General features: G+C 34.3%; 3 protein-coding genes across 18 annotated transcripts; 1 reads left to right on the top strand and 2 right to left on the bottom strand.

Annotated features, from left to right (window-relative positions):
• Positions 1–1,554: 1,554 nt before the first annotated feature.
• Positions 1,555–2,843, bottom strand: LOC147381721 (transcription repressor OFP1-like). The gene has a single exon (XM_086430050.1). The coding sequence runs from the start codon at positions 2,770–2,772 to the stop codon at positions 1,627–1,629; it is 1,146 nt and encodes a 381-aa protein (XP_086286176.1). The 5' UTR covers positions 2,773–2,843; the 3' UTR covers positions 1,555–1,626.
• Positions 2,844–27,635: 24,792 nt separating this feature from the next.
• On the bottom strand, positions 27,636–37,873 carry LOC147381720 (E3 ubiquitin-protein ligase CCNB1IP1 homolog). Of its 16 annotated transcripts, none has more exons than XR_015174402.1 (11): positions 37,421–37,863; positions 36,257–36,434; positions 35,288–36,169; positions 31,893–34,924; positions 31,190–31,235; positions 31,077–31,107; positions 30,352–30,442; positions 30,231–30,247; positions 29,982–30,137; positions 28,931–29,184; positions 27,638–27,987 (listed from the first exon to the last, which is right to left on the bottom strand). XR_015174402.1 is itself a non-coding variant. In XM_086430048.1 (10 exons), exons 4-7 carry the CDS (start codon positions 32,397–32,399, stop codon positions 31,024–31,026), a joined length of 267 nt encoding a protein of 88 aa, XP_086286174.1. In that variant the 5' UTR covers positions 32,400–34,924; positions 35,288–36,169; positions 36,257–36,434; positions 37,421–37,863; the 3' UTR covers positions 27,636–27,987; positions 28,931–29,184; positions 29,982–30,247; positions 30,352–31,023. The 16 variants fall into 16 exon arrangements, 1 of the variants encoding a protein (XP_086286174.1); XR_015174403.1 differs by having other exon boundaries at positions 29,982–30,106; XR_015174394.1 differs by having other exon boundaries at positions 27,636–27,987; positions 29,982–30,247; positions 30,352–31,107; positions 31,893–32,866; positions 34,858–34,924.
• Positions 37,874–41,500: 3,627 nt separating this feature from the next.
• Positions 41,501–43,519, top strand: LOC147381719 (uncharacterized). Its single transcript, XM_086430047.1, has one exon. It carries the CDS (start codon positions 41,501–41,503, stop codon positions 43,517–43,519), a length of 2,019 nt encoding a protein of 672 aa, XP_086286173.1.
• Positions 43,520–60,233: the final 16,714 nt, after the last annotated feature.

The raw sequence follows: 60,233 nt of genomic DNA, 5'->3' as shown, positions 1-60,233 counted from the left end.
CATTTGAATTTTAGATTAAAAAAAAATGTGTTTTGGGCACCTTTGGTAAAAAATGGATAATCAAAGGTTGATCCATTACCTGATTGTTGTTGTTCATGAATAACTTTATGTGATTTAATTAGTTCAATTGGTTTTGATTTTTTGTGGGTCTTTTCTAGTCATGTTGAGAAACAGATCAAATTCGTGAATGTTTGAAGTAAAATTCTGATGGAATACTTTCTAAAAATCAGTCAACTAGAAGAGGGAATTTTCAGAAATTAGAAAATTTTGGGAAAAATCAATTTCAGCTATTCATTTTAATTCTGAAGCAATATTAAAATATTTTGCTTGAAGCGGGGAAACAAATTGCTATAGTATAAAATAAGAAAGAGTTGTGCTGGTGTGACACAATGACATGATGTCGTGCACGTTACCGTAGATGCTTTTTGCTCCAAGGTCTTATGAAATTGGGTATGAACCTTCTACAAAAACACTAAAATTAAAAGGTGTCTTATGAAATTGGGTATGAACCTTGTAAAAATTAGATGTTACTTGAACCACTTTGTTGTTCGAACTTGACAGATCTTCGTGAATTACCCCCAAAAATATATATGTATAATAATTGTTAAATGGTCATCTGAACCAATAATTTGATCTGATTATGATCTTATTTGAATTTCGTCACTTTAAAACAAAAAACTAAAGCAACTTTACCTTTTTATTTACAAGAATGGGCTCATACTCATTTTTGAAATTATATTTTCATGATAGTTCTATAATTTTTCTAAAAAATTCATCTGTCTTGATAATTATCTAAGTGTGTGTTTGATAACACTTTTGAAGTCTGAATGGAGGTGGTCCACATTTAAAATTCAAATTTTAGAAGGTTTATTTCCATTAGTTTTGCTTCAGATATCAGACTTCAAAATTAACATTCAGAAGTTTTGAATCAGTGATGGAGGGATGCTGGATGAAACTTCTAAAATCTTTTTTTTTTATTTATTCCTAAAATACCTTCCTTAAAATTCTGATTTCTATCACTTATTCTTTCTTTATACAAACCCTATAATCCTTATTTGTAATTTCTCTACCTTTCCTTCCTCTACAGCTATGTTGTCAAGGTCTCTTCCTTTCTCTCGATTCGTGTTCAAAAATTCTATATTTTTATACGAATCTTAAAATCCTATATTTTTTAAGTAAAAAATGAATAATTGTTTATTGTTTGAGCATTACCTTGTTAGAATATAATTTCTCAAGTATGAATTCAATTTAAAAACAATACCTTTAGGATGTTTGATTTGTTAGAAATTGAAATTAAATGTGTAAATGGTTTCATTATATATAACATATTATATTTTTCGGTTAATAATTTATTATAATTATAAAAGGACAATATTATCAAAATGACCATTATGTTTTAAAATTTTATTTGTAACTATAAAATTTTAAAAATGATAAACAAACAATTTTTCAAGAATAAGATTTCAAATTTTAGGCAACAGAATTCATAAGTGTTATCAAACATACTTTAAAAAAAACAAAAAATTTGCAAGAGAATTTGTAGAAACATCTCAGTTTCAGAGTAGCTTAATTTTATTTACTGAGTGATATCTAGGATTATGTGCAAACTCAATTTCTAGGAAATTTTTACAACTCAATGTCACTCAGATCAAACCAGATTTGCTCGAACACCTTGACAATGAGATCATGATACTCATTCGAATTCAATGAGAGATAACAAACTAGAAGCTCTTCCAAATCCTTGGAAGATCGAATATTATTCTCCATAATCATCTCCACCATGGAATCTCTAAAATCCCTTTGAGGATCAATCGAAGACTTAACGATCGCGAAGCTTTCCGAAACGTTCTTCTTCTGTGATCTCGAACTCATATTGGAGGACATAGTCTTCCTACTATAAGCTTGAATCTTCTTACTAGCAATTCTTGGAGAATTTGCTCGAACCTTCAATCTTCGGATGGAAGGACTAGTCTTCTGTTCTTTGAAAGTTTGGATTCTTTCTTCCTTGATTACTTTGACAGAGAGAGACCCATGTGTATTTCTCTCCTCTAATTTAGCTGAACTTTTTCTAAACTTAGTGGGAATTTCTGTATCTTTCTTCTTGATATCCGAGACCATGTCGCTGAATTTAGCCGGTTTTGTCAAAATTCGTGGAAGTTCAAGCTCTGGAATCGATTCCAATTTCATGTCTTTAGTTACATTGGTAGCCAAACCGAGTTCCTTGAACTGGTCGGTTGATGAAATGGGGTCCGACCCATATTCAAGTGGTGGAAAGCATACTTGGAGATTTGTCTCAGGGGAGCTGTAAAGAGGAGAAGCTGAATTGTCCGACAACGTTGAATCAGAGTTGACCCAGACCGAGTCGAGAGGGGCTTGGCAGCTACAATCAGCTGAGACAGAGGTGGAAGAGGAGGTGAGAAGCTTAGAAGAAGAAGAAGAAGAGGACCTAAAGCTTCTCCTTCTGATCCTTGTGTTGGATGATTTTCTTGGAGGATCAGGAAAATGCGTGTATGAGGTTTTTGGGTTAGTGGGTGAGTTGTAGTGTATGTCAGATTTGAATGGTTCAGGTTTGTAGTAGTAGGAACGTCTGGATTGGGAGATGTGTTGTTTTTGTTGTTGATTGTGTTGTGTTGGTGTGGGTGTTGATGAGAATTGTTTTTTCTTGTTGGAGTGACAAGAAGTGATTCTACTTCCACTTCTGCTCATGTCTTTAAGCTTGTAAAACCAAGCATTTGGTATCATATCTGATAACTTGAACCTGTAATTACCCATCAATGGCAATGGGTCTCTCTTTCTCTTTAATTTTTTTTTTAGCGCCTTTGAGTCGAGAAGGTTGAAGAGATAAATAGAAGAGAGCAGTTTGTGGGGATTAAATTATTGAAAGGTAAGCTATGATGGGCCCACAAAGATTAAGGAAAATAATGACACCAGGTTAGTTTAATTTGACAGGTAGATTAGATACTTTAAAGGACCAATTTTGCCAATCCACAGTGTACTAAAATGTTAGCCATAAGTATTATATGATGTTGATGTAGCTGGCAATATGACTTTTGAAACGGAAATTAGAGTGAAAGAGAACGGAACTGGGCAATCTGCTTCACCAATTATGACCACTATGCAGCTTTCCAAACAGATTTTTGTTTTTGTTTTTATTTTTTAGGATAATTTAGAAATGCCCCTCAATTTGGTTAATATTTGATGTACCCTTATTTTTTGAAAATGAATGACTACCTCAACTGACCTCAGTCTCTTCTACTAGACTAATGAAAAATGACTTAAATGCTGTAACCTTCAATTAGAAAGTGGCATGTGTAAAAACACATTTATCAAAAGCACTTATTATAATTTAAAATACTGCTTAAAAGGTTTTTCAAAATTGCAAAGTAAAAAATATATTTTTATAATTTTAAATATTAAACAACATGTGATTGCAATTTTCTTGGTGTTTGACAAAAATGACTATGATTATACTAAGTTTAAATATAAAAGTGAGGAAATTTATGACCACTCAAATTTTGATGTCAAATCACTTCAACTCCACCTTCTCTTGCTATAATAGTAAAGATGTGTAGTTAAAACAAAATAATGAATTTAGCTTCATCTTCAACTTTAAGATTTTACCTTATTAAAACTTCAAACCTCGAGAATAAAATATTATTATTTTTTTTTAAATAGAAGAAGATGGAATTTAGGTAGTGAAATCAAAATGGTTAAGGCCAGATTGAAAATGATACACAAAAATTCTTTAAAGAAAAGTCTGAGTGATTTAGACTAGAGGTTGGAGATGAGGGCATTTAGATTATTTTACATTAATCAATAAGAGAAGACTTAACTCAAGCATATCATCAATTTGATAATATAGGGATATCTCAAATATTCATCAAAACTTAAGGTTATGTCTTAATCACTTAATATTTTTATTTATTTATTTTAAGAGTCCTGATAACATGACTTAGGCACATGGCATAGTTGATCTATCTCTCCTCGAGATACAAAATTTTATATATATATATATATATATATATATATATATATATATATATATATATATATATATATATATATTTATGGTAACTATAATTGTGCATTTCGAGGAGCACATCTACGCTTCCCACACCTGTCACGTTAAATAAATTGTTTGCATTGACGCGTGGCTAAGTCAGATTATACTCTTATTTTAAAGCAGTTTTAAAAGTCATGATTGATGTGAGGTTCTTGGCAATATTTGTTTGTATTTGGTTGCGTTTGTCAATCTTTTTGTGCTGCGGTCAATTATGATATTCCAATTTTTTTTCCTATCGTTTTATTACCGCGTGGTCCACATGCACTGGTTGGTGGCCCCACCTAAAAGCTGACTGAAAATATAGCTTAAAACTAAAAAAACAGATAAATAAAAGAGCGTTTCAATTGCCAATCAACTTTTACTAATCCACCCCAAGATGCGTGTTAAATCTTTATTGAGTTACATATGAAATTGGAGGTGGCATTAGCAAAAGTGGGGGTGGCAATAGAATATCTCCAAATAAATTAAATAAAAATAAAACATTTAACATAAAAATTCCATAAGTTCATGACAATGATAATAAAAGGCTACTGTTTTTAATATTCAAAATAGGGCTATTTTCCACCGTAACTCATAGTTTTGGACAAATCCTCATCTATAATTTCTCTAATAAACTCTTAAAAATAATCTCATAAATTATAATTTCCTCCTTCTCAACATTTTATACCATCAAAATAGAGAGAGATATGCTCTCTTAATCAAATCTTACAAAAAAAAAAAAAAAAAAATCATTGGATTTCACTAAAAAGGATATAGATTTGAGGAAAAATAGTGAACTTTATAACTCTCTTCTATTTCTTTCATTTTTTAAAACATTTATATATTTTTATAATCTTGATATATTTCTCGTCCATTATTATAAAAATGAAAAATGGTAGTAAACAAAAATTGATTTCACGAAATTTTTACAATTCTTTTCATAAAATTTACCCATTGTCTAACCTCAACAGTACTTACTGTTGAACCTCGACGAAATTGTCCAACAAAAATTTATGTAAGTGAAAAATGTTCACAATGTCGAACATTGACAATAGGTATCGTTGAGCCTCGACTCTATGATACATTCTAACATTGAGGTTTTACACTAGATAAATTTTATGAACAAAATCTTAAAAATTTTGTGAAATAAAAAAAAAAAATTACTATCATTTTCTATTTAGATAGCAATGGATGTGAAATGTATTAAGATTATAAAAATATATAAATGATTTACATATCTATATATATATAATATATATATATATATAGAAATAGAGGTGAAATTGATAGCCTGGTGGAAAGTTTTGATAGTTTGGGAGTTGAACACGAGAGGGTATAGATCTACAAGGTTCACTATGGTTCCTCAAATATATAGCCTATTCTTTAGAGAATGGATCTCTCTCTCTCTCTCTATATATATATATATATATGGCGGTCCATGGGACATATGTAAAAACAATGGTTTTCAAAATATGGGTTACAGGTTTTGGATTGAGCTAATTTTTTTGGAAGGATGGTCACTATGATGAGAAGATTATCCTCACAAAAAATCAGCTCAATCTTAAACTTCTAAATCCATCAAAAGTGATTTACAAATTATGCGCAAAAATTGGTAAAAAATCGATGGTCCACATTCTAAATCACTTTTAATGGGGTTAGAAGTTTTAGATTAGACCGATTTTTTTTTCCGGATGATCTTCCTATCATAGAGATCATCCTCACAAAAAATCAGCTCAATCCGAAACTTCTAACCCATATTTTGAAAATTTATTAATGTTACATTGTTTTTACATATGTTTTTTCATGTCCCTTGATCCATATATATATATATAATATATATATATAGAAATAGAGGTGAAATTGATAGCCTGGTGGAAAGTTTTGATAGTTTGGGAGTTGAACACGAGAGGGTATAGATCTACAAGGTTCACTATGGTTCCTCAAATATATAGCCTATTCTTTAGAGAATGGATCTCTCTCTCTCTCTCTATATGTATATATATATATGGCGGTTCATGGGACATATGTAAAAACAATGGTTTTCAAAATATGGGTTAAAGGTTTTGGATTGAGCTGATTTATTTGGGAGGATGGTCACTATGATGAGAAGATTATCCTCACAAAAAATCAGTTCAGTCTGAAACTTCTAAATCCATCAAAAGTAATTTACAAATTATGGGCAAAAATTGGTAAAAAATCGACAGTCCACATTCTAAATCACTTTTAATGGGGTTAGAAGTTTTAGATTAGACCGATTTTTTTTTTCGGATGATCTTCCCATATCATAGAGATTATCCTCACAAAAAATCAGTTCAATCCGAAACTTCTAACCCATATTTTGAAAATTTATTAATGTTATATTGTTTTTACATATGTTTTTTCATGTCCCTTGATCCAATATATATATATATGTTATAAAATGTTGGGATGCAGGAAGCAACAATTTAGATGATTATTTTTCAAGGATTTATTAGAGAAATTATAGTTGAGGGTATGTTTGTCCAAAAACTTGAGTTACTATAGCAAATAACCCTATTTTGAGCAATAAAAAAAAGGGGTCCTCTTTTTTCCATTTGCCATAAATCTATGAAATTTTTATGTTAAATGTCTATAAAATTATCTTAAATTAATTAGTCATAAATGAAATTGTTTGCACAAAAACTTTTCTAAGTTTCAATCTTACTCAATGCGTACAAGTTAACTATCTTGAGTTTTGTCAATCATATTATTGCATTTTGACCATCAAGTCAGTAGAAATTTTGATAAAGTAATATAACATTTTTAACTAAAACTTGAATACATACGTATCCATTTGTTATTTGCCTTTAAACATTTTTTTGGAAATTCTCCGTTATATCATGTTTTAGATGATTCCAATGGAAAGTAAAAACACTCAACCAATAAGGTATTGCCATGTATTATCCTCTTTAGGTAAATCGACCAATGACTCAACATCCTCAAATCCAAGTTACACATAGTCAATGCGAATCCCAGAATATCAGGGATTGAACGATAAATTAGAAAGGTTATATGATATTTGAAAAGGACAATCAAAACGAAAAGATCAGTTTTCTCCTAAGAACAAGGCCACACTCAAGGAGATAGAATACGGGCAATCCCATAACCAGTGCACTATAAATAAGAACTAGAAAATTCAAATGAAGGTATCTTTTCAAGGATTAGGATCCGTATACACATAAAGCTACTCATAAAGCTATAACATGTTTTGTCTTATATGGGAAAAAATGTTGGGAATGGGCCGATTTTTTGTGAGGACGATCTCTATGGTGAGGAGATCATCCTTGCCAATAAATCAGCTCATTTTGAAACTTCTAGCCCCATGTTTACAAGTTGAAGAATTTTGAACCGTTCATTTTTTGTAAATCATTTTTGATGGGGTTAGAAGTTTTGGAATGGGCTGATTTTTTACAAGGATGATCCTCTCGCCATAGAGATCATCCTCACAAAAAATGAGCCCATTCCGAACCTTTTTGCCCATATAAGACAAAAATATTATAGTTTTATGAGTAACTTTATGTGTGTACGGATCCTTACCCATTTTTTCAATCCTCTCTAGGTTCGGATATAAGTATAAAATTATCTTTTCTGGCTTTAGTGTCAGAGAGGCCACCCTCCCTTTGGAAGAAGAATTGACCAGAGATTTTAGGGCATCCCAGCAAAGCTCTTGAACCCTCACGTGGAGCAAATTCGAGGCTCTACAATTCCTCTTGAGAATTTTTACTACATGACTTTACTTAGACTTCGTTAAAGCTTTTATGCACATGGCAAACAGTGTTAGTACTTGATTATGATATATTCAATTGATTAAAATTCTAGATTAACTATGTGTTAACTAAATATTTCATTATTTATTGATTACGTGGAATGAGTGTAACTATTTTTCCATACGTTTAAATCTCAATGCCTAGTGTATCAAGATAGTCCCAATAATTGTATGTATCAACAAATTATAGGGATTTTAATTTTCAATTCCAATATTATTTTCTTGGGGGTATAACCAATTATTGAATTATGGATTCAAAAAACTTTTTTAGTTCCTACTGATGTTTCACATTTTTGAACCCTCAATGATTTTCTTAGGGTGTATAACTAGATATTGAATTTTTGGATTTGAGAACCAAGCTCCTACACAAAATAATTCTTAATCTTTCCAAGATCCCATTAAATCTATTTTTGCGGACTATTATGTGGTGAATAATATTTCTTCGTACTATTGTACCATCCGAAATCTAGGAAAAGCGATTTTGAAGTGTTTATTGGCTTAAGAGTCCTGGAAAAGTGTTTCAAGTGAAGTTTTTGCATTTAAATTAAAATTTAAAGCTACACACCAAGCCTACAATGTAAATCTTTTCTTATGGGTATGGATTTTAATAGACCAGTCGAAAATGACCTGATACTAACTGGGCCTCAGAATCCTAGTCCCTATCGGCCTAGCTCCCAACTCTAAATCGGGCTTAGCCTGGGCCACAAAATATACTAAATGGAACAAATAACACAATCGAAACCCGATCCACAAAACGACAAACAACATTAAAACTTGACCCATGGACAAGCTTACCTTTTTATTTTTTTGAAAGTTAAAGGGGGGTTAGGCAGACCCCCAACCAAAAAAAGGAAAGACTTAGCAATCTTTCATAAATGTGCCCACGAGGATCCTTACATATGATGTTCTTGAGTTCATTATGGAGGCTTAGAGGATCCAAAATAGCTCTACCTAGAGAGCTAAGGAAGCTAGCAAGGAAGTCCGCAACTTCATTAGTCTTTCTATAACAAAAGGAGAATTCAATCTTGAGGATTTTGGTGGCTCTGAACTTGATAGCTTTAGCCTTTTGGTCTTTTTTCCAAAAAGGTTTTTTAACTCCATTGATGCAATCAACGGTAATTTTAGAGTCGGCTCTACCTTATAGGGTATTGATGTGAAAAGTGGTAGCCAAGTTCATACTTTTTAGGATAACTTGCAACTCATGGAAGATGACTGACTCCCCTGGGGTGTTTTCAATCAGAGCACCTATTATTTTTTCCTTATATATGTAGACACCCCATTTTTGCACTTGCCTGATTAATCAACTCATTAACTTGATTGCAACGATTCTTGATCATAGATGAATATTCTAAAATTTTTTATTTGTTACTAGATGTGTTTTCAAAGCTCGAGAATCTAATTTTTCTAGAGTAGTGAGTAATAAATAAAAAACATGACATCCCCATTTTCAAAACATGACATCCGAATGCAAAAATCCTCTTTGAGGGCAAAATGATAATTTTTCAATCCTAAAATTCAAAAATCTAAAACTAATAATTAAAATATTAATTAATGTAAAGTGAAATCTTAATAAATTAAATTAAAATTTTTGAACAAGTAAATTCAATTAATTAAGCCTATGAGCCAAATTTCAAGTGGCGGCCCATTTATTCAAGTGGGGCACACTTGATATTTAATAAAGAACCCTTCACCAAAAGGTCTCAAAGAATTTAAAATAATTTAATAAAGAATCCATTATTGGGAGGTTCTCCAAAAGTTTAAAAAAAAAATTTATTTTACATAAGTCAAAAAATGAAAATAAAACCTAATTGAAATTTTATCTAAACCACTTAAATGATTAATTAGAGATAGACTCTATCTAAAAGAGATATAATCAAACCTTAATCTTATCAATAAAGCTCTTTAAAAAGGGAACTCTACTACCCAATCTTGCAGGTCTTGAGAAATCGTAGAAAACAAATGTCAAAAACTCTCTAAAACTTTTTTAAAACCCTAAATCTAGAGCCCAAGTTAATACCTAACTCTCAAACCTTATTTTTCAATCTAAAAATACTTAAAAACCTTTATATAAAAAAACACTTTAAACAGTTAGAAAAAATATTCAGATCTAGAAAATAATGTCTCATCTTAGAGATTGGGGGCAGATCTATAATAAAGATAAATCGAGAAGATTCACATAAGGAATGCTCACTACTAGTTTCTGAGGGAACTAATCATCACAATCACTTAGATAAAAATGAAGGTAGTTTTTCTTATCTTTATTCTAGATTTAAACAATTTTTGTAATGTAAATTTTTGAAAAAAGTAGAATCCAACTTTTGTCGGGCGGGATTGGTGTCTAATACCTTCCAATCCCATAACCTAATCCTCGTAGCCACAATTTCTTTGTAGTTTTGTGTTTTTTATACGTTTAGAGTCATTTTTGGTTCTTAGACCATAAAAACTAAGTGACGAATCCCCAAAAAAAATAGATTTGCACCTACGGATTGAGGGCACTTTTAGTGGCGACTCCACTGGGGACTGCTTGAGGATAAAACTTGAAAATCCCAAATATTAATGCATTGCAAAATTGACATAGTTTTTATTTTATTTTACCTTTTATTCTTTTGGCACGGTTTTAGATTGTTTGATTGGTTTTTTAGTTTTTGGGTATTTTCTTTTTGAAATTTTTTTTCACTGATCCAATCGAGGGTCACCAAAATAATTTAAGATTTTCAAAAAAATAATGAAATGAGGATAGCAGGATAAAAATAGAGAGAGAAGGAATAACAAAGTGAATAAGAAAAATAAAATAGAGATGGGAGTCATTAGTAGCTATTGCAACAGGGAAAGGTGCAGTTAGGAAGGTCAATGTGTTGTGATCATGCGCATCAAGAATGAGAGGAGAAAGATCAGAAAAATGAAAAAATAAAAAAACAAAGAGTTCTAAAAAAGATAGACTCTTTCATCATAGCAAATAATAAAAGAGGGCAGCAAGGTTTGATCATTAAGTTCTTGGAAAAAAAAACATGAGTGTGTTCTTTGGCAGCAAAACTAAAAAGAGCCAAAAAAAAAAAAAAAAAAAACCAAAAAGTGTGTGTGTGTTGTTAGCAACTGCAAGAAGAATGGTGAAAAAAAATAGAAAAGAAATGGACTTACTAGCATAGACCTATATGTTGCAATTCTTTGTAAGTTTGTTATTTAATAAACATTGGAGTGGGCCTTACTTTTTATTACATGACAGATCTATTTGTTTACAATGTGTATCAAAAAATTCTTTTACTTCTTGAAGAATGTTACACAGCAAACAAACTTGGGTTGGAATCCACATTTTTTTTTAAAGGTTAGACGCTTGTAAACCATGAGAAAATAGTGATCTGGCCCCAGTTTTTAAAAGGTTAGACATTTCTAAAAGGTTAGACATATTCCCAATAGGTATTTAATTATTTTCAATATGATGTGGGCCTACTTTAAGTTTAGTAAGGAAATTTTCCTGGTGGCAAGAGTTTGTTGATTTCAAATTAGTAAGGCTAGTATTACTAAATTAGCAAAATTTCATTCTTACTAAGGGACATTGAGTTCATTTTTGGCACCGAAAAGAATGATCCAATGCCATTAGGTTTCTAGATGATGAAATTCATTTAATTTTGAAGTAACTATATATATATATATATATTATATATATATATATATTATAGGGAAATGTTCAGCAACAAACATTTTGACAAACATTTTGGCAAAACATTTTTCAAAACATGGGTTAGAGATTTTGGAATAGGCTGATTTTTGGTGAGGATGATCTCTACGGTGAGGAGATCATCATCACCAAAAATCAGCCCATTCCAAAACTTCTAACCCCATCAAAAATGATTTACAAAAAATGGACGGTCCACGATTTTTTAACTTGTAAATTGGGGCTAGAAGTTTTGGAATGGGCTGATTTTTGGTGAGGATGATCTCCTCACCATAGAGATCATCCTCACCAAAAATCAGCCCATTCCAAAACCTCTAACCCATGTTTTGAAAAATGTTTTGCCAAAATGTTTGTCAAAATGTTTGTTGCTGAACGGGACCCATATATATATATATATATATATGGGGGGCGTTCAGCAACAAACATTTTGGCAAAACATTTTTCAAAACATGGGTTAGAGGTCTTGGAATGGGCTGATTTTTGGTGAGGATGTTCTCTACGGTGAGGAGATCATCCTCACCAAAAATCAGCCCATTCCAAAACTTCTAGCCCTAGTTTACAAGTTGAAAAATCGTGGACTGTCCATTGTTTGTAAACCAGTTTTGATGGGGTTACAAGTTTTGGAATGGGCTGATTTTTGGTGATGATGATCTCCTCACCGTAGAGATCATCCTCACCAAAAATCAGCTCATTCCAAAACCTCTAACCCATGTTTTGCCAAAATGTTTGTCAAAATGTTTGATGCTGAACATTTCCCTATATATATATATATATATATGGGTCAGGTTCAAGGGCCATATGAGAAAACATATGTAAAAACTTTCGTTTTTTATAAAATTTTAAAATATGGGTTAGAAAGTTTGGATTAAGCTGATTTTTTGTGAGGATGATCTCTATGATGGGAAGATCATCCAAAAAAATCAGCCCAATCTGAAACTTCTAACCCCATTAAAAGTGATTTAGAATGTGGATCGTCGATTTTTTACCAATTTTTATCACTAATTTGTAAATCACTTTTGATGGATTTAGAAGTTTCTGATTGAGCTGATTTTTTGTGAGGATGATCTTTTCATCATAGTGACCATCCTTGCAAAAAATCAGCTCAATCCAAAACCTCTAACTCTTATTTTGAAAAATGAAAGTTTTTTCATATGTTTTCTCATATGGCCCTTGAACCGCCCCCTATATATATATATATATATATTCTTCGTTGCTGAAATTTAATTCTAAATATGGAATTTAAAGAGTCGTCCATTTTAAAAAGCCTTGGATCTAAGAAAAAAAAAAGATGAATTTTCCTTTTAAGTTTTGTTTTATTCTTAGATCCATTTTTTTTTTCTTTTTTTTATTCTCCATGAAAATTGTGGCATTGGATGGTCATTGTGGTGAATGACTCTTAGTAAGATTAGATATCTTGTTGGGTTAATCAAGCTAGCCAAATTCTTACTCTAAAGTTTCTTAGGTAACAAACTTAATAAAGTAAGGGAATTTGTATTAAAAATTCAACAAGAAGGTTTGCCAAGCATGTCCCTAAAAAAATGATTTTTCTTGTGCCCATCTCTGCTTAGTATTATTTTTATACTATCATGATTGATGGCCTATCTGATATGCCATGATCCTAATTGATATACATCTTTGATGTGCATGCATAAATCTTGATCTTGATGTTATGGATATTTTTATGTTTTTTGATCAATATTTATATCCATACTTTGGTTATGTGACTAGCCCATGGGCCTATTTATCCAAAAAATGCTCCAAGCGCATCCCACCCTATTTGCACACATCACTAGCACATTTAATTTATGATGCATTACACACTTGCATGTCCCTTATAGTTAATGTGGTATTAGTGCGTGACTCGATCTCCTCGTGGGATGCGATGTCATTCATGAAAACCATAATTCCAGGGCATCAGTACTATTTGATCACGTGACCCTAAAAGGTATATCGATGCACCCACAGTAGAGCAACTTGAACCTTTGTCCTATTGTAAGTTGTAAAGTCATATGTCCTAATTGTCACTATAGTACTAGTACGTGGTCGGTCTTCTTATGGGATGTTAAACCATTTATGAAAACTACAATCCTAGCCTCATACTTGTGTGGTTGGTCTCTTGTGCGTTGACTTTTCAAAAAGGTTTCCTCAAACTTTCCAAATACATGAATAAGGCTTTGTCAAGTAAAATATAATGCTCATTTGATTTTTGCCCTATCTTCTCAAGATGAAGATTTGGTAGAACCAATATTTAAATGAAGAAATAACCAATATCTTCATATTAGGAACCAAAATGTCATTACTCATGAATCTAAAGTGCAATTAAGTGAGAAAGTTTGATAAAATTATGTTGGGACCATTTATCAAGATGCGAGTTATTCATTATTGAGCCGCCTAATAGTGTAAATGTAGAGATTCAAAAGCCTAAATATTAACCTGAAGAACTACAAAACAAGTAGAAATTCACAAATACACTTAAACTAAATGAGAACTTGTATTAATCAAAGCTCTAAGGAAAACATAAATAAATTAAACAAAATGGTAAATGAACATTTATCCAACCTCAATGTTTTGTATTTCTATATGTATACTATAAAATGAAATTAGACGAATTAATATTTATGTGAAGAAGATATCAAAAAGAAAAAAAAAATTCAGCAATAAATAACCATGACAGCCCAAACATCAACTCTTTGAAAGACCCACATTCTACATAAAAATTGAAACAAACCCCAGATGGAAAATGTGGAATTATCAAGCAATTTTTTTTAATCTATTAATAGATCTTCTTGGTGAAGGAAAGGAGATTAAGCTTATAAACAACTCCTAAGGCATGTGGAGTGCATCAACCCCTTAACCCCATTCTCATCTTCAACAATATTTGATGGAATAATTATCATCTAGAAAAAGTTGAAAAAGCAACTAAAAATCATACCTGTGAGATGAACTTCATCAAACTCGACCTGAGATGAACAATCACATATGGCAGAGATGAAGAAGATGCCGAGAATTTATTTATTTATGACATAAAAATCAGAACTTAGAAAATTGATAACTCCTTTAACTAAAATCAAGATAGTGAGATCAAGGAAAAAAAAAACCATCGCTAATTCTACATGAGGAATTTGTTGGATGTTATGGGAAAAAAATCAAGATTCATCGAGAGATGCATTGTAGCTATTATAAATCCCCTAAAGTTGTTGAAATTGGTTTTTGTTCAACTCTAAAAGAAATAAACAAATCAAAATTGGAAGAAGTGTACCAGTATAGCTTTGTCAAAGTCAACTTGATATGAACAATCACATATGGTAGAGATAAAGAAGACGAGATTGAGATGGGTATTTTTGTCTGTCATTGTCGTTAAGGTCAGTAATGTCACAGAGATGGAGTAGTAATGTTCGTCTGCACGTCTCCATCTTCTTCGTCGCAATGGCTGAAATGGTAGTGAGTCGTCATCGTCGCAATAGAGAGGAAAAGACAAGAGCAAACGATGGAGATGAAGCTGAAATACGTATTGGATTTTTCCTGCTTGATTCCTTCGCCTGATTTGTGTCGTTGTCAGTGAATGGAGAGTAAATGATGGAGATGGTTAGGGTTTGAGTCGTAGAAGAGAAGAAAAGAGAAGATAATGGGGAAGAGAGAAATTTGATTTGAATAATTATAGTTGTGGGGAGGTGTTTCTAAATGATGAAAGTTTTAAGTAATTAAAATAGCACGATCTATATTGATCTAACGTCTGAAAACAATTGAATGGATGTTGATTTGAGAATTTGGCAGGGGAACGCGAATCTATATATATATGGGGGCACTTCTTGGGACATAAGTAAAAACATATGTAAAAACAATCATTTTTCAAAATATGGGTTAAAAGTTTTGGATTGAGCTCATTTTTTGTGAGGATGATCTCTATGATTTTTTGTGAGTTGATTTCTTACCATAGAGATCATCCTCACAAAAAATCAGCCCAGTTTGAAACTTCGAAGTCCATAAAAAGTTGTTACTAATTATTGGTAAAAAATCGATGATCCACATTCTAAATCACTTTTGATGGGGTTAGAAGTTTCAGATTGGGCTGATTTTTTGTGAGGATGATCTTTTCATCATAGAGATCATCTTAACAAAAAATCAGCTCAATCCAAAACTTCTAACCCATATTTTGAAAAACCATTGTGTTTTTCATATGTTTTTACTTATGTCCCATGAACCGTCCCCTGTACATATATATAGTGGTGATGATGATAGTAAGATTATAAAGAAATTTGTATCTTTGATATCATGGATTCAAGATCTGGTTTTTAGGTTCTGATTGGCAACTTAAGACCTTAGATTGTCATGCTCTCAACTTTGGGCCTCTCTTACATGAAAATAATGGTGATATATCAATTAATATGATCTTTAACCATGGTTATCACAGGCAACCTAAGTCTCATTTCTGATGATCAGCTATGTTGCCCACTAACTTTTTTTAGGTGGATGTTTACCATCATAATAAACTATTGTCTTACTTGGATGAAATTTTTATGGTTTTAATTTTTTTTTTTTTTTTTTTTTTCTTTCAAGGCAAGTCAATGACCTCTCAATTAATCCATTGTTTAGGGTTGTATTTTGGCAGTCTCTTGAATCGGATTGGGCTGATCCATAAGTGGAATCCAACTCCATTCCAATAACAACTGGATTGGATTCGATTCAGTAGGATTTAAACCATCAAACAACTCTTATTTGTAGTTTATTTTTTTCCCTCCATCCAAGGCCATGTTACCTTGAACTGAATTCCACATTCAAAATCACTGGATTCTCTGAAGAATGCAGTCAGGTTACTCTCATTAAATCCTAATACTCATTTTTATGATGTATTATTGCTAACATCATTAAAACCCTTGCTTTCAAAATGGATTCCAATTATTCAAAAAACAAAGGGAGTTAGAATTTATTGTGAGTGAGGCAGAGGGAGAGAGAGGTAGGGAGACGATGTAGATCTGTTTGTTTCTTTGAGACAATGACCACAAAAACCTATTTTTGAAAATATATACTAAAAAATCTCTTATAAAGAACTATGGAGTCTTTAGTACCAAATTTATCAAATATTAATTTAAAAAGGATTTTTGACGTGAAAATACCATAATTATCGTTTCAATAAATTTTAAAGTTTAAAGAAACATGTTTATTTGAGAATATTTGAGCTACTCCTAAATTTTATAGTGACATGCCCCTTAAACTATGGTCGTCTCCTATAGATCAATTAAAAAAAAACTTATTTCTTTTACTAAAAGTAGTAATCTTTAAATCACATATATGATGATGACAACACCAATGATCATGATGGAGACGAGTATGATCATCATCAAACTGCTTTGGTCTATCTACTCTAGATTTATTAAAATATATAAATAATTTTAAATAATTAAAATATAATTTTAAAACTTGCCTTGAATATTCATTGAATTGATTCAACTAAAAAATTAACAAGTCGATACAAATGAGTCAAATAATATATATATAACCAAATATATTGTTCCAAGTTTTTTATTTGACTTTCTATAGTTTTAGATCAAATACTTTGTAAGGTTGTTAAAAGGGTATTTCAATTTTTTTTTTTTTTTTAAATCTTTAAAAGATTCTTAATAGACTAATATTTTATTAAGTGAGACTTAAATGATTTGTATTCTTTACTAGGGGACTATTTGGTACATATTCTCAATAAATAATCCTTCAAAGTCATTGTCCCTTTTTTTTCGGCAAAGAGAGAGAGAGAAGAAAAAACAAGTATGATCAACTTGAAGGGGCATTTATATCCATTTCAAGTGGAGACTCTAGCAAAGCGCCTTATTTGGAATAATACTTGAAAGCGTCCTTATTTTCTCAGATTTCTTACTTTTGAAATCATTAGCTAAAATTCTCAATGAAAAATAGTAGCAAAAAATATTTGATTTCATGAAATTTTTATGGTGTTCCTAAAATTTACCTAGTTTCAAACCTTCATGCTAGAATTTATTATATATAGTGTTAAGCTGCAACACTACTTATTATTAAGGTTCGACGATGTGGATATTTTTCACTTATAGAAATTTTTGTGAATGTCCACACCGTCGAACCTCGACCATAAGTACAATTGAGGCTCGACGCTAACTATAATACATTCTAACATTGAGGTTCGACGCTATGTTAATTTTATGAACCATATAAATTCTGTAAAATCACAATTTTTTGCTATCATTTTCTATCTTTACAACTATGGACGAGAAATGTATCATGATTATAAGAATTTATAAATGATTTAAAAAAAAAATTGAAGGAAATAGAGGAAAATTTGATAATCTAGATGGATATCTTCAATAGATCATAAATCAAACATGAGAACACAAAGATCTACAAGGTTCAACATTGTTCCTCAAATCTAGAGCCTCTTTGGTGAACTCCAATAACTTTTTAGTAGAGAAAATGAGCTTCTCTCTCTCTCTCTCTCTCTCTCTCTCTCTCTCTCTCTCTCTATTTATCTCTTTATTTCTATGGTATAAAATGTTGGAAGGGAGGAATTTACAATTTAGACGATTATTTTTTAAAGATTTATTAGAGAAATTATATATGAGAGCATTTTTGTTCAAAATCATGAGTTACTGTAGCAAATAGTCGTATTTTAAATATTAAAAGAAAGGTGTCCTTTCTTGCCATTGCCATAAAAATATAAAAATTTTATGCTAAAAGGCCTTAAAAAACATTCTATTATATAGAGAGTTAATTAATATTAATTTTATTAATGAATTAAGGAGTCCAACCAGTCTTACTGACATAGTGAAGGGGAAAAGGGCTTACTAAGCCTCATCCATTGTTAAAATGACATTGAGATTCGAAACAACACATCTTGAGGACTTTTTGACAGTGGATGAGACTTAGTAAACCCTTTTTACTCACTATGTTAGTTAGGAAAGTGTTACTGTAAATTAAATATCAAGAAAGTCTCATTTATAATATTCACTTTAACCTCAACTTGTATTGAGCCCACCTTGCATATGGACAAGAGTAGCTATAAATTACAGTTTGCCACTCAAGTCAGAAATCCTAACAAAAAAAAAAAGTATAACAAGCCTTTTTGCCCCAATGGATCGGTCCATTCTATGAGTTTCCTTTTTTTTTTTTTCTATTTTTTTGGCATAGGCTTCATAATTAATCTCTTTGATTTATATTCTCTAGATTCTCCAAGTCAATCACAATAAATTTTCATATTAGAGTCTGATATTAAACTTTCTGCATTATTTAACTATTCATTTTCATGCATTTTAGATTTGAATCAATCAAAACTAGAGTAAATCTAATATTATACCATTTAACTAAGTGTAAGTCTCAAATTATATTATTAAAGGAAATTTTTTTTATAAGTATAAATTTTTATTAATTAAATGCAAGAATAAAAATATGGATCTAATCGTGAATTTTTTTTGTTGTTTTTTTTTTTTTTTTTTTCAATTATTAACAAGGAGATATCATCCTCATCAATTAAAGTTTTATTTATTTATTTATTTTATATATATATATATATTTTTTAAATTTATGGGAAGCCTAATTTAAGGTGGTTCTAATATGAAGTGGCATAGGCCAGAATCATAGATCTTTTTTCTCGGGATACATAACTGTACATATCTCTAATATGCGTATTCCATGTGCTCTTTAACTTAAAAGATAAAGAATAAAGTAACCATCTAAATTTGGGGCTTATAAATGAAATCACCAATAGTACTGTTGAAGCATTTATCCCATATTACCTGACGTGCTGATGTACTCTATGTAAAAGACACATGGATCTGACAAATAGAAATCACCAATAGTACTGTTTTTTTTTTTTCTTTTCTTTTTGTGGGAAGATCTAATTAGATGTGGTCGAAGACATTTGTCTTGATGGACCCTTAAGAATATTTATTTATTTTTGTGCGAGGAGATCTATTTAGATGTGATTCAAACATTCGTCTCCATGGACCACTTTGTGATGTGTAAAATGATTTTTTGATAATATGATGACAGTTTGTGGTTAACGCAGTTGACGCCATTTTCTCTCTCCTATTCATTGTGAAATAAAGAAAATTTTTTGATCTGATCACTTCGTGACATTAAAAATATGATCTGATGTAATATAATTGTAGATAACAAAATTATATGAATTTTAAAAAAAAATTATATTTTTTACCATTGAATTTTATTTTAAAATTTGAATGCTCGTTAGTCTTTCATTTTCAACAACTTAGATCAAGTTTAAAAAATAATATTATTTTAATATATATAAATATTTTTTAATATGAATATTTTTATAAAATCTAAAAGACCGTGTTGTTAGACTGTAAATGTGATTATCAATGTGGGTCCAACAATCCTTTTTAAGATTTAAAATCTAAAAAAATAAAGATGCCGACAACGGACAAGAGAAAGAATCTCTCTATGGTTGATGTCATTCTTGCCACATGTTAAGCGTTTGTTGAGTTATGAGTAAAAATGTCAAGTGCATGTGCCAAAACTGTATTATATTATCACGACTCATTTAAAAAGGGGAGGAATGAAGTAGCAACCCAAATCAAGGCTGAATTAATACAATGGTGATTCTTTCGTTAAAATATTTATGAGTGACGTAAATGAAAATTTCATAGAATTTTGTTGCAAAAAATCTTTACCCAACAAGAAATCATCATTAATACTCCCATTCCCAATGTGGTACCCATTCCCAACACTGTAAAGAGCTATATGAATAGAACGATGATTTCACATCCTCATTGATGGAGTTCATAAAATAGTACATATAATATATATATGGGAAATGTTCAGCACCCTAAGTTTTACCACACACTTTGACAAATGTTTTCTGTCCTACATGGGTTAGAAGTTTTGGAATGGGCTGATTTTTGGTGAGGATGATCTCTATGATTAGAAGATCATCCTCCCCGTAAATCAGCCCATTCTGAAATGTTTAGCCCCATGTTTACAAGTTGAAAAATCATGGACCGTCCATTTTTTGTAAATCATTTTTGATGGGGTTAGAAGTTTTGGAATGAACTAATTTTTAGTTCCGAAATTTCCAACCCATGTAGGACAAAACGCGTTTGCTAAAGTGTGTGGTAAAAATTAGGGTGCCGAACGAGACCCTATATGGGAAATGTTCAGCACCCTAAGTTTTACCACACACTTTGACAAACGTTTTCTGTCCTACATGGGTTAGAAATTTTGGATTGAGCTGATTTTTTGTGAGGATGATCTCTATGATGGAAAGATCATCCAAAAAAAAAAAAAATCAGCCCATTCCGAAATGTTTAGCCCCATGTTTACAAGTTGAAAAATCGTGGACCGTCCATTTTTTGTAAATCATTTTTGATGGGGTTAGAAGTTTTGGAATGAGCTGATTTTTAGTGAGGATGATCTCCTCACCATAGAGATCATCCTCACCAAAAATCAGCCCATTCCGAAATTTCCAATCCATGTAGGACAAAACGCGTTTGCTAAAGTGTGTGGTAAAACTTAGGGTGCCGAACGGGACCCTATATATATATATATGGGTCAGGTTCAAGGGCATAAGAAAACATATGAGAAAACTTTCGTTTTTCAAAATAAGGGTTAGAGGTTTTGGATTGAGCTGATTTTTTGCAAGGATGGTCACTATGATGAGAAGATCATCCTCACAAAAAATCAGCTCAATCAGAAACTTCTAAATCCATCAAAAGTGATTTACAAATTAGTGATAAAAATTGGTAAAAAATCGACGATCCACATTCTAAATCACTTTTAATGGGGTTAGAAGTTTCAGATTGGGCTGATTTTTTTTTTTTTTGATGATCTTTCCATCATAGAGATCATCCTCACAAAAAATCAGCTCAATCCAAAATTTCTAACCCATATTTTAAATTTTTTGAAAAACGAAAGTTTTCTCAAATGTTTTCTCATATGGCCCTTGAACCTGACCCTATATATATATATATATATATATATATATATATATATAATTCTGTTATTATTATATAAAATTTAACAGCAATGATCTCCTTATCAAGCCCATTCCTGTTATAGTGCCCTTTCTCAACACTTGAGATAACTATGACTTAGAATTATGATTTAAAATCCTCATGGATCCAATTATCATCAAAATACAGATTCTCATATATATGAGGTCCCCCCGCACTCACTCACTCACTCAAGACAGCTCGAAATTTCTAATTCTGAACAATATTGGCAGTTCTATCAAGAGCCTTCACTTGGGCAAATAAGAAATATTTGTTCACAATAGCTCGTGAAGCAATAAGGTCAAGTTGGACCACAGACAGAATCATTAACCAGGTTTGTGGTTATCCTTACTCGCTCAGCTCTGAATTTTTTTTTTCTTTTTGTATTTGATAAAATTTTATTTTTTCAATTTAAAAGTAACAATAAAATATTAATTAAGCTTTTTGTGTTTCATCTCTCTTTTCCCATGGTTTAACTAATACACAAATTTTTAGTAAATTAATCAATTATATCATGACTTACTAATAATTAATATTTAATGTATTTTAAACAATTGAAAGGGTTTTTAACTTGAGAAGTTTTCCCATGAATTTTGCAATTTTAATAACATTTTAATTTTTGTATATTACAACATTGTAAATATTGTACTTCTTATAATCACCAATACTCCATTACAATTAGTACTTTTTTTTAGCACATAAAAAAGAAAAATAAATTAATAACATGACAGATGACACAAAGTCATGGAGATTGGATTTTTAAACTGTGGAAGTGGTATCCAAAATTAGAGAAAGTGTAATAATTTTCTAACGCCCCATCATAGAATCGTAGATCATTTGCCTCGGGATACACATAATCATAAAAAAAATTTCTTATACGAATCTCTGATGGGGGCGTAGGGGGCTTGATTCGGAGAGGGGTGTCATATTATCATGGCTCACAGAAATATCAGCTTACAAACCATCAGTGCTAGGTTAGGGAGCGACATCAGAAAGCTCCCATGACTAAGGTCTAACATTAATAGTTGGTGTTTTGATTTCGGGTAAATTATACTTTAATCCCCTATGGTTTGATCTAATTCAGCATTGAACCCTTAACTTTATGATAATTGCACTTACCTCCCCCATCTGAAACAGCATTAACTTTTCAATGTTATTTAACCATATTAGCCCATTTAATATATATTTTTTGTTTTAAAAGATTTTCATAAGACAAAAATGCTACATAGGACTTGGTTTTCAACTAAGGTGTTGTTTGTTAAACTGAAAAAAATAAGTGCTGAATAGCATTAAGCACTGAAACTTATAAGCGCTGAATTTAAGTGCTGAAAAAGTTGTTTGTTTAAATGCTGAATCATGTTTGTTATACATTGCTGAAACTGGTAAATTGTCTTTGTTACCCTTACAATCATATTATTCATTGCTTGTATGTTTCAAATGTCTATTTCTTATCAAACACAATAAAATATATTATTTCTTATAAAATTAAAATACAATTTATTTTTTAATAATAAATAATACTCAAATCTTCAATTTATTAATAATAATTTCTATTTATAAAAGCCCACAAATTTCAAATTAAAAATAATAATGTCATACAAGTCACCAAAATTTGAAATCAACATTAAAAGAACTTAATTTTGGATGAATAATTTTCGATGGAAATGAAGGATGTGTAATTATAAAAGCACTCTATGAATTAATAAGGGCAACCCACACCATAGCCAATTTTTTTTGTTTTATATGGGTTAAAGTTTTTGGAATGAGTAAATTTTTAGTGAGGATAGTCTATATAGTCTAGAGATCATCATCACCAAAAATTAGTACATTTTGAAACTTTTAACTCATCAAAAATAGTTTTTTTTTTTTAAATGGACGATTTACGGTTATTGAACTTGTTTTGACAGGGTTAAAAGTTTCAGGATATACTGATTTTTGGTGAGGATGATCTCCTCATTGTAGAGATCATTCTCATCAAAAATCAACTTATTCCAAAACTTTTAACTCATATAAGACAAAATAATTTAGCCATGGTGTGGGTTTATTAATTTGTGAAGTACTTATATACTTATCCATGGGATATAAGAGGTAATATCCTTTCAAAAATAAGGGCATACTTGTCCATGCTCAAAAAAATGAAAGGCATACTTGTCCGTGTCGAAAAAAGCGAAGTGCTTACCGCTTCAGTACTTTTTTTCAGCATCAAAATAATATTGAATTTTTTTCACTTATTTTCAGCAATAAGCGTTGAAAATATAGAGTAAACAAACATGCTATTTTTACAAAAAGTGCTGAATTTAATTTTTTTAGCAATAAGCACTGAAAAATAGGACAAACAAACACGGCCTAAAATATGATCCCATGCCTCAGAGTTGTTGAGGACAAAATACCAAGAACATTGAAGGACAGATTTCAAAAATAAAATAAAATAAAAAAACTTATTTTTCATCATTGGAGGTGATCCATCTGGGCCACAATGACCTTAGTTATGGATTGCTATATGGCGATTCATCAGGTACAATGACCCTTAGAGTAAGTAAGATATGAATCTTATTAAGTTAGTAGTTAGACCAGCTTGACTCTAAGTAAAATATATAGTTTTTGTCCATTAAGGTTTTATTTTTGTCTATAAAAGAGAATAATATATTTAAAAAGGTGAACTTGTCTGTATAAAATTTAAAATTAATTTTTTATGCAAAAACAATTGGAAAAATCTGGGATTCATCCCATTATTAGGTAGAAGTGAAAGTGATTTATTTTTTAATTTGTAATAGAAATGATTTAGTCCCACATCGGATAAAAACAAGTAAAGAGTGTACCTCTTATATAGAAATTCTCACATAGTATAATGAATGTGAGAGAGATATGGGTAAATCCCACATGCATACGATGACCCATGGATTTTAAAGGGATTTTGATCTATTGATTTGAAAAATCTTAGTGCGTGTGTGCATGTGATACGCGAGTATGGGAGGGACGGAAGGAATCTTGGATTTATACTTCACGTGAAAGGCCTATTTTCACTAAAATTTGTTGGGGTTTTTTTACTTAAATTAATTTATCTAATGAGTTGAACTCGTTGAGTCACAATTCATAACTGTTCTATCAGGGACATCCTTAATAAATATGTATGTTCAAATAATCACAACCAAAGCACATTTTCTACATACATAGGTGTCTGTTCGAATAACCACTTTTAATGTACATTTTCACTATTCTTAGTAATTGTCCAAAGAGACATTTTTAATTCTATAAATTCTCATTTTGTTCTCTCTATTGCATCATTCAATTTTCAGATATTTTTATTTGCATAGTGTCTTTGGTTTTCAAGAGATTTTCCGTATGTCTTTGAGAGTACAAACCACAATACAAGTTCAATTGAATGTGTACACTAAGAGTGCTGTCTTGTGCACGTGTGGAGTATTGTACCCTACAACATAGATGTCCAAAGACTATTAACACATTCCAGGCGGGAAATCTGTCTTAAGGCTATTTTGTCTAATACAAGCTCCGTTTTGTTTAAAAATTAAAATTGTATTTTTTCAAAAATTAAAATTTTGTTTTTTCAGTATTTGTAATTTATTGTTATTTTATTTCATATTCTTTTCTATTCATTTTCTCTAATCTAACATCACAGATTTAATAGATAGTACATGTTCGGGTATGTTTGATTGCACATGGAAAATAGGGTGGAAAATCAATTTCCATGGAAAATAACATTTTTCAAGTGTTTGATTGCACATGGAAATGGAAATTCATTTTCCACCTCATTCAAAAAGTCCACTAAATCATGGATTTCACTTTCTCACCCATATGGGTGGGAAAATGAAATCCACCCATATTTTCCATCCTCAATTCTTCCCTACCACCACCACTACCACCACCACCACCACCACCACCACCACCACTACCATTACACTAACCTCGCCGTCATCGTCATCGCTGTCGTTACCATCGTCGTCGTCGGCTCCGTCTCCGACCACCTTCTCTCTCTCTTCTTCTTTTTCTTCTTCACCTTCTTCTCCATTCCTCACCTCTTCCGCCACCGCCACCACCACCACTACGTTCTCCCCCCATCTTCCTCACTTATCTTCGTCGCTGCTGCCACCGTCGCTGTCGTCATCGTCGCCGCAGCCACCGTTGCCGTCGTCGTCGCCGCCGCCACCTTCGTCGTCACCATCACCACATCCTCCCCCCTCCCTCTTCCTCGTCATCTTCTTTTTCCTCTCATCTTCTTCCTCCTTCTCCTTTTCTTCTTTTTTCTCATATTTTTCTATGATTTTAACCAAGTGAAATCAAACAATGGAATTTGATTTTCCAACCCTACCTATTTTCCACAACTAATTTTCCATGGATTTCAAATTCCATGGAAAGTGACTTTCCATGCAATCAAACATACCCGAAAGTGGATTTGAGTGAGTTGATTAGATTATCATAGGCGTGGCAAGTGAAATTGTCAAAACGTGGAGGGGTCAACGGGGAATTACATCAAAACATAGATGATTAAAGTGTAATTTATCCTGAACTTTTAAATTAATTACACGCTCCCCTTGGCCATGGTCATCTGTGATTACAATCAAATTAATTACTTGATTTTCTCTACCTTTACACCTTCTAAATCAATGAAAAACTAAAGACAAAATGCTAAACAAAATTGAACTACAAATCCATTTACTCGACCGTAAATCTTAAGGATAACACGCTTTGATGATATATATAATGCAGTTGAGAGTTTTTATGGTTAATTATTTGTGTACCAATATGCAGAAAAAAGAGAATTTTAGTGATTAGGATAATGGCTTGGCCAGAGTTTTGAGGAATGTTGATGACGATTATCGGTTGATTATGATGTAAGATTGTGGGCCAAAATCGTGTTTGATCCTAACCCATTAAAGGCCCATCTATCGTAGGCTTAGTAAAGCCCATTGACAACTTGGCCGAAAGCCTTTATTGGCCCTCTACACATATTAGGATTAGGGCTGCAACTTGGGTGGTCCAAACACAAATCCGATGGGTTGAACCCGACCATTGGTCAGGTCTGGGTAAGATGAACATGGGTTCAAGAAAGAATTGGGTAGGGTTCACGCATAGGCATCGGGTTGCCCGAACCCAAACTAAATGCGACTATAGTTTTAAAAGTATCTTCAATATCTTTGTTTTTTCCTCATTCACAATTCACATTTGAAACTTTAGTTATTCATTATCATTTTCTTCTTTATAATTTCATGCTTATAAACTTTGAAATGCACATTTAGGACAAATAATTGTAAATTTACAATTTTTACATTTCACTTATCCTTTTATAAGCCCTTGTCATCACAAAATTATCTAGCATTAATGAGGAGTGAACCAACCAGGCCAACCCGATCAACCTGACCAGTCTGACTTGGGTTGGACCTGGGTGAACATTTCATGCCTGAGGTCTGGTTCGGTACGGGAGCGGGTTGGGCATAGGGCATATGTTGAACCCCAACCCGCCGGACTTGCAGTAGCCCTAATTAGGATGTCAAATAAAAATCTTTTAAATGTTAAAATCTTAGTTTTAAAAGTTGACACGTCTTGGATATCCACAGAGTCGAGTCAAGTTGAAAACTCCAATAAAACCTATCATACATAGCCAAATAGCCCATTGAAGATTTTGGCCTCAATCTTCATCTCTACTAGACTTGACCAACACTACAAAATAAATGGTCTTCACCAGCGTTTTTAAATTGCCGCCATACGCTAAGAAAGCGTCGGTATTATATCTCAACAGCAGTTAGCTTTTTAACTTGCAATTGAGGCATCGAGGAAAGCTATAGCGGCGGTTATAGAACCACCAGCAATAATATGTTTTTTCCCGCGGTTTTAGGACCAAATTACTGGCGATTATAAAATACCGATAAAACTTTCTTGTACTCCGTGTATTTTCTATTACTGGCGGTTATAAACAGCCGGCAATACATAATAAAAACGGCGCTTCTTATATAAACCGTCACTGAAATAATGTACTAGAGGCACTTGCAGAACTGCCGGTAATATACTATATTAACGGCATTTCTCTGGAACCGCTGTTAAATAATGAATTAGAGGCACTTAAAAAACCGCCGGTAATATAGGATAGTAACGGCATTTCTTGGAAATCGTCGGTAAATTATGAATTAGAGGCGCTTTAATGAACCGTCGATAATACAGAATATTAACGGCATTTCGTTGAACTCGCTGCTAAAAGCATACATTAGAGGCGGTTTATAAACCGCTGGTAATAAAAATAATTCAAAAAAAAAAAAAAAAATCCCTGTAAGATCATGGTGTATCTGCATTCCTTACTAATACATATATAATTCTCTATGAAGTATAATCATGTTTGAAAAAAAGAAAAAATGAAGAAACAAGTTATCATATAAAATTATTCAATTTCATTGTGGAAACAACATACCTACTGCAATATCTTGCTCCATTCACCCATTATATTTCCTTCTCAAATCATCTTTAGGTGGATCAGAGCAAACATCCAAACAATCAATAAACAAGAAATGCCCTGTTAAGAAATGGATATGGGGATCCAAAAATAGTTATAATCAGTTTCGATTATGACCAATACGAGAACTTGTAACCAATAGAACATGCCCAAATTAGTTAAGCCTCTGATTCTGAATCAATCCACCAAGTGATTGTGTGTGTGTGTGTGTGGCAGGGGGTAACTACACTGACTACAGTAGCTAATTCCCTCTTACCTTATCTCAGAAGCATGTCAATTGTACTTTGTATAATTTAACCAACTAATGTAAATGCCTGAGTAGTTAATGCTATCACATAAATTAATTGAGAACTCATTCATACTTGTAGGAAAAAATGGATGGATATCCAATAATGGAGGAAAAAAGTAAACCTGGTACAGATGTGTGCTCCCAATTTTTGCTGCTTGAGCTTTTAATCAATATTAGCAAATGTACTCAAATGAGTGGGTACTTTATATAAGTAGCAATTGCATAAACCAAAAAAAATTTTATGTTACCATCCATTTTAACAAATAAAGATAAAGGTGTATGTTCATTTATATCCCCTAATCACCTATTTCAATATGATTAACACGGTCCAAGAGACTTGTCTGTCAGTAAGATCTCCAAAAACTGTTAAGACTGATTTATCATCAAGAAAAAAAATATTAATAATACTTAAGTATGGTGATGATGATGATGATGATGATGATGATGATGATGATATAATTCAATATTAATAATACTTTGTGTTTGATTTTGTTTGTGACTCATGGGTTTGAATTTCCATGTTTTAGAGTTTCCTACAAGGCTACAACAATATATTGGTAAAACATTTTTTTCAAGTATTAAAGAAATGTACTAACATTCTTAAGAAATTCTCAAGAAAACATGAAAACAAAGTATGGAAAGACCTACTAAGGGGGTAGAGAGACCCATATGGCAGTGAATGAGTTTGTCAAAAATATAAAAAGAAGTTAATACCTGTACAAACTTCGCAAAAATCCAGAACCAAGTGGAGATCCATTATACAGAGCCATGGAAGCCCCATTCAATAGAGAAGCCTAAACTAGCCAAGGGCCCATCATCCAGCCAAGATTAGTGGGTCAAGCAACAATATCATCCTTACGAATATCCACGTGGCACCACGCATCAGCAGCAGTTATTAGAAACAGTTAAGTACTTTCATTGATCAGTGTGTGGCTGGTTAATGCATTTGTAGCCAATGTTGCAAGAACCTGAAGTTCAGAACCACAGGGTGCATATGGTCAAGGTATAAAATCTCATTCCAGGGCAATGTTTCGGTCAAGACAAAAACCAAAATGATATCACCCAAAACATTTCATTCAAAATAAAAAAAATCAATAACTTTGGACTAATTTCCTAAATTATCTTCCTAATGCACATCTGAAATCATCCTTGAACTACTCTAGAACATTCTCATGATATGGAGAGGCATTTCAAAATTCACATTATTAATGAATTAGATAAATCAAAAGGAAAATGTTGGAATAACACAGGTGACAAAAATGATGTGGTGGCACACACATAATCGTAGATGCTTTTTACTCGTAACTCGCGGAAAAGCATCTACGGTAATGTGCATGACACCACATCATTTTGTCACCTTTGTGTCTTCGTTTGTGTCACCAACACGACTCAAATCAAAATAGCCTATATAATACAAACTTTTATATCAAATCTTTTCATCCCCTTCAATGCAACAGCCCAAAAGTCTAACAAGATTCCTATGTTGAAGTTTTGAAATCACCACAACCTCATTCTTGAACTCCTCCACACCTTGTCTAGATCTCTTAGAAAGTCTTTGTACAGCTATTTCTTGTCCATTTGGTAATATTCCCTAGAAACAAACATCAATCTATTTAAAATAACCAGTTTTTACAATAAACCCCTTCACTAAATTAGTTGGGTGTTATTAAGGCTAATTTTCATTTATAAGTAGGAAATTCTAATTTGCCTACTTTTAAGGGAGTAAAATTAAGAAGATAATGAAATCAAGTAAAACAACTAATACCTTGAAAACTGGCTCAAAACCACCTTGCCCAAGCTTATTCCCATCATCAAAGTTGCTTGTTGCAATTGATATCATCTCAAAATGAAAATTTGCAAAATCTGGGTTGTCTCCTAGCATATTTGAATCTGCAAATTCTTCACTTGTTTTATTGCTTCTCTGTTTAGTCCCCCTCTTACAATATAAGTATGTGTAGACTCCAACACTGACGATAACTACTATTCCAATAACAACTGTAATTATGATAATTACCATTACATTCTTCTTATCTGCAATTTCAAAAGAAACTCGTATCATTAAAAAACAAACTTGCATCTTCAGATCACTTCAAACTAAACATATTTAGTTTAGAAAGGAATTTCAATTGAGTTACCTTTATTTCCCAACTAATTACTTGTCAAAGAAAAAAGTAGAGGTATAATTGGGCATGAAACAACCATGTCACTCCCATAGTTGTTCAGTCCCTGCAAAAACAAAGAAATTAAAATGATGGGGAAAGAACTCCATGACCATATAACTAAGTCTAATGACCATCATTTGGACCATTAAATACAATATTAACATTAACACCACTTAAGTTTTTGAAGCCGGAATACATCAGATCCATACGTTGAGCTATGTGAGGTCAAATCTTGAGGTCACTCCAGCACAACCTCTATTTCTTTTTCCAAATATTTTCAGATACTCCTAAACTATCTACAAGTTTTTAAAGAAGCTATTGCCCTGCCCTTTTAACGAATAAAATAAAATGCAGACCCCAAACAAAAAAAAAAGAGAGAAAGTGATCTTTAATTGTGGCCATTTTCTTGCTTTTTAACACCTTTTGGCCATTTTCTACTGTGCAGTATGAAAATTTTTCTTGAATTGTTTCACATTTATGCTGACATTAAGAAACTATATTATTCATCTTGTATTGCATCTCTAGTTCCTTCTGCACGATGAAGAACATCACGCTTCGATATATATACTCTTCATCACTAGCTTTGTTCAAGGAAGACAGAAAGACTAAATTTCTTTACAGAATCTACTCGTATATAAGGGGGATTTAAAGAAGCTTTTCTAAGCAGTGAACCAAGATTTGAAAAAGGTGAAGGATACATATTTGGGGAGACATTCCAGCCATGGCCATCTACAACAGAAAATATAGCTGTAGATTAGAATAGAATGCAAGAAAGAAGGAAAGAATTGTAGATGGAGGAGTGTTTTCTTACATTTATCCACTCATTGTTGGGATTGATATCCACTGGTTTCATAAGGCTGATGATTGGAAAACAATAATGGGTAAGTGATGATCAGAACTTAAAAAGAGTTACATATAAAAGAAAAATTAAGTGGGCTGTGCTGCAAATGAAAGCTGAAGCACTCCTAGACAGTAGTGATAGTGCTGAGGATCAACTATTTGCAGACTAAGATAACATTCTAACAGAATAATGCTGAAGAGACCTCAAGATTGTACCTCATATCGCACATCTTGACTTGAAAGTGTGTAGAAATCATAGCTGCTTTTCATCAAGATATGAGTCAAAAAATATCTATGGTTCCTACACATTTTTACGTCAGGATGTGCGATATGAGTTCCAATCTTAAGGTCACTCCAGCATGACTCATTCTAACAAATTGGTAAAGGTTTGGAAACCTAATATGAAGCATTGTGTCTTTCTGAAAAACAAGGCCATGACATACATACCACTGTTTTTGTAATTAGTAAAATTTTAACACATTATTGTTCTATAAAATGCAAAATTGAAGTTACAATTTGAACTTCATTTTCAGTTCAACCATGCCCAGCAGAACCCATCATTTATTTATCAAAATCCACCACCACAAAAGAATTTTTTCATATTTAAAAAAAAAAGATCGACAATATGCTACATTCCAGACAACTTGAGCTTTAAGAATAGGGGGTAAATGTACCTTTTAGAAAGCACTTGATCACAAATGGGACAAACTGCATCATTGTTAAGGATCTTAGTGGCATCTTCCATGCCTTTTTCCTGATGTTGAAGAAACCAAATGCAAGAACCAATTTCATTATTTCTATGTGAAAAATAAGTTAGTGTATAACTGCACATAAAAGAAAAATAATATGTGAGCAGATACATAAGAGGTGGCCACAAGTGGTCGATATGGCACACCCTTCAAGTTCTCTCCAGCACACATTGCACCTCATTTCAGCCTTCAGGGACAATTTTTAATCCCATGACACATTAGTGGGTCAAAGATGACAGAACGATTTCCATATTCGAATCAGAAATCTAACCAATGTTAGAAGCATAATGGAAATTTTGTTGAAGGGACTACAGGCAAGTTATCAAGGAGTATAATGAGAAAGAATTTGTAATCTATTCGATAAACAAATGATACCCCTGGTGGCATTCCAATTGGATCCTCCACAAGTTCTGAGGCTCCATTTGATCCCATCTGTCCATATATCGCCTATGAATTTCGATTTTGTTCAGAACTCAAGTCTCTGGATTGTTCATCATGTTTAATCACTCGGGGTGGGAAGCTTTTTGAGTTCAATTCATTGTTTGAATGCCATCCATTAACTTGTACACCGGACACTACTTCCGCAATGCCATGGTCTCCATCCAAGTAATGTTCCTCATTATCAGACAAGCTATGTGATGTTTCCATGTCATAGTGGCTTTGTGATGTTTCCATGTCATTGTAGCTTTTATTCATCTCATCCCCATTCCCTGACAAATTTCTGCCAAAAATTGAAGTAGGGGCACAAGGCAATGAGGGTGAACCTGTAACCTTACGCATTAGACCACCCGAAACACCGTTGAATTGGCGCAGAATATCATCCATGGCATCATCCACATTGAATGTGGATAAAATAGAGCAAGTGTTAAGATTAACAAGGATGCCATATAAACAAAAAGCTGGAATGAAGGAAATAATCAAAAAGAAAAACAACAATCTTATTAGGGGGAAAAAAAACATACCAAGCTCTCAATCATTCAGCTTGAAAAAAACAAAAATATGCATCAATGGCACTCATTAAAAATACATATGTATTGATGGCATATTCATCTTTACAAAACAGAATTGTATACAAAAAAATTGCACACCTTTGATGAAGCAACAAAAGCCCCCAGTGATAGATGATAAAGATCATGACATACAAGAAAGAGCACCAATTGCAGAATGACTCTTAACAAACACACTAATACACCCAAAAAAAAAATCTCACCAATCAATGAATACATGTTTCCTTCACTTTAGCCCATTCAGACTCCACAAGCAGATATATATAAGTATAAGCTCAACTACTATACAAGATATTCGAGATAAATATACCTATTGGGAATCCTAATATCTTGATCATAGATAACCATCTATCTTTCAATCAACAGTGTCAATATTTAGATGACATTATGATGAAGTGTGTAAATAAATGGACCAACTCTCTCCAAATGCCAACATTTAAGGTAAAGTAAAACCTTATATACAAACTTAATTCTAACTAAAGTATTACAAAAGAAAATCAGAAATAACAGATGCAGTAGTCATTACCAGCAGAGTCTTTAAGCAAACTAGTAAGACATTTTCTCTTATTTCACTACAAAGGGATAGGAAATTCAAAGATGGATTGCAAACATGCAAATTCAGACTCAATTCCAACTAAAATATTTCAAAACGAAACAAAAATCCTTCGACTGAGGTTTGAAGAAGGATCATCTCTTTTTCTGCCTATGTATATTGACTGTTCAATAATAAGGATCATCTCTTTGTCCCTAACATGCGGAGCTAAAGCATAGCATGGAGTGACACTTGACACAATGTGGGTGGAAACTACATATCACCTTTAGAGGATACTGGCATGTTTCAATCATGGGCAGATGATTCAATATACATCTTTTCTGCTACACTTGGTGTGACAACTTTCGTTGATTAAAATCTCAAAATCAAATATCCTCAAAGCATGCCTGCCTATGTTGCACCAACGTACATCTATCCAACTGCTTGATCAATGGGACCAAGCTCAATCATAAACCTGAATTCCAATCTGACATGGGTTTTCCAAATTGACCCAGGGTTTCTTTACTTGGTTAGAAGGTGACTCACATTCTCCCCGCAAATTTTACACTCAACAAAAATAAACAATTTTTCTGCCCCATAAGAGTGGTGCAAATCCACTAAGATTTCTTCCCTCATGGTCATAGGGTGTGTGGTAGGCATATAACATCTCTTTCACGATGTGGACATAGCAACACAAACCAATGTAGTTGGTTTGAAATCCAAAACCCAGGGCTACAGAAACAACAACTCTCTTACATGGACTGGAATCATTCAAGGCAAACAAAGGTGTTTGTTTAAAATAAAATAAAAAAAATCAGAGAAGAACTTGGGAATAGAAGTTGACATATATCTACGACGCACATGTGTAGGCTTAGAGAAAAGAAACACAAAACCTTGAAGTTTTCCCAAGATATGAATAGAATTATTGACTGGTCTCCATATCCATTTGAAGCCATTTAGCATTCTATGTTATATCGAACCTTAAATTGCACTTCGCATAGATTTACCATTGTTATTTACCAGAAGAACAGAAGATAGAGGAATAAGCAGTCTAATATGCAAGATATCATGCTACCGACAATCAACATACATGGCAAATAGTGTCACAGCTATATATATATATATATATATGAAAGAGCAGTCGCTAACACTTAATAAAGAGGAAAGCAGCAAGTACAATTTGAGAACTAGAACATTTCCTTAATATTTATGTCCAAGGAAGACCACAAAACAGAAGCATGTCAAAAGTTCGAACGTAACCAACTCTAAGAACACGTATATGATCTATTGATTGCTAGTCTCGTCCATAAATAGGAGGGGGGAAAAAGCTAAGATAGACAAAGGAACCAACCTCTTCAAACGCTTAGAAACAACAGAGAATTTTGCAGAAACAAGCAGAGTTGCACCTTCCTCTTCCTCTATATGAAAGAAGCAAAAAGAGTTCAGTCAATGGGCACAAATATTGTAGTAAAAGCAGATATGAACACTCTTTCAATATTATAATACATGGCTCTAGACAGAGTTGAGTGTAGTGGGATAGAGGAAATTATTTGTTCAGCCAACCCAAATCTTTGGGTTTGGACACTCAAATAAGACAGATTATTGGCATGATAAGAAATGTCACAACATATTTAGAGACCCTGAATGTACATGATATGAGTATGTGACAACATATTCACTTTTAAGCTCATTAATAATTAGATTGAACATTCTCGTCTTATTTAACATTTGTTAAAAGTTCAAGCTCAATACTTAGTGAAAAAGAGAATGCAGGATTGTACCAATAATAAGGTTGGGATGCTCCAACGCACAACATTGCGGACAACGCCTCCAGTTTTATCATGACATTCAAATTTCTGGAAGATTTGCCCAACCTACATAAAACATGTATGTAAATACAATTAAAAGGAGATTACCACCTCATATTCAAAAGATTCGCCATTAAGAACTTAATAAATTAAGATATTGTTAGATTGTGATCCAAATTTGGAAAGCGAGAGAGAGGCAAACAAGTATCGGGACCGCTGTAACAAATGATTAAACCGAAATTAGGATTTAATTCTATAAAAAAAATAAAGTGAAACTCTAAATCTAAGTCTTTTTAACTGAAATTAAACCACAAACTCACCTACAATCTGATTCCATCCAAAATGAGGTTGAGATCACAGTTGAAGTCTCTTAATCTCAACGTCGTATACTAACCTATATAATCAGTAATTTAGGTTTCATGGATTTAGAATCCTAAAGTTGGAAACCCTAGGATTGATGCTTCGAAACTAAAGTTAAACAATATATTACTACTGATATACAAGAACCCCACACTTTGTTAGATGACCACAATTTTTTTCAAGAGAAGGCTCATGATGATGATGATGAACAATACAATATGTTAGCTATATGGTAGCATAAAAAGTCATCTTTAAAACACTATATTATCAAAGGTGTGTCTCCACATGCACACACATGTGCAAATATCTGATGAACCACCGATTAAAATATATCAAATATGATGAACTACTAACACTAGAAGTATTAATATAAACCCAAATAAATAAGGACTTTTCTAGCCTTAAACCAAGGTTGAGGCTCTCCATTAAAGCTTTGATATCGGAACCGTGCATCATTTTCGACTTTCCTACCTGCCCTCGAAGATCTTTAGTAGCCTACAAAACATACCAGAAGAAACAATTATAAGTCCAAATACTCCAAGTGGACATCTGATTTTCTTTAAAAAAAAGTGTACACTTTACCTCCACCTTTGTAGAAACATTTGCAAATGCATATTTTCCTCCATTTCTTTAAGTTGTCATTCCTGCTGTATCATGGAAGTTCCAATTGTCTTATGCAAGACCTCAAGTTGCTGAGTCAATTGAGACTAAAATTTTTGGATAAGGGTTCTGTTTCCATCTTCTAGTTTATCCTTGCAATCTACAAACCAACCACAAATCGTAAAAGTCCCTCGTGTCACAGCCCACACGGTAAGACATAAAAAACGACTTAGAGGTCGGGGTTCAAGTCCAGCTTAGCCATAAAAAAATGATTTTCTAAGTGAAATCGAAGTTATGACAACAAATGGAAATGAACAAACAAAGTCGAAGTAGTAAGAGAAGGAAAGAATAAGCAAGTAATACCATTAAACTATCCTAGCATTATGGATGTTCTAAACTATCATACTTAGATACTTTAAAGTTATAGTTACCTCTCCAAACCCAGCATCCAAGTAATAATTTTACTAAAGAAATCCATAATCTTATAAAGAAAAATGAACAAAAACTCCAAAATTCTATATAAAAAAAAACTAGTTCAATAATACCTCATACAAGTTGGGTATCTTTCAAGATCAAAATTATCAGAAATGGAACAAATCCCATAAAACTTAATCATTAATTATTAATCAAAATCAAAAAATCCTCCATAAATTTTTTGAAACCTGTCATAAGCATATCCAATTCGAGATTTCAAACCTCTATAAGCAATATCCACATCGAAATTCTACACAAAAACCATAGTCATATAAAGAACAAAGATAACAAAGAAATACTCTACCTATAATATGAAAAAAGAAAGAAACAAAACACTAAAATTTGCAAAAAAATTTAGTTAATTAATACCCCATACAAGTTAGGTATCTTTAAAGGTAAATTATTAAAAACAAAATAAATCCCATAAAACTTAACCATTAATTATTAACCAAAAATCAAGAAATTCCTCCATAAATTTCCTGAAACCTGTATAAGCATACCCAATTTAAGAATCTACACAAAACCCAGCATCCAAGTAATAATTTTAATAAAAAATATCCATAGTTCTATAAAGAAAAAGAACAAAAACTCTAAAATTCATAAAAAAAAAAGATCATTAAAGATGAAAGTAAATGAGATTTATCAAAGTAAATGAAGTTTAAAAAACAAAACCTTTACAAATCTCAAATTTATAGAGCCTTGGTAAAACAGCTGTAACAAGTTGAACTTCTAAGTCTTTTGTAGAGATGAAAATCGTAATAGAGACGAAGAGAGTGTGAGAAGAAGAGATTGAGAGTTAGGGCAATAGAGTGAGATAGACAGAGAGAGTTCTGATAAAACAACTGCAACAAATTTAGCTTCTACGACTTTGTAGGGATGAAAACTGTAACAAAGACAAAGAGGGTGTGAAAAGGAGAGATTTGGAGTTAGGGCAAGAGAGAGATAGAAAGAGAGAGTGCAAGAAGGAGATGGAATGAAATCGACGGAGACTTACAGTTCAAGAGGGAGAGAGGAAACAAAAATGTAAGATTGGCGCCAAAATATTGGTGATTCGTCGACGATTTCTCTAAAACGCTGTCGATGTTGCTGTGTTTGCTGCGGTTCACTACAAAATCGCCCCTAAAAAATGATTTTTTTGGGTAAATATGAATTAGGTGGCGTTAGCAAAAGTTGGTGTGGTAATAGAAACTCTCTTATTTTACCCAAATGAGTTGAGATTCAACCCTATATAAGGTTGTCAACGGATGCTTATTGGTTCGAATGCAGAAATATCTAAATTCAAATCCAAAATTTTTATCTAATATCCGAATTCGAATCGGATAATATACGATAATTTCATTATTAAAAAATTATTATATATTATATTATTTGGGTCCCGTTCAGCAACAAACATTTTGGCAAAACATTTTTCAAAACATGGGTTAGAGGTTTGGAATGGGCTGATTTTTGGTGAGGATGATCTCTACGGTGAGGAGATCATCCTCACCAAAAATCAGCCCATACCAAAACTTCTATCCCCAGTTTACAAGTTGAAAAATCGTGGACCGTCCATTTTTTGTAAATCATTTTTGATGAGGTTAGAAGTTTTGGAATGGGCTGATTTTTGGTGATGATAATCTCCTCACCGTAGAGATCATCCTCACCAAAAATCAGCCCATTCCAAAACCTCTAACCCATGTTTTGAAAAATGTTTTGCCAAAATGTTTGTCAAAATGTTTGTTGCTGAACATTTCCCATATTATTTATATAAAAAATTAATCAAATAAAATAATATATATTATATATTATTTCGATTTGGATATTATTGAATTAGAAATGCTAATATCTGAATCCATATCCGATAAGGATTTGAATATATAAAACTATCTGAATTCAAATTCAATATTAGAAATTTTCGAATAATATCCAATTTTTTCAATTCGAATTCGAATTTTCGACTATCCATTCACACTCCTAACTCTATGAACATCTAAACTGATTTAAATAAAAGTTTTTTTATATTTATTTCAACCGATTTAATCAACATGAAATTTTACACAGTTTTAAAACTCAAGAGCTTGAATCAAATCGATTTCCAACTAATCTACAAGGATAAAAAACTTGCAAATCTACTAAGATGAAATAAATAAATATATTTAACATAGAAGTATTTTTAAGATACATCTCCCAAAAAAATATCATATATACCCAATTAAATCGGTTGAATTTTTTACCCAAGGTGGTTCATTTTTTGGGATGACTCAGTTGAGATGAGGAGTTGAGTCAATTGATCGGCCGAGTTAACTTAGCAAGTTGGGTTCATAAAGTTTTAGGGCTAAGACACCTTGAAATCCAATCAAGTGGAATTGACTTGGTCAAGTTTTGAATTGACTCGGTCAAGTTTTGAATTGACTCAATGAGTTCTAAAATTATGATTTTACCTGCTAACGTGTAGTAAGGTGAATATTTCATTGTGCACAATGTGATATCAATCATTTCATTGGCTGGTCTTTGAATAGTTTAGGAAATATAGGGAGTGAAATGGTGTCCTCAAAGAGATCTGTAGCAATTAATCATTCAAACTTTTTTCCCTTGTTAGTTGTTAATTTATTTTTGTTTCTTTTTTAATGGTAATAAAAATTATTATTTAAGATGTAAATTTGGATATTTTGTAAATGTAAGGGAGATAAGTTAAACAATACAACTTTAGAAGCATGGATGAAAAGAGAAAAAGGCCTCGGCTCTTGAACACACACTCAAATTGTTTAATGAGATAAAAGGGAAAGGGTTGAAGATCTTCTAGATAAAATTATGAAAACATGTGCAATTTTTGTTAAAATTCTCGTTCAAGTACACTATTCAGTTTACTTCAAAAAACATGCATAATGAGATTGTAGAGATTTTAATGTAACGATCTCGTCTTTCTTATAAAAGGTAGCGAGATCACTAATATTTATTTGAAAAGTGACAATCTTGCTAAAAGCTAACGAGATTGCTACTTTTATATTTTGAAAGTGATGATCTCATTAAAACAAAGTGCGTGAGAGAGGAAATTTTTTTGCCACTTATAATTATAATCAAACAAACAAAATGCGTGAATGGCGAATCATTAATTATTGTCATTAAAGAATATATTACCAACTTTTAAAAAACACAGTAAAAACATATTTTATAAATTTAATTAATTTAAAAAATGAACGGATTAAATTATGGGCGATTCTTAAGAAAAAAAGTCGTTGTTTCATGTGTACCGGCGACACTTGATGACCGTCGTTAAGTCTTTTTTATAAATTTAAAAAATATTTGAGTTTAATTACCAATGGTTTAGAAGAATATTAATCGTCATTAAATTTATTTTATATATTTAAAAATATTCAAGCTAATTAACAGCGTTTTGATTAAAACGCCATTATTTGATTAACATTACCAGCAATTAATAGAAACCATCGTTGATTCATACTTATTACCGGCACTTTAAAACCATTGTCACATCTATTTTACATATTTAAAAATAGTCAAGCTAATTAACGGTGTTTCAATTCAAACGCCGTTATTTTATTAATATTACTAGCACTTTAACAGAAACTGCTGTTAAATCATATGTATTGCCGACACTTTCAAACCGCCGTCATATCTATTTTATGTATTTAAAAAAATAATTAAGGTAATTAACGGCATTTCAATTAAAACGCCGTTATTAGGTTACTATTAGCAACGGTTTATTTAAAACTGTCGTTGATTTATATGTATTAGTGGCACTTGGTAACCGCCGTTAAATCTATTTTATATATTTAAAAAATAGTGAAACTAACTAACGACGTTTAAATTAAACCGCCGTTATTGGACTAATATTACCAGCGGTTTCCTAGGAATTGCCGTTGTTTCATATTTATTTGCGGCACTTTATAACCGCCGTGAACGCTATTTTATACATTTTTAAAAATAGTCAAGCTAATTAACAACGTTTCAATTAAACCGCCGACAGTTTGTAATATTACGAGTGCTTAGAAACCGCCGTCTAATATTTAATACAATTTAAAACATATTGACGATAGAATTATCGACGGTTTGAGAGTAAACGTCGTTGTAGAACAACAATTAACGGCGGCTTTTGTAAAACGCCGTTAACGTTCTGCCGTTAAAACCAACCATTTTTGTAGTGCAATTTGTTGTTGGCTTTGATGAGTGGAGGAGTAAAATCCTACTAATAAGAGAATGCCTCATAAGTAGGGAATACGCAGGAGGTTCGGGTGTGTATACCCCCGATTCATGATAGGTCGGGATAGATATAAGAGATAATAGCCACGTGGGAGGATAAGGAATAGTGATCCCTAGAAATACGGGATTTTGAATACAAGATTTCAGATCCTAATTTTAAGGGATTGAGCGTTTAATTCTTCAAAGGAAGAAATCCCAGATCTTAAGTTTGAGGGATCAAGCGGTTAATTTTCCAAAAGAATAGAGATTGATACAAAAAAGGAGGGGAAATGGAAGGAGGGAAGTTCTATAAAAAGGGGGAAATAGAGTGAATAAGGGGAGGATGATTTTTGAGGCATGAACTAACTTTAGCATCGGAGTCTTTTCTTTTGCAGGAAAGATCGGAGAACGGAATCCGCAAAGAGTTCATCTTCAGTTGAAGGAGTAGTAAAGATTCCATCTGTGATCTTTTTCAGGGACTACAATTTGGCGCCGTCCGTGGGAAAAAAAAACAGAAACACGACAAACACATGACCAATACTAGAAACATCGGGAGAAGAACGGTAGCCAAAGAGAATGTTTGAGGGAACTGCAGGAGATGCTGAGCAAAATATAGCACGTGGAGCAACGGAGGAGAGACGTGGTCAGGGAGATCAGGATAACTTAATAGCACCAGATGTCCAGCAGTTACTGGCGCAAATCAGAGAAGAGCTACAACGGAACTTGGATCGACAGGCGGAGGAGATACGAGAACTGAAGAGGGAGAACGAACACCTGAAGCGGCAAAGGGAAGAGGAGTCAGGAAATCATGAAGGATCGAATAAAGACGGAGGCCAATATTCCGGGGATCATGATCATAGACAGGAGGCAGGAAGCGGAAGGGGTCAGGTATTCACAGAACAAGACGCATTTCCAAACCTACTTACCTTTAAAGAAGTGGAGGATATGCTCGAGCGTAGAGAGGAAAATGTGGCGAAAAGAGGACAAGTGGGAAAACTCGCCCAGTCGGCCATCAGGGATCTAAGGACCTCTCCATTTTCTGCCATGATCAGAAATGCCGTAACACCGATAAAGTTTCACATGCCAAAATTCGATTCGTTCGATGGGACGAAAGATCCGGTGGAACATGTTATGCATTACAGAAACATGATGGTCCTATATGAAGGAGACGACGCTTTGATCTGTAAATTGTTTCCTTCGACACTCAAATCGGGGGCACTTTCATGGTTTCAGGGACTCCCGTCCGGAACGATCGGAAGCTTCCAGCAATTAGAGGAGATGTTCGTCGCGCAATACATTCACAATAGAAGAAGGAAAGTCAAAGTCAATGTCTTGTTTTATTTGCGACAGAAGGAAAAGGAAAGTGTTCGTGAATTCACGGCTCGGTTCAAGAGTCAACTTCTTTCGGTGGAATATCCAGAAGATGGAATGGTCGTCCAGGCATATGTGAACACGATCATGCCGGGGACCAGGCTGCACGAAGAGCTGGTAACAAAAACCCCAGAGAGAATGGAGGACCTCTACGTGATAGCTGATAAATTCATTACCTTGGAAGAAACACTGAAAACCAGATCCAGAGAATCTCTGGTACTATCAAAAACAGCATCACCTTCAAGCGTGGATCTGGAGAGGAGAAGGAGTGAAGAAGATATGGGACCCGAAAAAAAGAAAACACGGGAGCTTTCGAGCCAAAGTTCGTGGAATTCGAAACGGGTCCTGACTCCCCTAAAGGTAAGGCCTTTGAAGATACTAAGGCATATTCAACAAGACCCGAGCTTCAGGCCAACGCCTCAGAATTATCGCGGAAGACTAGGAATGCCTTACTGCGAATACCACAAGGCGGAAGATCATCCGACCGATACCTGTTGGAAACTAAGGCATGTTATCCAAGATATAATCGACGAAGGAAAACTCGGAAGGTACGTAGCAGGTGAAGAACCGAGGAAGCAAGATTTGCCACCACCTCCCCCTCGAAAACTCCCGACTCAGAATGAGAATATTCGAAGGGTAGTAAATACGATTGTGGTAGAATTGAAAGCAGATAGAACGACGAAAGAACAGACCCGCTCAAAAATCAAGAAAACACAGCACGAGCGAGAAATGTACCAGGTGGCGGAAGGAATCAAAGTGGCTCGGGTACCAGAATCGGTTTGGGGGAGTAAGGCAACGGTATTCACCCCCGAAGATCTAGAAAGAGTGTCAAACCCTCATAATGACGCATTAGTGGTCATCCTGGAAGTTGGTCTGATCGACCTAAAAAGGATATTAATTGATGCAGGAAGTGCAGTAGATATCCTATTTCTGTCAGCGGCAGAACGGATGGGAATGCTCGGAGGAATGGAGCAATCTGATATTAGTATCTACGGATTTAATGGAAGTCCCGTTAGATTTGCAGGAGAAATAATTTTACCCGTGTCTGCTGGACCAAAAGTCGTCGTGACCACGTTTGTCATAGTAAACTCTGACTCGGCGTATAATGCTATCCTCGGACGAAGATGGATTCATTCAATGCAAGCAGTACCATCCACGTTCCACAAGTGTTGCGTTTCCCGACCCCACAAGGGCCCATGGAGGTGCGAGGAGATCAGACAATAGCTCGACAATGCTTTACCTGCGCAATAAAAGATGGAAGAAAGAAGGAACATCATCAGAGGATCGAACAAGTGAAAAACAATACAACTGACCCAGAGAAGTTATAGCAATTACAGAAACCGCAACAAGCTAATCGAGTATCCATGCTAGAACAAGTAATGGAGGTTGACTTGGGAGAAGACGGAGTACATCTGACTTACGTAGGGACAAAAATGGAAAAGAAGGAAACAGATAGTTTGGTTGAGTTCTTGAGAAAGAATAAAGACGTGTTTACTTGGTCATTAGAGGATATGCCTGGGATCGATCCACGGGTGGCATGTCACCAACTACACATAGATCCGAACGCCTGGCCATTTCAGCATAAACCACGGAGATTAACACCGAAGCTAAGACAAGCTGTGAATGAGGAGATAACGAAGCTTCTAAAGGCCGGATTCATCAAGGAAGTACAGTTCCCTTCATGGATAGCGAACATAGTAGCGGTACCCAAGAAGGATGGTCGAGTCAGGGTATGTATTAGCTTCACCAACCTGAATCAAGCGTGCCCGAAAGATGGATTTCCTTTCCTGAGGATCGATCGGTTGGTAGATGCCACAACGGGACACGAAAGGTTCTCGTTCATGGACAGGTACTCCGGTTATAATCAAATCCCATTAGCTTTTGAAGATCAAGAGAAAACGTCCTTTATCACCGAGTAAGGGCTGTTCTGCTATAAAGTAAAGCCATTTGGGCTGAAAAACGCTGGGGCTACATATCAGAGGTTGGTTACACAGATGTTCGAAGATAAACTCGGGGACACTATGGAAGTTTACATAGACGATATGCTAGTTAAAAGCAAACAGGCAAGGGACCACATGAATCATTTGGAGGATATGTTCGCCCGTTTAAGGAAGTACAAAATGCGCCTTAATCCAAAGAAATGCATGTTTGGGGTATCCTCCGGGAAGTTCCTATGATACATGGTTACGAGAAGAGGGATTGAGGCCAACCCAGATCAAATAAGGGCGCTGAAAGAGATGACTTCACTAACTAGCGTTAAGCAGGTGCAGAAACTAGCAGGGAGGATAACCGCGCTCAGTAGATTCATATCAAGATCATCAGATAAATGTAAACCCCTGTTCTCGTTGCTCAAGAAAGGAACGGGGTTCGTATGGTCAGAAGAATGCGAGAGAGCATTCCAGAACTTAAAATAATACCTCGGATCACTTCCCATTTTAAGCAAACTAGAAGATGGCGAAGTCTTGGGTATGTATTTAGCAGCTATGTCAACAGCGATAAGCTCCATACTGTTCAGAGTGGAGGACAAAAAAGAATTACAAATTTATTTTGTGAGTAAGACATTGGGGCCTTCGAAGGAAAAATACAATCGAACAGAGAAGATCGGTCTCGCGTTGGTATACTCAGCATAGTGCCGAAAAATCCAGAAGGATAGTTAAATGGGCCATCACATTAGGAGAATTCGACCTCATTTTCGAACCATGGAGCGCTTAGAAATGACAGGTGGTTGCTGGCTCCCTAGCCGACTTTCCCGTAGAAGATCCGTACTGGGAAGAAGAAGAAAAATCAGATCCACTCGAAGAATATGTACCTGACCAATGAGCAAGGAAACAGGGTCAAGATTGTTCGTTGATGGATCAACAAATTTTCCTGGATCAGGAGTAGGAATGGTGTTGGTTACTCCCAGCAATGATCGACTGGAAAAAATAACAAAGTTAGGATTTGGAGCGTCAAACAACGAAACAGAATACGAAGCACTTCTCGACGAATTATAGATGGCCAGGGACCTAAATATTGACGAACTGCAAGTTTACTCAGATTCCCAACTCGTAGTTGAACAGTGCGGAGGGACATTCCAAGTAAAGGATGATAGAATGGCAAAGTACGTGGAGCTGGTCAAGAGAAAAATAGTCGGATTCAAAAATATAAAAATTTCTAGGATATTCAGAGACGACAATCGACATGCTGATTCTTTGGCATATATTGCATCTATGCTCCATGATTCCGAAGTCCGAACGGCCCCCATAGAATTTCAAGCCGAGGCAAGTATCGACCTAAAAGAAAGAACGTATTGCGCGTCAATTAGTTCACATACAAGTTGGATGGACAAGGTAGTAAATTTTTTAAAGACAGGGGAAGTACCTATAGAGAAGAAAGTGGCTTGGAAACTAAAAAAGAAGGCTGGGCAATTTGTGCTCATAGAAGGAGAGCTTTACCGAATGTCATATGGAGGACCACACTTGAGATGCTTAAACCATGAGGAAGCACGTCTGATCCTCACTGAGTTACACGAAGGGGTATGCGGGAATCATTCGGGAGGAAGGTCACTAGCACACAAAGCACTAACCCAAGGGTATTATTGGCCTTACATGCAGGAAGATGTTAAAAAATATGCACAGCAGTGTGACAAGTATCAAAGGCATGCTTCCATCATACGACAACCCGCGGAAGAACTTTATTCGATTTGTAGCCCCTGGCCCTTCGCTATGTGGGGGCTGGATATAATGGGGTCGTTCCCCCGCTCTACGGGAAGAAGAGAGTTTTTATTGGTCGGGAAGGATTACTTCACAAAATGGATAGAGGCCGTCCCACTAGTAAGAGTGCGAGAAGAGGAAGTGGTGAAATTCCTTTGGGAGCAGATAATTATGAGATTTGGGATTCCCTATGCCATAATTATTGACAACGGCAGACAGTTCAAGGGCAGGAGGTCCTTGCCTACTGCCAAGAGTATGGGATTCACAGATTAAACTTGTCTCCACGGTATCCTCAAGGAAACGGTCAAGTGGAAGCTTCTAATAAAACAATACTGCAAAATCTGAAAAAGAAGCTAGATGAAAAGAAGAGCCTGTAGGCCAAAGAATTACACAATGTACTTTGGGCATATCAAACCACCGCACGGAGAGGGACAGGAATCTCCCCTTTCGCTCTGACCTACGGCACGGAGCAGTGATCCCCACCGAAATTCAAGTACCAACGAGTCGAACCCGCATTGCAAGCGACATTGTAAATAACGAGTTGCTGGCTCGGAATTTAGATTGGATGGATGAGACAAGGGAAAGGGTAGCAGAAAGGCTTGGGAGGTATCATCAGGGATTGAAGAGATCATACGATCGGAAGATGCGCAGAAGAACGTTCGAAGCAGGGGACCTCGTGCTGAGAAAAGTCTTTCAGAATATGCAATCTCAAAAGAGTGGGAAACTCGGGGAAAACTAGGAAGGTCCGTATCAAATTGATAAAGTCGGGCAGGTGGAAGCATATTACTTAAAAACGATGGCTGGAGACTCGATCAATTCACCATGGAACGTTTTTAACTTGAAAAGTATTTTTAGTAAAATGGTAGATAGATGGCATGTTTTTACCAATTCTCTCATTTTTTTAAGAATATGTGGTGCACTATCAGATATTATATTTTCTCGTTTCTAGATAAAAACAGCTAAACATACGCTACCCGTGTGTCACTCTATCGGGTGAGTGACATGAAACATTAAAAGGTTGGATCCTTCTAAGGACCCGTGTGTCACTCTATCAGGTGAGTGACACGAAACATTAAAAGGTCGGATCCTCCTAAGGACCCGTGTGTCACTCTATCATGTGAGTGACACGAAGCATTAAAAGGTCGGATCCTCCTAAAAACCCATGTGTCACTCTATCAGGTGAGTGACACGAAGCATTAAAAGGTCGGATCCTTCTAAGGAGTCGTGTGTTACTCTATCAGGTGAATGACACGAAGCATTAAAAGGTTGGATCCTTCTAAGGACCAGTGTGTCACTTTATCAGGTAAGTGACATGAAGTATTAAAAATACGAACCCAGAGGTTACTCTATTAGGAAAATGGCATATTAAAACAAATATATCGGGCTGACTAAGATACAAACAAAAACGAAATTTTCATTACGACTTAGAAATAACAAAAGGTGTTTGAAACATAAATTCAAACAAGTAAATCATGAGAACAAAATACAAGAGTGTTTTAACATGTTAAGATTGGGTGGGTCGGTGATAGATGATGTAGATGGGGGAATTGGAGAAGTGTTTGAGGCAAGTGAGCGAAGTTCAGCAAGGTCGGCTTCTAGTTTTGAAGTTAACTTTCTTTCTTCTTCTAATGCATCTTCCCACTCTTTGACATTCTCGTCTAGCTGTTGTTGAAGACCAGCTTTCTGTTCTTCAAGAACTTTGACTTTTTCTTCTTCAGCTTCCTTCTTCAAAAGATCTAGACGACCTTTGAAGGAAAGAGATTTCTCCGCCATTTGGTTCTACAGAACCACGATCATCTCTTGAAGACTCTGGACTTAACCATTAAGGTCTTGAATCTGACCTTTCAGGCTGAGAATTTCTTGGTCTTTAAGATCATTTGAGTGTTGGGAAGAGCGTACACTCTTTAACGCCTCCACCCTGTTTCTGGCGAGGGCGAATACTCCATGCTGGGCCTGATAGAGTAACCATGACAGGTATAAGGAAAAGTTAAAGAATAAATAAGAGAAAAGAAGCAAACTGGTTACCTTAGTTAAATGACTGCAGAGGTCATCGAGGAAGCCGAGTGAATCTTTTTCAAGAAGATCTGCGGTCACTTTTTTATCAGAAGGAAGCAGACTTCCTTCAACAAGTCCCCGAGCCACCTTGGCATCCGATAAAACTGATGCATCAAGTGGGAATTTAATCATCAAAATATTCTCCTTTGGAGGATTGTTAGGTAGCCGAGCGTCCTCTGAAGAAATGGCCTGATCTAAAGAGTGAGTTGCCTTCTTCTGTTTCTTGCTGCGTTGCTCCGCGGATGGAGGAGCTACAAGTTCAGTAGGGGCGATTTCTTCTTGCAGCCGCTCAATTGGAGGGTCAGAAGAAATAAGAGAAGGGTCAGAAGGAGAAGCGACAGTAATAGGAGTGGGAGGAACTTCGGGTACTGGGCATTTTCGGGAAGATGGTTTGCGGGTAACTAGTTGAGACGACATTTCTTCTTCGTCCGATCCCTGATTAAAAGGTCCAAGAGAAAAAGAAGAGGAAGTGGTTGATGAAAGGATGGTAGTTTGGGTTCGGAGACGAGGCATTCCTTCCCCTTGCCTATGAAGTGTTGTGATAGGGAGAGTTGGAGAGAGAGATGTAAGTTTCTCTCTGAATTCCGGATCAGCTAGTATAGACTCAAGGATGGGCGCCGAAGGAGGATTTTTGTCTTTAACACTTGCAGAAGAGGAATCAGTTAAATTTGAGAGTCAGGAAGTTAATGATTAACGAGTAAAGATATAATAAATTTGCCTACCCGCCCAATTGAAATAATGGTTCTTCAGGACAGGGTTGGACTGTCCCTCGGCGTACTCCTAGGAGCCCGTCAGTCTAACTAGATATAAAAACCATTCTTTATCGGTCTCGGGAAGTTGGAGCAGAATTTTCCTTCCTTTCCTCTTCATTAAATAAAAGAATCCAGGCCGTTTGGGGGCATTAGCAAGTTTATATTGGGCTCGGATGTCAACTAAACCAAGCTTCTGTCCTCTGGGAAGTCTGGAGTTCATTAGCTCAATCATGAAGATCAATAGGAAAAAGTTCCCAGTCATCTGACCAGGAGCTTTATGGTAGAAATTTAGTACTTCCCTGGTCAGTGGGGACAAAGGCACCCTAAGACCGGCTTTAAATTGACCCCATAGCACAATGGTTGAGTCCATTTCCCAGGTTTCATTAGGGTCAGGGAAGTCACACCATTCCGTGGCCACAAACTCAAGAATAGAGTAGGTGGCACGGAACTCTTCAATGGCAAGTCTACCAGGGATGTAAGGTTTCTTACCCATTGAGAGAAATGTTCGATTTAAGGATAGATATTAGAAAAGGAAAAGAGAAATGAAAGAACCACGGGGTAGAAGAGGGTACCTTGAACCAAAAGTGAAATTAAGAATGGAGCGTGAACAAAGAAAGCCAAAACAAGGGGAACTTGAGAAAGAAACCAGCAGCACTTCGACGAAGATAGGAAGAAAGTAGAAATGAAGAAGAAGGTATAACCTTTTATAACATAGATGAACTAGGGATTCGTGTTCGATCCTAAGGATAGGGATACCTGGAAAAAAGAGCTCATTATGAGCCGTGGTAGCCATCAGGGTAGCCCAAAAATCGAAGTGACCAAATGCCATGTGACCCGCGCCCAACCTATAAATGCTTGCCACGTGGGGATAAACCAATCGATCTGCGAAATCAGACAGGCGCATTAAACGGTTAACACGGCAAGATGACGGCGCAGATTTGAAGCCCGATCATCAAACGACACGTGGAGGGGATAATAAATGCGCATTTAAGGCTCGTGTAATTCATGAAATGAAACATCTAACCTCAAACCTCATTTAATGGAAAACCAAATACGCGCCAAAGATAAAATTTCGAAAAAACTTGCACATTAATGATCAAGTACCCTGAGAATCATGAACACTGAATAGAAGTCTCGGAAACTCATGATACTCATGACCTTCCGAGAGGGGGCATTGTGGATGAGTAAAATCCTACTAATAAGAGAATGCCTCATAAGTCGGGAATACGCAGGAGGTTCGGGTGTGTATACCCCTGATTCTTGATAGGTTGGGATAGATATAAGAGATAATAGCCACGTGGGAGGATAAGGAATAGTGACGCCTAGAATCACGGGATTTTGAATACAAGATTTCAGATCCTAATTTTAAGGGATTGAGCGTTTAATTATTCAAAGGAAGAAATCCCAGATCCTAAGTTTAAGGGATCGAGCGGTTAATTTTCCAAAAGAATAGAGATTGATACAAAAAAGGAGGGGAAATGGAAGGAGGGAAGTTCTATAAAAAGGGGGAAATAGAGTAAATAAGGGGAGGATGATTTTTGAGGCATGAACTAACTTTAGCATCGGAGTCTTTTCTTTTGCAGGAAAGATCAGAGAACGGAATCCGCAAAGAGTACATCTTCAGTTGAAAGAGTAGTGAAGATTCCGTCTGTGATCTTTTTCAGGGACTACAAGTTGGTTTCACCAAAATTTAGAGCCGTGTCACCTTCGATCTCAAAATTCAATCAAATCAAGTTGACTTGACTAAGTTTCGAGAGGAATTGATGAGTTTTAATTAAATTTGGTACATGAATAACTTTTTGTGGCATGGTGCCTCATCAATTTTTTGAAAGAGTTATAACCCACATTCATTAAAACTAAGATTAAATGATAATTAAATGCCAAACCCATATGCGGTCAATGCCCGTAGGTCATGATTTCGATCCCCAGTATGAGCATTAATTCTTCAGGGGCCACCGTGAGGGCGCACCCTCACTTACCTGATATGTGTGATGTGCTGGCGTTGCACATACCCCGGGACAAGACCGTGGTCTATGGACTGGGCAAAGCCCAGATACGGGCCCAGTCCGCTGTCTTCAGTGATACTCAGTTATTCAAAATTAATTACATGCTGATAGAATTACTTTTAATTTCTATCATCTTAGCAACGATGATATACATCAATAACGATAAGGTGTGTGTAGCTTTGTCTTCAGTACAAACGAGCTGATCAAGCCTAGCATATTACACAAATGGAGAATCAAATAAGCCTAAGAAAACTCCTAAAGCCTAAATGTTGGCCCAAAGCTGCCCTTGCCCATTTCTTAGAACATGTTGAATTGGTTCTATTGTAAGCATTAAATCTGTTCTTCATTCTTATGCTCACATAACTTGAAAATGATTTATGCAATTATACAGAATTTAATTCGACAAATAATCAAGAATGATTAGGGAATTTGTTTTGGATTGATCAAAATTTACCAACTAATTATCCAAAGGATTCAAATCTTATGGATACCTACCTGGAATTGTCACCATTGCCATTGAGTCAATATGCTTGTGAATAATGAATCCCCTTTGGTGAAGTTCTTTGATATCTAGACTCATGATCTTCTTTCTATGGATTGTAACCTTCTTAATAGAATTTCGATCTCCAAGAGTGCAATACTTTTCTATTATGGGAGTTGTTGATTGAAAATCACACACATATAGGGGAGCCGATCCATACTTAAATAAATCAGAGTATAAGGCCTAGATCTTCTCTAAATTAGAAATCAATCCATGAAAGGATTATAATTCTTTCCAAATAGAGGTTTCCCAAAAAAAAGAAAAAATAGAAACTCTCAATTATTCCATATGTTATTGACTTAATACCTTTATGAGAAAATCCATAATATTAAATCATAAAATCTTGGGCCATAGGCTTAATGGGCCACCCAATGGACCATAGGTCCAACATTTTCCCATTTGGCATATTAAGACGATTAGGTTAATTTTAAATATTAAAAACTTTAATTGGAAAATTTTCATGGAGTTTCCTCTTTCCAATAAAAAAAAAACAAATAAACTCAACACATGTACAAGATTTTAAAATGTCAATAACTTTAATTGAGATAGAATCAAAATAATATTGTACTTTAGTCAAATTTACAATGTGAGTTATGGCAATTATATATCATCTATCATACTCCCTTCCATGTACCACACCATTGAATATTCTAAGACAACCTTTATTGGAGAATCTGAAGAAAAAGCTCGGCAAACGGAAAAGAAGATGGGCGGATGAGCTCCATAGCATACTCTGGGTGAACCAGACAACTCCTACAATTTGAACCTGCGTCGTGAGAGATATAATAAACGATGGTACTTTTGGCTCAGAACCTCAACTGGATGGATGAGTTAAGGAAAAGAGTGCTAGAAAAGCTCGGATGATACCATCAGAGACTTAAAAGGTCATGCGATCACAAAATCCAAAGAAGGATATTAGCTCAGGGACCTAGTTTTGAGGAAAGTCTTCCAAAACGCACAAGTAGTAAACAGTTGAAAACTCATATCCAACTGGAAAGAACCATATATAATGGACAGGTTGGGAGAGGCAGGGGTGTATTTCTTGAAGGCTTGGTTGGTGATGCAATTAGCATTCCATGGAATACCCCCAACTTAAAAAGGTACTATTAGTAAAATTAAGAAGCATTTTAGATGTAGGATTTACTTTGTTTTTAATAAAGACACCCATTGGCAGTGACCCCAAAAGAAAAATTAAAAATTTTAGGCTAGGGTTTGCTTCGGTTAGGTTTTTTCCCTCAAGGAATATTCATCAGAAGGAGATGTACTTTTGTTTTATGATTTTTATTATGTTTTTCAATGAGTAGACAAGACAAGGAAGACAAGGTAAGGAAAACAGGATAGGAGTTGGTAGATGAGGCATGAGACAGTTTGAATAAAGTAGTCAAACAAATGAAGAAGTCGGCAGATCGTGATAGACGGGTAGTGGAGTTCCAAGTGGGAGATCGAGTTATGTTGAAACTCACTCCGTAGATTTGGAAGAAAATCCAAAGTAAGACAGTTCATTGGGGGTTGATTCCAAGGTATGATGGGCCGTTTGAAGTAATGAAGCGAGTAGGCAAGGTTACTTATCACTTGATTCTACTAGATATGTTGAAGATACATCCTACGTTTCACGTAAGTTTTTTGAAACCTTACCATTTAGATCTTGTAGATGAGACGAGACATGCACCAAAAAGAGATCCTCTGACTATTCGAAAGCAGTTTGACAGGACTATGGAGAAAATTTTAGACCAAAGGACCGAGGGTCACAATAGGAAAAATCGAAAAATCCATGATTTGGTGAAGTGGCAAGGATTTCCAAAGAGTGAGGCTTCTTGGGAAAAGAATGTGAAATTGTGGCAGTTTGATAAATAGGTGAACAATTGAAGAGTTGCCAACGAGGAAGTCGGGTTCTTCTGGTGGGGGTGGTTTGTTAGCCCCCTAACTATTGAACACGGATGGGCTTCATATCAAAGGCTATATTGCACGCATCAGTAAGCTATGTGGGTTAACCAGCAAGCCGTGTGGATTGAATAGCATGCCAAGCAAACAGGGCAACAAGCTGTGTGAACAGGGTAGCGAGCCGTGTGGGTATGCAACATGTTGTGAGGGCTACACATGATGACGACTTAAGTTAACGGGCCACATGTGGGAGGTTCTGAGAAATAACAAGGCATCCTAGGGAATGTTAGGGATGGCTTATGCAACATGGGGAGAAACGGATCTTTGGGTCGGAATTCCAAACCTGGCCTATAACCCAATATGATCGGTCCCATGAAATGATGTTTCCTTCTGGAAGCAGACGAAAGACTTAGCATACTCTTTAAGGGGGGCACTTTGTGTGAAGTAGGCACACAGGCTCTCAATTGAGGCATAGCTCGTGTAAGGGTGCATAGTGCATGTGTACCCTAGAGATATGACAGACAACAAGGGGGCGTGCATAGGCGATCAACCTAGACGCTCAAAAGTGGAGATAAGTGATATCCACGAAACGACCCGAGAAACATGGTTGAAGCTAAGGATCAAGCTATGCAGTAATGTGTTAGAAAGTAGCTGAGTAGCTGTGACGATTGAGTAGTTATGTGGGTTGGTTGGTTGTTGGGAGTTATGTCCCATACACAGATCATATGCGGTGCAAATATGTGGGCAAATATCTATGAGACACCTGGCAAAGGTGATCTTATGCAAGAAGGACACTTGGCAGAGGTAATCTCATGCAAGGAGGACACCTAGCATAAGTGATTTCATGCAAGGAGGACACTTAGCAGGGAGTTAGGGAAGTTCTCTAAAAGATGGACATGTGTCAAGCTTGTGGGTTGAAGAGATGATTGGTTATCCATGTGAGCTCTTCTTGAAGAGGACACATATGGGTAGATGTAAGTTAACTCTCTAGATTTTGTATAGGTGTCATGTGATATCACCATAACAATTTTGTTAGAAGTTGTTATAAAAAGAATCTTCATTTTCATGGAAAGACAATAGGCTGAGTTTGTATACTCCCATGATCTGTGCAGGAATAAAATTGGATTTTTGCCTTAAATTGTGTGTGTATGAGTGTGAGAAGGTTGAGACTAGATCGGTTCTAGTGCCTACACAAGTGAAAATAGTGATTGACTAATAAAAAAATAAAATTTTAACCTGTAACATTGTCCCCCTAACAATAAGGATGATCAAAGAAATCTAATAAAATAGGAAAGTTATCTTAAGAATCTATAAATAAGCTACCCATACCATGAAAAAAAGATACGTAACTTTTGCTACAGGGAGAGATGTATAACCTCTCTATTTTTCGTGACTTAGGCGCCACAGTGTTTGTGGGCCGGGGCCACACATTGAAGAGTGAGCCAAGACCAGTCAAGGAAAGGGAAAGTAGATTTTTAGGCGAATCACAAATTTGACCTCTACATGAACCATAAAAGGAAACATAAAGGCAAAGAGTTAAAGAAGAGGCATAAAGAAATTAAATACTCAAGAAACAACGTGCAGACCTTAACTACTTAGGAATCTAGTAAAACCAAAAACTTGGATAACATTTGCTCAGGTCAACACAGCCATGTCATATTCTTGATTAATGATAAACATTCAAATAATATTGAAAGTGGACCATAAGAGTTCAAAATAAGGAAAACCAATGCATTTTGTGGATTAGTTTCAATAGAAATTGGGTCTATCGCCAGTCTTTAAAGCATTTTTTAATTTTATTTATCAACACTACGCCCATTAAATTCATTGTTATCCTTTGGTGTACCATTGTTTATAACCATCTAGGGATGTACAAATTACCCATTACTCGAAATCTGACCTGGAACCGAATCTGCATCAAAATATTGTGGTTCAGTTTTGGGTATTGCCTTTGAGAACCGACCCGAACCCAAATTGACGAACCAAACCGTAAATTGAATAAGTACTAGTATCTATATTTTTATTAGATTTAACACGAATACTAAGCTGGCCATTTAGTAAGATGAGTTGTGTTTACCATATCTCAAGTTTAAGTCTTTTAAACCCCACTTAAAATCTTTTTTCTTTAAAAATATTATAGTCAATTTCAGGTAATCCGAACCCAAACTGAAGCCGAAGTACATCGATTTGGGTTAGTTAAATTCTACTCTACCCAAACCAAAAATTTAAATTTGGATCGGTTCGATTCTACCCAAATGTACATGCCCAGAAAACCCTCTTCAACGATGACGATTAAATGAAAATTTGGTCAGATGTTGAGGTAGGATTGCTTTTGGAGATAGGATTTGTTAGGGAGCCTAATTCATGTGGAATTTTTTGGTGAGATAAACCTCCGAGATCTCCACTTATCCATAGCTCCAACGCATAATGAATCTTTAGAGTCCTATGATGATCTTCTCGTCTTTTTTGAATATCTTTAAGAGATTGAGTGGTAGAACAACTTCATCTATCAAATTCCAAAACATTAAACTCACACGAATTCTTTTGTTGGGATCTTTTGGAGATCATCATCCCATGTGAGTTCCTAATCATGGGCTTCTAATCTCAACCGTTTGATAAATGTCACTTTGGTGTTTTATTTTTCTCAGTATTTTCGTTCGGATTTCTTTCAATTTTACTAGATAAAATTGGCCAATAATTTTAGAATTTTTAGTCCTTTTAGTTCGGCCACACGATTTGGATTAGGTTTACATGATTTAACGTGAGATGTATTTTCCTTTTAGATTTTGAGGATTCTTGGTTTTTTTTTATTTTATTTTAAGAAAATGGGATTAATTTCAGATTTTGTAGGACTTTTGACTTTTCTAGCGAAGTATTTTATCTGGACCAAGATAATTGATCTGGTCAAAGAAGTTTAAGCATTTTTAAATTCTTCTTCAACTATTGAATTTTTAAGAGTATTATTTTTGTGTGGGACCCTCAGAGATTGACCAAGGTTTATTAATTTTGTGCCTTGGAAACACTTCTACTTGCTTGTCAATTGAATTGCGGAAATTTAGGGAGAATTCGGCAAACTAGGTTGGCCCACTCCCACGTTAGCTTCATTTTAAAATTTAGATTATTTTTGTTAGCAACCTTAATTTATTTATTTGTGTGAAAATTTATTACTTGAGAAATTTGGGTGAAAAGTTATATTTTATATATTCGTCAAACCTTTATTTATTTGCTAATTTTTCTTATGATTTTCACTTGTTTAAAATTCCTCATTGATTTAAAATCTTAAATTAATGTGTTATTGTTTAAAATTTTGGATTATTTATTATTTCATTTTAGCTGGCTTATCGATATGTCCGACGTGCAAACTTACCAAATTCTTATTTTACCCATTAAAGAGAATTTTGTTTTTTTTTTTTTTGTTTTTGTTTTTGTTTTTTTTTTGCATCGGGGTAGTTTTGTGAAAATTTGCAACGCAATTTATTTGGTCTAATGTTTTCATTTCATGTGTCGAGAGTATTTTCTTAGGTGTAATGGGTTTCTAAGTGTGTTTCAGATGTTAGGGGTATTTTTGTCATTTTTTTTGCATGAAGTTTATTTTTATCAAATAATGATGACTTCTACATCTTCAATCACATTTTCCTTGTGTAATATGGTCTCTAGGTTTATTTTGTGAGTTTCGAGGAATTTTGAATTGCATGGAACGTGAATCTAAGCATTTGTAATATCTATGTTAAGTGTGTTGAGAAAGGAAAGAAACCATGAACAACTCCAAAGAAAACTAAGATGGAATTGGAAGAAATTGAAAAGGATTCGGAGAAGCTTTTCTCAATCTTTTGATATCCCAAACTATTTTTTACTCGTTATTAGGAATCCACAACAACCAAGGTAACGAGCTGTCGAATCAAGTAGGTGCAAACTGGAGTGTTACTGAATTATGAATGTTAATTCGAAAATCAACGAGATGACCTAACTGGTGCTTTCAATGCCAATCTACAACAAAGAGCAAAATCGTATAGAGAACTCAACCCCAATCCTTGCTAGGTAACCAGTTAGATGGGAATCATTAAATTACCTATGAAAGGGGGGCGATTACGTATTTATAGGATTTGTTTATTCCTCATATTTATGCTCATCATAAAGTGGGAGAATTTATAAGATATCACTCTTGTATTATGGGAAAATCATGACCAATGTTTTGAATTGAAGATTGGATTTGGCTTGGAGTATTGAGGAACAAAAATGGTATTTTTATAAAGGTAAATTTAATATTTCAATTGCGTCTAAAAATAATTTCAAGTGATCTTTCTATCTTCATCATTACTTTTTAATCTTTTTATTCTCAGGTAATAACCTCACATAATCAAATTATTTTATTTAGTTGTTAAATATTTTTGAACCATGAAATGAATTTTTTTAATCTTACTTTAGATGTAGTTCGTCTTTTTCGTTAGTGTTTTTAAGTTTTTTTATTTTTGTTTATTACATGGAATGTGCTTCTTAGATTTTTATTGGCTTGATAGGAACTTTTTTCATTTGTAGTGTTTTTCAACAAAAAAAAAAAAAAAAAAAATTTAAATGTGTCTCATATTAATTAGCCTTTCTTTTTAAATTTCGAAGAGTGTTGGGTTTTACATAATTATATGATATCAATATAATAAAAATTTGGATATTAGAATAACAACTTGCTGATTATTTACTTATAAGGATATTGGACCAAATTGACCAATTGGATATATAGGTCTAGTAATCGATAACTAACAATCATAAACATCCCCACGATTCATGTGTGTCGCAACACTATATTGATAAATTATACTTTCATTAAATTTTTGTAAGACACTTGGTCATAATTAATTTTTAGTGGAATCCATTAACATCGTAAGAAAATAAAAGAATAATTGTAGCAAAAGAAAATCAGAAAATCTCCATTGTTTTCATTAGGCCTCAACTTGTATCCAGTCAGCCCTAATTGATGTCCTCTCTTATGATATCCTTAACATTGGGGAATTCATTTACAAAACCCGACTCTATTAGTTTCTCTTTGAGAAGCAAGATGGTCTACAGCTCTATTAGTTTCTCTTTGAGAAATCAATTTCCACGTCTTGGAAGTAAGCCATGATCTGCCTAATCTTCTTGATTAGACTGTTGACTCTCTAAGGGATGGAGCACTTAACATTGATGCAATCCACAACTATTTTCTTTAAACAACTCTAATCTTTAGGAGACTAATGCTTTTGTCCATTGCTATATGCAACCTTTTTTAATAGCTTCAAGCACGAAAGAGCATGAAATTGCTCATGAAAAATCATATTTATTTAAAAGGGATCAATACGTACAATATAGTGATTCATTTTTCCTAGGAATCCCCAGAAATAGTCTCCCATCTCAATTGTTTGTTTGACGGAAATGTTCAAATGCCATTTGAGACTCCTATCGCTAACCCTTGTGAATGATCAATAGATAATATGGTTAGAATTATTTGTCTGGATTGATAATTCTAATTTCTTAGATAAGCAGGGGTGAGTTACTAGTACATGCCACGAAATCATCTTATTTACCAAGATGGATCACGGGCGGAGCTGGGAAGTGGGGCTAGGGGAAGTACCCCACCTCCCAAATTTTTTTATTTTTTTTTTCGTTTTCTTAAACCTCCACATTTAATGATTATTTTAGATGACCTTGTGGTTTTAGATTGACGTGAAACCCTTTTGAAGTTATTATCCTCCCCCCTTCTCTACCCATTTCAAATTTTTGCCCAACCCAAAATTTTTGGACTATGTCACTTTTGTAAGTTTTGGTGAGAAGGGTAGACTTGCCCCCATGTTTTCAAAGTGATGACATGTCCCCGTTGACCTTGTTGGCTTCTTACCCTTTCCCCGTTCCACCTCTCCTGAATTTTTATTTATTTTTGGATGATTGAGACACCATTCCATTATATTATTGTATATATTTCAAACTGATGACATAACCCCTTTAACCTGATAAAAAATTATCTAAATAAAAAAAACTCTTAAATTTTCTTCCTAAAACAAGATATTTTCAAGTTTTTCAATTTTTATAGTAAATTATTTTTAAATCTATTTAATCTCATTTTCAATCCACCATTTTGAACATTATCTTAATCCCGTGTAGAAAATTTCAAATTTTTTTACTAAAAAAATCTCATCTTTTCCTTCAAAAATCCTATCTTGTTCTTTAGATTTAAGGGTTAAAATAAATTAATCTTAAGATCGAAGAGTAAGGGAAAAACTTTTACCTAAGAGGTTGAAGATGATTGGTGTTAAGAAGAGAAATAAAATGGTTTTTTATTTCTAGTTGAAGCGAGGGTAATGAGGTTATTTTGCCTTGATCTATCAGGGAAGTTCAAAGTCAAGCACCATGTAAGCTTCGATGAATATTTGAGATACCTTATTTTTTCTGCATTAATGGTGTCTTGACTTGATTCTTCTCCGGTACACTATTGTAAAATAACCTAAATGCCCATTTCTTCAAAGTCTAACAAAAAATATTTGAAAATTCTATGAAAAATCAGTCATATTCAAGCACTTCAACCTTACCACCTTTACAAGAAAATCCTAGCTCAACCTGAAGTTACACAACCCAACTTATTTACAAGAGTCATGATAAAATGATGTGATTTAACCTATGCAATATGTATGACATGGCATGTGCACAAAATCATAAATCTTTTTCTTTAGCATACACAAGGAAAGAGATCTATGGTTCTATGCACTTGCCACGTCAATTCAATGTCTTTTTTATCGTTAGTCTATTTACAAACACGGATATAAAAGGATTTTTTTTTGGGTAAATAAGTAGTGTTTTTTCTTTTCTTTCTTTTCAAATGGTTAAACGAGCTATGTGGCTAGAATTGGTAAATACCATAATGACCAAAGTATTCATTTGGTGAAATACTGAATTTGCTCCTGTTATCTTCCTGATTTAAAATAAGAATAATTAATGTCAAAATCACAAAAATTCTGATTTGGCAAATATTTTGAAATTTGATCTCTC

This window comes from Akebia trifoliata, unplaced genomic scaffold, assembly GCF_017979445.1.
Source record: "Akebia trifoliata isolate Shusen 1 unplaced genomic scaffold, ASM1797944v1 Contig00287, whole genome shotgun sequence".
In the NCBI taxonomy this organism is placed as follows: Eukaryota; Viridiplantae; Streptophyta; class Magnoliopsida; order Ranunculales; family Lardizabalaceae; genus Akebia; species Akebia trifoliata.
Note: the sequence above shows the minus strand (reverse complement) of the source record. Positions and strands in the feature narration are given on the sequence as shown.

What these genes read in the sequence shown, in the direction of transcription:
- LOC147381720 (XM_086430048.1), bottom strand. Translation starts at nt 32,399, where the DNA reads ATGGGATCAAATGGAGCCTCAGAACTTGTGGAGGATCCAATTGGAATG. An exon ending in GATCAAGTGCTTTCTAAAAG is followed by an intron (nt 31,236 to 31,892) that starts GTACATTTACCC and finishes TCCAATCATCAG; the next exon opens with CCTTATGAAACCAGTGGATA. An exon ending in CCAACAATGAGTGGATAAAT is followed by an intron (nt 31,108 to 31,189) that starts GTAAGAAAACAC and finishes TTTCTGTTGTAG; the next exon opens with ATGGCCATGGCTGGAATGTC.
- LOC147381721 (XM_086430050.1), bottom strand. Translation starts at nt 2,772, where the DNA reads ATGGGTAATTACAGGTTCAAGTTATCAGATATGATACCAAATGCTTGG.
- LOC147381719 (XM_086430047.1), top strand. Translation starts at nt 41,501, where the DNA reads ATGTTTGAGGGAACTGCAGGAGATGCTGAGCAAAATATAGCACGTGGA.